This window comes from Lepisosteus oculatus, chromosome 10, assembly GCF_040954835.1.
Source record: "Lepisosteus oculatus isolate fLepOcu1 chromosome 10, fLepOcu1.hap2, whole genome shotgun sequence".
Lineage (NCBI taxonomy): Eukaryota > Metazoa > Chordata > Actinopteri > Semionotiformes > Lepisosteidae > Lepisosteus > Lepisosteus oculatus.
Window position 1 is genome coordinate 35,039,685 of NC_090705.1, and position 52,686 is coordinate 35,092,370.

A 52,686-nucleotide genomic window follows, 5' to 3' on the forward strand; every position below is an offset into this window, starting at 1 on the left:
GGGGTGCTATTTGTTTTTTTTTTTTGTTGCTTTATTTCTTTGCCTGCTCTGCTGCATTTTGCCAATGTGTAATTTCCCCTGCATTGTCTTCGTAGCATTTTCAGCTTTGGCAAAACATTGTAAATTATTACTCCTGTTTTAACTATGGGTGCTTGAAACATTAAAATAGGGAATATATGTTGTTTTCAAAGTATTTTAAGATTTACTGTTTATGTGGGAAGCCTTACTTGTTCATAATAACGGAATGGTGCTAATCTCTTCCAAATTGTTCTTCTGTAATATTTAAAAGTGTTGAAAGGGTATAAACTGTAATAAAGTTTAGAAGACGTTCATTTTATAGAACCAATTTATAACTCTTGCTCTTGTATTATTTGTAAATATGCTTATTTGCCAGGATTGTTTAGTTTGTCAAGAGAAAAAATCAGATTACATGTTGTTCTAAAGAATGCTACAATATACTGCATAGTATTTATACAGCCTTGGCTACTTCAAACCACTGTTACAATCACTTTTTATAGCAGGGACTTGCAGTACTAATTTAAATTTATACACAAAGTAGAAATCATAAACACAGAACTTAAGTCTAGATGAAAAGCTGAATAAAGATTTCATCCTATTACAACTTCAGTTCTCAATTAGCTTCAGTAATCTCTCTGCTTATTCATTTATCTTATTCCCAGAGCGCTTCTGGTATAGAACCTTTCAACAATGATATATCATAGAGAGACATATTACAATTATGCAGTTAATCCAACCAGTTATGTAACTATAAACTTAATTGTAATATTGGAAGAGTATGAAGGTATGGTGGGCATGCATTAATAGAAATAAAGTCAAATGATTCAGGATAACAAACAGCAGTAACAACGGCAAAAAGTAAACAAAAAAATAATTAAAAACCTTAAGATCTTTTTTCCTCACGGACATTTGTAGGCAGAAGCAGTTGAATTGCTGACAGAACTTAACAATAGGAAATAATTATGTTTCTTTAAAAATATCAATATATTAAATAAGATTTAAACGGTTGAAGAATACATTCAAATATTATTTGATATTCCAATAAAATATACTGTATAGTGTTTTTAAACTAAAAATAATTGTTGCTTTCAACCATATTGGATTGTAAAATTAGGCCCATTTCCTAGTGAGACCTTCTATGAAGATGTGTAATGTGTAATAGTGCTCAGATGAAGTTTGTTAAAATAAGGGGTCTTTTCTGTCTACTTGAAATTTATAACTGAAGACACCATCTGGCTTTAGCAGTTGGCTAACTATAGTAATTAACTTGACTATCACTAGTGGTTATATGAAAGTAAATAAATTGGAATGGAGGATACAATATTTTCCATCACTTAATTTTGTAAATATGTATTTAATTTACTACTTTCTTTTTTAGCTTAGTGTAGTTATTTGTAACACATGTACTGTTAAATTTCAGCCATGTTCTAGTTTCATTTTGAAGCTAACTAGAACTTGGAATCTGTTACATTATGTTTAAAGTGTTATTTTAAAAACTGCATTTTATTAGCAGATACCTCAATGCAATGTATGCATCAATAAGATGATCTTAACCAAAGTTTTGATTAGTTAGGTTTACCACAGTTCATGTTTACCAAGCAAATAAAATCACCGTGAGCAAATGTTGTTACGTTTTGGTATCTAGGCAACCTAAACATGCAATGCTGTTGTCCAAATATAGCACTAGTGAAAATAAATGCCTCAACACTTACCAGAAGACCTTCAGTCACTTCAGTCAACTTTTTCTTTCTGAAGGAGAGAGATCTGAGGAGATTTATTTCATAGGGTTTTCTGAACACAGTCATGATGGATGTATTTGGTTGTGCGAAGTATCTTTCTTGCTATTTTAATGACATGAGATAACATGCAATGTAGTAGGATGGAGTCTTTTCAATCTCTTCTTTCTGTCATTTCAAAAGGGAGAAAGTTGTGGAAATATAGATTGGACCATGACCCTGAAAAGGGAAGAACAAGATTGAAACTACAGGGGAAAGAGCTTGTTTCTGTTCCAACTGAGATTTTTGACTTGGAGGAACTGCAGATCTTAGACATGAGCCCAGAGAGAGAAAGCTGCTTGACTTATAGGTTGGATTTGGTTCCCAAAGAAATTGGACAGCTGAGGAATTTGTCTGTTCTGTGCTTAGATACCAACGAGCTTAAAAGCATTCCTTCTGAGATTGGCACACTTGGAAATCTGGAGAGACTGACTCTCAGCAATAACAATCTGACTTTCCTACCAGAAGAAATTGGGAAGTTACAAAAGCTTACTAGTCTGCATCTTGCAAATAACTTATTTCAAGATTTCCCAGTGCAGATTTGCATTCTGAGGAAGCTCACATTCTTGGATATCTCAGATAACAAGGTTAAGGCGATGTCTGATAGTATTCAAAACCTGACAAAGCTCGAAACGCTCCTCCTCTTCTTCAACAGATTGGAAAGTTTACCTAACAGCTTCTGTAATCTGAGGAGTCTTCAGACCTTGTGGTTGGGAAAAAACAGGTTGAGAGCACTACCTGAAGGATTTGGAAAACTAGTGAACTTGGATTGGGGGAATAATCAGTGTTCCTCAAACTTTGAAGACAACCCACTTGAAAGGCCACCTGTGGAGACCTGCAGAGGAGGCCCGAAACAAATAGAACTTTACTTTGCAACTTGGGGCAATAGAGAGAATGATTAGTGTATTTTAAACAGAAATGTTGTTCATTTTCAGAAGAAAAAAGGAAATATAATAAAATATTTTAGCAAAGACTTTAAGTAAAACTTGAATGCCGTCACTGTTATTTATAGCTATGTATATCAATTATGCAGCCTTCAGTCTTTACTTTGTAATGCAGACTTCAGAACTTTGCAACTTGGGGCAATAGAGATAATGATTAACATTTTCTAATACAGAAGTGCCGTTCTTTTTCAGAAGAAGAAAGGAAATAGAATAAATGGTTTAATGAAGTCTTTAGGTAAAGTTTTGAATGCCATCAATGTTATTTGTAGCTATGCATATCAATTAGATGAAGGCTATGCAGACTTAATCTTTACTTCGTTATGCAGACTTCAGAACTTTACTTTGTAACTTTGGGCAATAGAGATAATAATTAGTATACTTTATTACAGAAATGCTGTTCTTTTTCAATTGTGCAGACTTCAGTCATAATATGCTGACGATATAAAATTCCCATTAATCATATAGTATTACAAAATGCAAATGTTCATTTTGTGAGAATAGCTGAATGCTTTTTTTTGTACTATTCCAATGATTATTTTAAGGCAATAAATAAATACCATAAACAAACAAACATATTAAACCTCTTTAAGTAAATGAATCTGTTACTGTTAGAAGTTAAGTGGAGATGTAAAATATAATGTTACCAATCGTTATTTCAGTTGTGGGTCAAATCCTAATTCATGAGATACAGAGAAGAAACATATTAAACGCTTATTTGGCATATCTCTCTTGGCTGAGGGAATGGCAGCCTGCCCGTGGAGATGAGTCTGACAAGGCTGCCAACTCTCATCATGAAGTTTGAGCCAGGAAGCTGCTGCAAGGGAGAAGAGGGGGTGAAAAATAAATGCTCAAAGAGGATGCTCAGAAGGCGATATATTTATGTGTAGGAGTGTAGAAATGGGCAAAATTAGAGTTCGCCCAACTCCCATGATCATACAGATAATTAGTGCCTCTGTTTAATGTGTATTATAGATATATACTGTAACTGAATAGAGAACTATTGGCCAGGGCAGATTATTGGAATCCCTAAAGAATGAATATTGGTGATGATAATAGGGTGCAGCTCCCAAAGCATTATAGATGAATTCTAAGTGATTCAGAGGACTAGAATGTATTTCCTAGAATCACTGTGCATTGGTATTCAGGTTAACATAGTGGTAACAAGTTGAGAAGATAGTTGACTCTGAGAGATTATGTGCACAGAGCAGTTTTAATGAGGATGTTTTGTACTGTAGCTCACAAAGAATAAGAGCAAAAAGAATAGGTGAAAATTCTCTTAAAATACCCAAGAGGTAAAATGGAGGATGATCACTAGAGACTCAAGGAAGAAAATTGTTTTCTCCATGCTGAAGATAACTGTGGAAGTGGAAAACTCAATGAAAGATCATCCAAGGAACATGGAGTGGAACTTGGAAATGAAGGAAGATGCAGCAGAGTGGCTCTGCACATACTGTATGAAAACGTTTTTGGGTTGCTGCAGCATTTGAAAACAAGTGGATTATGAAGTAATATTTATCTTGCTGGTGCTCTCTATGAGGTGCTTGAAGTCTAGGAATGATAGGCATACATTTAAGTGCATTATCAATGCGTAGTTCCACATTCTAAGTATTATGTCCTGGTGTTCTGAGTAGGTGTAGCAAGGTCAATACTGTAGCTTCCATGCACACAGGAAAGTCAGAACTAGAGTGTAAACTTCTTAATGCTTGGGGCAGAGAAGTTATGAAAAGGAGAGAAAGATCGATGATTAGATGTATTTAAACAATTTAAGTGTGGGAGGCTATACTTAGAGGGCTAATCCTGGAGTGAGCAAAAGGAGGGCAGAAAAAAGCAGGCATCTCTTACCAGACAGACTTGAAAAAGGTGGTACTGTGTTTTTGAGTCTCTACCAAATTCATACTCTGACTTACTGCAATTTATTGCAAAAGTTCTCTACAATTGCTTGGGGATCTACTCATGGACATTACATTTCAAGTCTTTCTATAAAAGAATTAAAGTCAGAACTTTAATTCTTTGGGTCGCTCAAGGACATTAACTTTCTTATTCTTAAGTCACCCCAATTGAAGCTGTGGTCTTTGGGTTATATAGTCTTGATGAAAAGTGATATTTGTGTCCATGTATTGGGTTTGAAAAAGTTTTTCAGCAGTCCATCTACAGTATGTCCCCATCAGTCTTACCAAGCTTCCCAGTCTCTGCTAATGAGAAGCAGAATTATAACATAATGCTGTAATCGCCATGCTTGATAGTGGGGGATAGTGTTGACCGAGTGATGTTGCATCAGATGTTACACTTTTTATTGAAACAAAAAATTATTTTGTGTGAACACAAAACATTTTGCTAAAATTTGCAGCAACATATTAAAGCTTTGACCCCATGTGGAATCTTACTAGGGTTTTCCTCTCACACCATCAGATTAGTGAAATGACTGGGGTATTATTGACTCATGTACATTTTGTCCCACTGAAACCATTGAACTATGTAGTTCTTTCAAAACCAACATACACTTTACAGTGACATCTCTAATAAATTTCTTCTTCACACACTGTTCAGTTTGGAAGGACACAAAAACATAAGGCAGTGTCTGGGTGGCATGAAATAGTATTCACTTAATGATCAGCTTAATTGATACTTCAACATTGTCAACATTTAGTAAAGATGAAATAGCATAGGAACTTGTCGTGAGTAACAACTTACTGATGCTTGCCAGTGAGCAGGAAGGTTGATAGAGAAGCATAGAGAATAGAGACTTTTAAGACTAATAGCAGAATCAAGATTTATGCACTCAATATGAACACTCTGACTGGTTCATTTGCTGTTGTTGGATGAATGAAGATTCTGGCAGATCCCTGAAATAATAGCAGTTCATATGCATAAGAAAACAATATATTTATATTTTTTGTGGAAGTGGGTGAGATTGGAATTTGCCTTCTTCACAACATTTGTTTAAAAACACCATATTTAAATCACAGGGATTTTAAGTTTATACAGTATATGCATATAAATATCCATTTACTTAAAATGAAAGCCAAAATCTTGTCCCAATGAGCATAAACGAAATGTTGATTTAATTTTGATCCATGAAATACTCTAGTGATGTACATCGACCTTCATATATTACACTGTGCATTCACTGGTTGTGATTTCTCTTTATTTCATTTTATTAACTAACAGGTCATTTGGTCAGATCACGCACCATTTTAAAATCTGTCCACTTGCAACTTGGAATGTAGAGTTGAGTGCACTTTCCATCTACCACGTTTTGAGTAGAGAACTGTACGTCTGGGTTTTCGACTTGGTTGGACTTTTAAGATTAGGATTGGTAGGATTTGTAACCTTTTATGTACTGTATGTATCCCCTTTCAAAATATAATGCATTGACTGTCAATATCTTCTTTTTTAATCTAGTATTTTAAAAAGTATCTTAAATAATATACTGTATATACTGTATATATTTTTGTACACAAGGAGAATGAAATGTAACAGCCACCCATTTTATAACCCCTTTACCCATTACAGGTTCGCAGGGGAGTCAAAGCCTATCCCAGCAAGCAACTGGGGTGAGGCAGGGTACACCTTGGATGGGAAACAAGACCATTGCGGGCCAAACACACATTTACACCAGGAACAATTTTACCAGAAGCCAATTAACCTAACAGTATGTTTTTGGGCTACGGGGCTATCGTGCACCTGGAGGAAACAAACGTAAACATGGGTAGAACATTGAAACCCCATGCATATAGTACGTCTGGTCCAGAATTGAACCAGGGGCTCCAGTATTGAGAGATGGCAATGATAACTCCTAACATGCTGCTCGTAAGGGTAACATATGCATAGTGCGATAATCACATTTCTTGCTTTGAGCAATCATTTAAAAGCTGTCATCGGAAGTTCTCTTTTTTAATCACTATGCACCATTAATGAACTGGTGAAGGAAATTCTTTAGCAAAAATTTCAGCACAGTTCTGGAACATTAAAACCCTAGATTAGATACAAGTTAAATGCCCTACAGGTTTTCCACAGATAGGCTCAACAAATGTGACAGTGGACAGAATTTGTGTCTAAGATACTTGAAGTCTGAATAGACCAGTAGCAAACAGATTTTTTTTTCAAAATCACCACTAAACAGATGGAATAGACTGTTTTTTTTTGTTTTGTTTTTTACTTTTCTTTTAATAATATGAATGTATACTAGTTTCTGACATTATTAATGTGTTGTATACATACTTTGGTATAAAGTCACCTCTTTATAGCTTAGAGATCAAGGAAATGCAAGCTGACATGTCCTCCATAGCTTCCATTAAATGGGTTGTATCTCTTCAAGTTTATTTTGGATATGACCCCAAATTACATTTGTTGTTGTTTTTTTATTTCATAAGTTATCATAGGAACAATTTATCTTCAAGGTCCCTTCATACTGGAGGATTTTTTTCCGCTCACTGGCATGAACATTGGAGGAGGTCCCACACAGTTTGAAGGATCACATAACCCAGCAGGGCCTCTCGGCCCTCTGTTTCCAGGAAGACCAGGGTTCCCTCGCGCTCCTGGCTCCCCACGAGCCCCATCCCGGCCATCTTTCCCAATGCCCGGGATCCCAGGCTCCCCTGCAACAAAACACAACATATTTCAATTCTATAAGATGGGAATATAGTATATAGTACAGTATATAGTATATAGTGTAGTAAATACAGTAGTTCAGGTGGGTAGCCTCGTCAGCATGGGTAGGCTGCAAAGGAATAAGTAAAGGTTTATTCCATGCTGAAAAGAGAAGAAAAGAAACACAACATTTCGGCTGTGGAGCCTTCGTCAGGTGAGGTCCCTCAGCATGGAATAAACCTATTACTTGTTCCTTATATACAGTACAGTAGTATATAGTATAGGATGCAACAGAAAATATGCAATTATACATATTTGATCTCACTTGCATACTACCCCCAGATAAAAATTGATCATTCAAAATGTAATAAAGTGTAAAGGATAGAAAATAACATATCTTCAACCATTAGCATAACTGAATTTCACTATACGTGTGGCATTCAGGATTGGTGCATTGGGGGATACAGTCTGAGGCAACAGTAAGGCTGGAATCCCTGGATTGAATGAGGTGACTTTTTAACTGCTGTTTATTAAATGCATGTATAGTGATGTACCTGGAGGGCCAGGCTGTCCTGGACTCCCACGGATTCCAATTCCATTTTCTCCACTTTCTCCTTTTTCCCCAGCCTCACCTGTAGTGGAGAGAAATGGGAATCATAAGCTGCAAATTGTGTTAAATGCAGAAAATAGCACAACAAGGACTCACTAATACAGTAGATACAATAAATGCATTATTTTATAAATTGAAGAAAATTGTGAAATTTATTTGGATCCAGTTAGAGTTTGGGAAAACCTGTCATTAGGAGACTTTTAAATATCTGAAAATCAGATAAGATTTTCATTTATTTATGGAATTGCAATCAAATCCACTACACAGAAATAGAAGGATTCTGTTAATAGTAAGACGTACTTTAAATACTTTGACAGAGAATACCAAGTGATTAAAGGAATTTTAAAAATGTGAATGATATTTGTATCATTTTCCAGTACATTTTAAAATAATTATATTGGATAAAATTTTACTTTAACCAATAAAAGTCTTATGGACAAAAAACACTTGACATCAAAAGATGATAAAATGATCACATTTCTTAAACTGTAATGCAATTTTTTTAGATTTGCAACTGATTGTAATATCAGTGTCTTTAAAGTAGTATAATGTCAGAAATTGGTATTTGTAATTCATTATCAGTTAAAACTCAACAGAACTTTATTCTAACAAAAATGTAACTCTTGTCACGCCCTCAGTAGCCAGAGGGTGCTCCTTCTCTGTCCTGTCTCTCATTTCTGGTTCTCTGCTTTCCTTCCGGTGTTCCTCTCTCTCTGGGGCTATATATTTCCGGGTCTTTCAGTCTGCCAGCGCTCAGCATTGACGTTACGATGTCCTGAGACCCGCCTAGCACCAGGTCGCCCCACGTCCGCTACCTGAGGGCATAGGTTTCTATACGGCATTTCCTGAACAGCTGAGCCCGGGCTAACCCCCATTTTGCCGCTACGCATAGGGTCTTTTTGCTCTCCTGCCATTCCACGGTTCGTCCTTTCCGACATCCGTGACAACTCTCTAAGTCAATGAAAACACTACACATAATAAGAATTTCTACACATTTCTATAATGTTAAAAGATCAATAAGCTATAATGAATTTGTTCTCCCGTGCGTATAACTACTTTAATTCAGCATCTCTACCCATTTCAAAGCACATGCATCTAGAAAAAGAAACAACAAGAAAAAACTACTGTATTTCTTGGGCATAACACCTCCAATTGCAGAACACAATCCTATTAACATAAAGCACTGTTGTCAGATGTACCCTTTGGATCTTTAGTTTCACCTGCTGACAATTTGATCAGCAATTAGCAGCTACTGTACCGTCACTTTGGACCTCATTAAATACTGCATTTGAGCCAAGAAGGCTGCCAGGTGCAGTGGCCTCTGGGGGAACAAATCTACAAGACTTTCTGTTCCTTCACACAAAAAGTAGATATGAAAGAAGATTTAATCCTTACAGAGAGCAATAGGCCTGAACTCAAATGATGAACACATTCCTCTTTTACTTTAGTTCACTCCTAACACTGCGCAACAGAGAATGAATGAAACCAGAACACACAATGTAAGATTTCAATGTTTTAAAGTCGTTTTGCAATGGTATTGTTGTTCAAGAACGGGGCCTTTGTCCCATCAAACAGATGTGATTTTTATTATAACTAAAATAATAATGACCAGCTTTGAAGCTTCTAAAAGCTGGGAGGCTTACATTTGCACTCTCAGCAAAACCGACTTAAGTATAGATGCACGAACATAACAGCCTACATTAACATACATTTTTATTTTTATTAAATAAAGACAACCCAGCCTTCAGTCCTCTACCTTTCTGTCCAGGGGCTCCATGAAAGCCTGGTGGCCCCTTGGGGCCCATCGATCCTCTTGGTCCAGGATGTCCAGTGGACCCAGCAGGCCCAACAGGGCCAGGAGGGCCCATTGGCCCAGGTCGGCCCGGTGCCCCTTGGGCTGCTGGCCTTCTGAGATCAGCTGTCAACTCAGCAATCTGGTCTGAACAGGAAAAAACACGTTTTAAATAAATTGAAGGAAAAAAGAACTACTTTCCTACATATATGCCTTTTATATCAATTTACTGTGTCGAACGTTAATTAAACAAAGATTTTTTTCTTTCCCAATTAAAGATAAAAATGCCAACCTTGAATTATGCTCTGGCAGATCTCCCTGATTCTCTGTTCACTTGCTTCCAGACCCTGTATGAATAGAAATGTTCTTTCTTAAATCTAATAACATATAATTGTTAGAAAAGTACTGATAACTGAAAAAATCTGCAGAAAACTTAACCCAACAAGTAAGCATTTATTACTGTTGCTCCTACAGTACATACAGTATATTGTAAGCTACAACCTACAAATCTGGTTTGAATGCTAAGACTAATGTTAAAAACCAGATAATTCATGGATGAATCAAGGTTTTCAAACTTCAAATAGCTGAAACTCTCATTGAAAACCAATGTACATTGTAACCTGACAAAAGTGAGCAAAACAGAAGCACTCAATGGCAAAAAATCTAACAAGGAAATAAGATCATCAAGCATTGCTTTTTAATGAAAAGATGCAGAAATAGTGTAAATTATTTATACTACCTATTATTGAATTGGTATATAAAACATAAAAGTATTAATAAGGTTAGAATTCATGAGCTACTGATTATCACTAATGAAAGACATCAGAGATCGGTAAACATTGTTTATTCATGAAAATATGCAGAAATTCAGTGCTTATTAATTCTCTCAAAATGTCATTGGAAACATTTTGCATGCCTGTTCTGTGCAGACTCTTGCTGCCGGGCCAATGCACAGCATTAAAAAAGCAAATATCAAAACAAAGGTCCACTTCTGTCCTCGAATATTTTATCCGTCTGTATTAGTACAAATTAAATATGCAGAAGTAAAATCAGCTGCAAAAGTTCGTTATTTAAACCGGACCTTTGGAGACCAAAGGTGTTTTGGTCTCTACATTAATGCTGTCGGACGTTGTTACTTACAGGGGCTCCTCGAGGCCCAGGAGAACCAGGAACCCCCCTTTCCCCATCCAGCCCACGGGGCCCTATGGGGCCTGTGAGACCAGTGTGGCCTGGTAGCCCACGGACACCCTCTGGACCCCTTGGGCCCCTGTCTCCTTTAGCTCCTGGCTGAAGAAAGAAGTGTGGATATTTTTAATCAACACAGGACCACTATATGAATTACTAAGACATACCAAATACATCCGTGTAAGGTTTATGCCCTCATATGCCCATTGACACTCACATACAAGTTTGAAGCCTGTCGTTTTTAATAGATTGTGCCTTGTTTCCTTGTATACATAGTATTATACAAGTATTAAAACGACTGAGACCTCTCCAGTGATTCAATCAGAAAAGGCACGTATCTGAGTGCAGGCTGAGCTCTGATGATCTATGAGCCTAGATCATGTCTCTAGCTGATTGCAAGCCTGATTCTGCAAGCAGTGGCACAGATTGTCCAACTGCTGATGATGATAGAGTGGGATTAGTCTACCATGGCTTTCTCGGCTCTCTGAGACACATCGACCCCTGTGGCCTGCCGGGCGCATGCAGGCTTGCTGTAATGTCAGTGATGGATGGGCTTCTCCTACAATTAGCACTGATCCTGTGTTAAAAGACGATGGCTCGAAGGTGTCGAAGGTGGGTGAGTCAGAGTAATCTCTGTGGCAGGATTGTATTGGTTTGTTATTGTGTATTATTTGTTTCTCTGTATTCTTCCAGAGTTTGGGATCCTGCTACTGTGGGAGTGAGCTCTCAGCCTCCATACACTCTGGATCTTACAGAGGGTCTGTGTGAATGCAGGGAGTGCTGTCAGCTAAATAGAGTAACTTCATATTTTAGGGATTGAGACTTAATCAAAGTATTAGTCCTCTTTTATTTAATTTATAATAATAAACTTTATTATAGTTCAGATACAAATTGAAAAATAAACTATAGATTTAGTTTATCACCTACAGTATGTGAACATTTCTTGTAACACAGGTTAATATGAATATACAGTTAAAGCAAAAACAAATAAATAACATATTTCAGTTCCCTAAAATATGTAATAAAGAGAAACATACCTCTCCTTTAATTCCAGGGATACCCGGAGGGCCCTGCAACAAACACATTGTTGTTTTGGTGAATTCATGAAATGTTACATATCAAAAAGTTGCCTAAAGCCTACTGAACACTGTATTAATTAATATGTATAAAATATGTTTTATTTGTTTGCAAATTATTTTTGTTGTTGTATAGAAACACAATGTACCATATCCCCCTTGGGTCCGTGGTCCCCAGCTGCACCCCGAATTCCCTGAAAATCAGAGAAATGACACGAAAATTACCACTTACTTTTCCAAACACCATATTGTATGTTATACATTTTCAGGCTTAGGGAACAAACACATAAAAAGGTTAAGACTAAGAAAGGACTAACCCACCTGATTTCCTTTTGGACCAACAGGACCAACTGACCCCTAAAGGAAGAATGAAAAATACACTGACAATGTCAATGGCACTGACAAAACCATTTGGCCATGTTAAACAGAATCAAATAGTTGTAAGGCAGTAGTCATTATAATCCTATTATATTCCTGAAAACAAAAATAAAGCTTTTTACCTTCTCTCCTTTTTCTCCAGTGTGTCCTTTTATACCACGAGGACCAAGGTCTCCTTTGTCACCTTGTTCACCCTGTTAGTAAAATAATTTAAGAGATGATGCAAAATATCTACTGTGTGGATATATCTTTTTTCATACTTGATTCGTATAGTGTGGTCTTCATGAGTAATGACACCACACTGATATACTAAAAAATAAGCTTGGCAAACCGTGGGCAGATTGGAATTTGTGTTTTATCCTGTGGCTTTTATGTGTGACAGGGTGGATAAATTACACTTTAAGCTTTGTGCTGGATGCACTTGTAGCATTTGTTGGCTTACTGTAGTCTGTCTTCAGTTTACAGCAAAAACAATCTTTTGGGAGCCCATTATCTGGCTATATTATTAAATGGGTAATACATTTTTACATTAGATATCCTTTCATTTGATCCCAAACAACTTCCCAAAAGAGGATCACTAAAAAAAGTTAACAATTGAACTTACCACAGCTCCTGGTGGACCAGTTGCACCTACTGGTCCTTGTTTTCCACCTTCACCCTTAAAAATAAATTTAAGTATCATTTTGTATGTGAATCTAGTGAATCCTGAATTCACACTTCACAAATAACAATCTTAGCTTTTGTCTCAATTATAATTTTAGCAAGAAGATATTTATTTTGGTGTGCAATTGTGCATTGAATCAGCTAAGGCTTACAAATCCCCATTTCTCTTTGCCAGATTAGCCTCCTAACCAGTTCACATGGCTACACAGATCGTAGATGTGTATCAATATTCAAAAGAGGGTCTTGTTTTTCAGAAAGAGCACTGATAAAGTCAGATTGAAAGATTTCATAGCTTTTTGGTGGTTCTCATAATACTTTTGATCAAATTGCCCTGTGCCCTATGAAATGAACTGTTAATAAATTCTTACTTACAGGAGGTCCCTTTGGGCCTGGTAATCCACTTGCTCCTGCTGCCCCTGGCTCCCCCTTAAAGAATTAAACAGTTATATTTAACAATAAATGTACACTCCACGTTATGTTTTCTCTTAATTATTTAATTTGAATCAGTAATCCTTTCAGGACAGATAAGTGTTTCAGCCTAAATCATTACTCATAAAGACCTGCAACCCCAAGGAAAAGTCATACTCACTGGTTTTCCAGGAGGTCCCACTGGGCCAGGTGGCCCTTCGGATCCTGTTTCACCCTGGATGAAAACAATTTCAATGAACTCCAGAAGCCATTTAAAAAAAGAATTGTTTCATCTGGGAAAGGAGTACTTTGATATGGTTGTCTTTTTTTTTTTTTAGATCTTACCTTTTCTCCTGCATGACCCTTCATTCCTGGTACTCCTGGTAGCCCCTAAAATCACAGTAAGCAGGATTCACACTTTATTCCACATGACTTGTTCATGACACCTTAATAAATATAATAAAAATGGATGGCATGGTGATGTGTGCCAGTTAAAATTGGTGCCACACTGTTCTTGGGTCCTGTGTTCCTCCTGAAGTGCCACTTGGGTGGAATTTGCATGCTTTTCCATTTGTCTTATGGGTTTCTGCCAGTTTATTTTTCCAACAGTACAAAGACATACTTTCTATGGCAATTTGAAACTTTAAACGTTCCAACACATATGTGATTCATTTTTTTATCTCAGTATATATTCCTGTATATGAAACAAAGTTATTCAATAATGAATGATTCTAAAATCACCAGGAGATGAAAATCCAAAACAATCTTAAACAGAATGTGTCCATCTCTACTTTTCACAAAATGTATGATATACATTTTCAACATGAGCTTCATCTTTCAGTGCTGATAATGCCATAATTGGCACTATGGAAAATGGAGTTTGCATTTAATCCAGTATAATAATGTGGTCCCATGTAATCTGTAAGACAATAACTATAGTTTCTGATCTTCACTTATATATAATTGGCATTTTTGTACTTACTGGGATTCCCACAAGACCCCTGACACCCACAGTGCCTGGTAATCCAGGTTCTCCCTTGAGGAAAATATAAAAAAAAATCACATCAGTGCTGTGCTCCAAAAATTGTGTGTACTGTATCTGTCCTATCAAGTAAAGTGTTATCAGAAAGCTCCACATTCGCTGTTAGTCTCTGTTTACCTCCATCCTAACCACAGGCAACATACAGTTTAAGTCTCATATTTGCCCATTTAAATGAGATTTTAGAAATGACACCTTGGCCAAATGATAAACATATTTAGTCGTGAATTTTATTCTAAAACATTTTTTCTGCTTCTACAGAAAATCCTAAAAAAGCTAAATAATTTGATAATATAAGAAATTACTTCATTAGGTTGTTATAGGTAGATCTTTGATTTTTAAAAAATGTTTATTTACATGTCTATTCGATATTAATATTAACAGATATGTGTATAATGAATTTAATGAAAATTATATTTTCAAGATGTAAATAGCTTTTTTGTGCTATTCTGGGTTACTGCTATCCCTTTTTGTAATGAAAGACTATGAACCGTTTATGAGGCTTATTAAAATGCAAAACTTTTACTGTTTGTGATTTTATTCAAAAACTGCAAAGAACATTTGATTGATCTGAAAACATTGTTTGCTCGTGTTATTTGAGAGATAAATCATAATGCAAGCTATTTTTGACCACACTGACTTCCTGATACCACATTGATAGAAAGTAAAGGTTGAAAAAGAAAATACATGAAAATGGTACAATTAGAATAAAATACCTGTGTTATAATTTGAAATGAAATATTTACCTTACTGCCATCAACTCCAGGATTTCCATCATTTCCATCTTTACCAGGAGCTCCCTACAAACATAATTCCCAATAAATAAATATACCATGGTAGTATTCTAATACAATGACTTCTTCATCACAATGTAGTAGCCAGGATTTGCAATTAGATGGCTTGAGTATGTCTGTTATTTCTCATAATGAGGTAGTTAAATGGCATCAAGGAGTAAAACTCCCACAGTATAATTGTGGACTGTCACAGAGCAAGAGAGTTATACCTCCTGTGTACTGTAGGTCTCAACTCAGTAAAGTTAATTGGAGAGGCTTCTAGATGTATATTAATTAAAAACAGGATATCACCCTGTCAGCATGATTATTCTAAAAAAAATAAAACAAATTAAAGTGCTTTGAGACTTTAAGGTTTCACAAATAGAATAGGTAAAACTACAAAAAGCTAACCTTCATACAAATTTAACAGTGAAAAAGGGGGATTTATTGATATTCAATTACTAAACATTAGTAAACAATACGTACAGTTTCCCCTTTCTGGCCTTTTGTACCATCCTCTCCCTGTGGACCTCTTGGACCCTTGGAACAAACATTGGCACATAAGGCATATTAGTACACTAAGAATAAAGTAGTATTACATATCTCTATTAATCTTTCTTTAGCTTTAACAAATTAGCTGGTGCTTCTGTCTAAAACACTAGTAATGCAACCAAAATGGGCCTTTGTGATAAAGAGCATACCCCATGTTTGTAACATAGTCAAGGATATACAGTGTCTATTCTCAACTCCCTAAAAATAATTTGTGCAGCATAGCTCCCCTCTGTTTGGTATTCTCTTCTACCCAAGACTACTACTCTCTTCTGTGATGACTGCCGCATTCATGTCAGACTTTAAGTTTCTTTAAGACTCTAGGATGGATGAAAATGAGTCCGTCAATTCTGCCCAAAGATTCTTTCTGGAACCAAAAATATCTTGTGTTTCATTTTCACATCATCAACGAAATGACTTGACGTAATATTATACTAATTATTATTACTTAAAGTGCAGTTAAACTTTTTTGTCGATATTGTGAATATGAGAGCCTATTCAGTAAAACATATATACAGTAATCTATATGGTAGACAGTAACTAATATTATAGGCAATATATTTTAACTCTAATGTTATTCATTCTTGTCTTAGTAAAATATGTGATGAGTGAATGATCAACAGATTGATTCACAAATACATTTGTCGGTTTTCTATGCATGGATAGGTACAGCATCAATAAATGGTATATTGTACATTTAACACCCATGTATGACACTGCTTGTTATTGTACAGTATTTGATTGATTCCTAGCAGCCTTCAAAGCACTGTTCCAATTTCTCATTATTTCAGGACATAAAAAAATACATCACTACTGTAGAGTACCTATAGTATGTTTAGTTCAGCAGAATAGAAGAACTGCATAAAAGTGAAGGTGGGTGATCTACTTACTTCATCTCCTTTGGGACCTTCCACACCCTGGGGCCCTCTCTTACCTTCTTGCCCCTACAGATGACATTTAACAATAAGCCATACACTAGTTAAAGCTTTATATTTATGCATAAGCCATTTGTATAAAATCCCTGATGGTTTCCAACAAAATAAGTACCTAAGGTAAGAGAACAAAACAATTGAATAAAATGATTAATTTTAAAACATTAAAGCCATAGTTACAGTACCTTAATGTAAAGGTTTTTAAATGATTCACTGAAATGCTTTGCAGTGCCCTGATCCTGAGGGTCTTAAAATGTATCTCTTCTAAGTTAGATTGACTTACCACTGGGCCTGGTGATCCAGTAGGTCCTGGGATCCCATTGAACCCAGGAGGACCCTATACGACAAGACACAATTACTCTCTTATGTTAAATAAATAATAAATAAATGTTTATATGGGAACATAAAAGGAAGCATCTAAATACATGAAGTAAAATGAACATAATAACAGTAAAAGAAATAATATTAATCTTCTTTAATTAAGAACTTACAGTATGTGTTGGCTCTTTCTGATGCTACGTACTGTATATAAATTAAAGTTTATTATCATGATACATATCCCATTAATGGTAAATTCAGCTTCGTTCATGAAGATAGTGAAAGTTCTTGTCACCATATATGGTATTATACATAATTACTATTGATTAATTACATAATTACAATTACATTACTATTATGGGCAAGACTTGTTTAAATGTGCTTCAAGAAAGCCATACATAAATTATTGAAGTTATTTGGCAGAGCACTTTCATATTGATTTTTGGTGTTTACAATTAACTACCTACATTTACATTGCAAATATTAGTCACTCTGTATTCATTAGATCTCAATTTAGCAAAACCTAGTCTTTGTCCTCTTAGTATGGAATGTGTTTAAGCATTATTAAATATGATTAGTAAAATATCATAGTAGTATTGATTATTTATATAATGTAATGGAAATTATTCACATAATGAACATAATTAGGACATCCTTTAACATGATTTTCTCCATTAAGAAAATAAATGCCCAGCTTTTGTATTTCAATTGGTAAACTGAACAAAATGCAAGTTAAAGTAGCTCTGGGAATAATGATCAATATCTTAAAGTTTTTCTTGAAGGACTAATAAGACTGTTTCATAATTAACACAATGTTATTGTTTTTTTAAGTAGGAAAAGGAATATGCAAAAGGCAAGGTAAAAGTGTTGAAAACAAGTAAAGGTTTATTCCATGCTAAAAAGCGAAGAAAAGAAACACAACTTTTGGCTGTGGAGCCTTCTTCAGGTGTTTACTGTTGACAGGTGTTCTCTTTTCAGCACGGAATAAAGCTTTCTATGATTCCTTGCAGCTTATGCATGCGGATGCAGCTACCCACTTTAACGTAAAAGTGATTTTGTGTGACAAAAAATTAACTCTAAAATTGTGGAACAATAGATAGAATAGAGTATACTGTAATTATAAAACAAAAGAGCAATAAATACACTTCTACAACTACAGTAATTGCTCTTTGGCAACTGCTATACTGTAGGTTACCTGGGAACAAATGAAACAATCTCAGCCTTTCATTAATTTTTATTTTTAATTGAGAGTCAGTAGTTGTTAATTCATTTCATTCATTCATTCATTCATTCATTCATTCATTTTTTCATTTGTTGAATCTGGAATCACCAAATAACACTCAACCAACTTATTAGTATTCTCAGACCTGATACACTGAAGATAGGAAACATGCACTGTTGAAATATTCACCAGGTTGACTGTCTTTTTCTCAAAGTCAGTCAGAACATAAACAAGCGGCACTCATTTTTTTAAACCAGCATGGCTGTTATTTTTCTGCTCACCTTATCACCTTTGTCTCCAGGGTTGCCAGGAAATCCTTTCATTCCTCTTGCTCCCTGTTAAAAAAACAAGAAAAAAAAAACAGATACTGTACCATTGTTCTTTAAATACACCAGTCATTGCCCTCACAGACATCAGAGATATTTTAATAAAATAACTTTCTATCGAGGGATCCACTACATAATCATCAGGCATGGGCGTGATCGTGTAATGGACTTGGCTCACATTTGGGCTTTTCTTACTAAGTAGATGTGCCTTTTAAAAGTACTGTGATTTGAAAAAGTGATATTTATGGTACTTTAAATTTAGGTGCACAGACGTAGGAAGTAAATATGTGAGCTAAGAGTGAGCTAAGAGCTAAGCTAAGGCAATACATTTCACTTTATGTATATTGTTACAAGCTTGTGGCAAAGAATATAAAGGACTCAAATTGTCACCTACTGCTTGGGTAAATTTTATTTAACCACTCCTTCTAATTTTGTAATTATACCTTTATCGTGATAAAAATTGTATTAAAGACAATGATCATCAGCATGTTGGCCTTAGGCTTTTCTTTTCTTGATTTAGTTTTTAGGCAAGAACTCTGTTGTTCACACTGATTGTCATTAAAACCCTTCAGAGTACTTTGTTATTCATTGCTGAATTACCGCTTCATAGTAGTACCTTAGGGAGGCTTTAAGATAAATGCAGTAATTAGATGAAAATTATAAAATTATTCTGTTTCAAGAGAGCAAAAAGACATGAATACCAATTTCACCTGGATACATAAAACAGATTAAAATATTGCAGGGAAATGGAAAAAGTAACCTTTCTTTAAAGAAGGAGAATGGGAAATTTAAATGAAGATTACACAACAATGAACTGTGCAGTGGAGAGCATACAATTGATAATTTACAATTGTTGACTTGCGATTAGCAAATAGTTTCATGTATTAACATACTGTAATTGTGCTCAAGGGAGATACAAAGATATTTTTGATGGGGTTTCATAATATCAATAATGTTAAGTGGCATTAAAAAACAGGAGATTGTTGGTCTGATCTGGCCAATAGACCTGGGTTTTACTGCTGCCATTGTCAGTATTGACACATTTGCTGATTCAGACCTGAAGAAAGCTCCAAGCAGAAAAGTTTCAGCGTAGAATAACTTTGCCTGTTCCTTTGCACACAAAATAAAGTGTAGACATTTTTTTAATGCAGGAAAATATTATTATTCAATATTTTCAGTATAACATTACATACTGAGATGAAAAGCTGCATGGTGACACAACACCCACTACAGACCATTCACACACCACATGGAGAGTATCTCATGGTGCTGTATGTCAAATCCTGATAATTTCAATACCAGGAAGAAGTAAAATTTCTGAGTTGAAGAGGAGCTTAATTTATAGTATTCCAGCTAATAATAAGCTTACCTGACTTCCAGGGATACCAGGAATGCCCTGTGTACCAGACGCCCCTGGCTCTCCCTTTATGGAGCACACAAAGAAAAAAAATGTAGTCTCCGTGTTCTGACTCAAACTAACATATTGAAATTTAAATCAAGAATCAGAACAACAGACATTTGTTTTAAATGCATGACTCAACCTGTCATATTATATGTTATATAAAGCCAAGTCAATCAGTTTGTTCAGAAAATGTCTTGAAGGCATTCTTAGATCAATAAGCTACAATCAACCAAACAAACCACACTGAAGAACAGTCTTCCCTCATATGTAATATTATTTGTTCTTCTTATTATTTGCTTAACAGATGACCTTATCCAGTGTGGCACTGACATACAGTGATTACAAAATTTCACAGTCAACTCAGAAACAAAAGGAAACACCATAATTGACAGGAAGAATATAAATAAAAAGAAAGCTGAAAAAAGGCATGAGCTTTTTTTAAAATGTGACAAATGTATTTGTCATACATAGTTCTATACCAATATACAATGGTTATGCAATATCAGAAGTCTACAAAAATTTAATTGTTATGTGATTTTGTTAATTTATTTAGATAATAGGGGACCTTCACTCAGAAGACTTTACCTTTTGTCCTGGTTTTCCTGGCTCTCCTCTTTCACCCTGGATGCCTTTGTGACCCTGGAAATCAAAAGGTATTGAATACATCAACAAAAGATATCTTAATAGAAAATGCAGTAATTATTTCAGATTACTGCAACACGTTTTATAGACGATTACTGTATTTTCCATATTCACTGGATTGAATGAATTCCAAATTCCAAATTCCATTAATTTACCATCAACAGTGGTTAATTCCCACGTTTCAATTCTGGGGCCAAGGCTACCTTGTGCAAAATGATTTCAGTTTGTCACCATTCGCAAAGAGATCTCTCCATTCCAAAGTTAAATGATGCACAATTTCTCCATAATCATGGGAGAAACAATTTTGTAGACATTGTAACATATGGCAGAACTCTTAAACAGAAAGTGTAAATTCTTTGTATTACTGTATAAATGCATATGTGTTTTAATTACCTTAAGGCCCGGTGGTCCTGGATTTCCTTGAGGTCCTGCAGGACATGATGGTTGACACTACAAACAATGATAATAGTCATTTCAGTGAACACAAATCTATATTTTTATGATGCATAATGAACAATAAGTAAGTCACTCTATTAATCTTATCTTTCTAATGCTACTGTATCTTTCATACCGAGGTAAACTGTAATTCCTTGACAGCAATGTTCAAATCTATTTTTAAAGTAATTGGATTGTTGTCAAAGAGCTGAATATTGATCATCTGCATATATTATATATGCATATCATATCATATTTGTTGTGTTTTTTTCCTGTTTTGGTAATATAGAAACCTAGAAAATGGGACTTAGTTTTTTTTTAAATGAATAATTACATTCTATTTAAAAGCATTCTTTGATAAACACTGAATAAAAGAAGCCTACTGTAACTCTTTAACACTGACTTACAAAATCTCCGCTCCCCTCTCCTGTGGATACACCAGGTGGCCCCTGAAGGTAGAAATAACCATCAATATCAAGAGAGGTCTTGAGACCAGGTTACTGTCATGGCAGACCAAAGATAGAGTACCCATTCCTTCTTTTGTCTGCCTGAAATGCTCAGATTTAGTTTCAACATATACTGTAGTCTGTAAAATAAACCTTTTTCACAGTAAACCAAAAAGCACAAAATATCTTCTGTACACTTACAGAAGGAAACTCTAGATCAGATGGTTGTTGTAGGAGCATGATAACACGATGATAACAAGTTTACCAGAGGGAACTGATTAAGAAGATCTGATCTGATGATAAAGCTTTCTCTGAATTTGCTATTGTAAGACTTTAGGCTTTTAGAGTGAGAGTTTACAGGATATATGGAGACCACTCCTATGGAGCACTCATATAACCCCAAGTGTCTGGACAGTCAGGTCATTTTTAAAGATAATTTCAAAATGTGTTTAAAAGAGGGAGCCATCTTGGTCTTCTATCAAGAATATAGTAAGTTTATGGCCTAGCAGAGAGTAAAGAGAACACTGAGGGAGGCAGGGGTGCAGTCCATCCATGCTGTACGTGTACCACCCTTTAACCCCAAAAGCTTAAGGTCCTCCATTTTCATGAACAGCATGTGCTCACATTGGCACAGGAGGCTGAAGAGTTTACCAGATCTCCAGATCTTTGAGGGAACTCCTCTACCAACATGGTTGAAGTTGAATGATACCACTTCTTTTATTCGAATTATTTTTTTTTATGTTTCATCAGGGCAATGTACTCCTGTACTTTCGATTGCCTGGGAAGATGTCAGCTTGGTGTTTCTATGTTACAACCATTGAGAACATCATTAATAATTCAACCGCATTTACTGCACAATTGGAAAAAAATAATGTTAGGAAAATCACAGTATTGAATCCCAAATTGGCTTTTCCAGTTTGAAATCTGTGATGTTAAAGAAATAACTTCACTGCTTAGACATTGTGCCAGATTTCACCTACAGTACGTACTGTAGATATAAGCAAATATGTTGTTTTATTCAGATCCTTAGTATAAGTTCTACATAAAGTTGTATCAGTGCCACATGGAACTCATCAATGCTGTAATAATCCCAATTTATAACTAGACTGAATAAAGATATTATTTTCCTATACTATTGATTTCTGCAATGTTTCTGCAAAGCTTCAACATGAAATGTACTTACCTCTGGTCCTGGTGGGCCAGGTGGACCAGGAGGACCAGGAAGTCCAGGGTTGCCTCTTGGACCGACTGGACCCTGTCAGGCACAAGTTGACAGTTACCCTCCAAGGACAAAAATCATGTGAAGTATCCTTGCCTTATGTGTTTTCTCCTTGAATTTTATTAACCTATAACTTAATCAAATAGTGGGAGTAGGAAGTGCATCATTTAGTTTAGTTTTCTTCCTTGTATTTTATAGGTTCCTATGTATTTTGCAATAGTTAATCAGCTCTACATTTTGGTTGATTTTAACCATCTTAATTTTTCCGTTTTTAAAAAGGCAAAAAAATGTGCTTTTTTGCTAATTCTATTGGTTGCAATCTTAAAAAATAAAGATTTATCCACTATATATATCTTCAAAGGCATGGATAACCAGAGATAAAGGAAGGACAGGTCCTCACCTCAGGTCCTATATTTCCGGGGTCACCTGGCTCACCAGGTTCTCCTGGAGGCCCCTGAAAAGAATACATAGACATAGAAAAATAAACAACAACTTGGAGACAAATGTAGTCAATTTACTCGTTTGGTAGCTTTAAAACCTTTCATAAAAGAATTTCAGCTTGGGGCTCATTTACCATTGCTACATGGCCAAAATGGCCTTTTATTTGTAGTTGTTCAGATTGAAAAGCCTTTTGCACACCTACAATTAACTCATGGTTATTGGAGACTTGATTCTCTGCAGGACTGAAACTAAGATTAGCGCCATATAGCTGCTACTGTAGTTACACTAGGGATAATAATGGAAACAAGAGATTTTTCAGAAGCCATTGATGTATGCAGTGCCTTCTTGAAGTATTCAGAACTTTTCCATGTTGTTCCAATTTGTGAAATTACAAAGTGATGCATACTTATTTTTTTTCTAAATTTGAATGCTCAAAGTGAAGACTTCTAAAGGTAAGCTAGGTGTAACATGTGTAACTAATTTAATTTCTGATCTGAAATGGAGAAAATCATAAAACTGAGCAGATAAATAACAGGCAGCCCACTAACTGTTGCAAACCAAGTGATCACCCTGCAACTCATAAACGGTTACCCACTGAAACTCAACAGATGTGAGCCTGGCCAGTGTCTGGATGGGAGACCGCCTAGAAAAGCTAAGGTTGCTACTGGAAGAGGTGTTAGTGGGACCAGTAGGGAGCCCTCACCCTCCAGTCTGTGTGGGTCCTAATGTCCCAGTACAGTGATATACAGTGATAGGGATACTAAGCTATAAAAAGGTACCGTAATTTGGATAAGAAATAAAACTGAGGACCTGACTGTCCACGACTGTCCATGGTCCATTAAAAAAAAAAATCCAATCAGATATGTACATACAGTATGTATTAGAAATACATTATTTAAATTTAATTTAACCTTTCCTGTCCTGTTAGCCTATTGTATACTCTCAGGCAATGCTCTTATACTGCATGTGTCCTGCCTAAAAATCAGTTATTCCATCATCCTGAAGGTTAAGAACATATTCCAGAGGAAAATAAAAGTTCTCAAATCACACTACATAAAGATGCTTATCAGGGAACTATAATGGTAAAGCACAAGCCCATTTGAGGACCATATAGGTGTACAGATCTGATATAAGATAATATAGGATAAACAGTATGATATACAATATACAGTTGTCACTGACATGATAGATTCCCATATGAGAAAACATATAAGAACAATCCACAGAAAAACATACAGTACAGGTATTGAAAAAATGATCAATTCTCACACACAATTTGAAATACACTTAGGCAAGAGTATCACATAACTCCTTTCTAGGCAGGTAATTAATTTGTTTTATTTATCAGGCTGCATTTTCTAAAGTAAATTTAACAGCTAAGTAGATTCCATGGTATCAGAATATTTTCAATATTTTCAAGCCAGGTTGGAAGTAATAGTAGTTCATCCAATTAATTAGACTAATTAAATAGAAGAGGGTAATGGCTGGAGCAAAAGGCCTCCAGGCAGGGTGTTTGAGTTTGATACTTCTACTTCAAGAACTCGGTGGATATAAAGTTATACTGTATAAGTATGGCATGGAGTTTAGGCCAGTTTATACCCCAGTAGTTTGATAGACTTTTCTAACAAATGGTAAAACAAGGGATTTTTATTTTAAAAATTGATAACCATATACATGAATACAGGCAAGTTCTGTTCATGTATTATATTCTCTGTTGCCTCATCTGAATCTCTTTGTAGTCAGGGTCATAATTTACAATTGGAAACAATAAAATAAATTAAGGATCACCTTATGAGTGAATCAGTACCTCAATTTATATACACCACATTCAGTTTGCATGTTGATTGACGTGAGTGCATTCCCCAATAGTTAGATTGCAGCACTCAAAAGGAATCTAATCAATGACCTTCTGAAAATGAAGAAGCAATTTATACCCAAATGAAAGCCTATTGATTGATGAAAATGTTTACCTTTGCAAAGAGAAGTAATAAAAGCTATCTTTAGGGAAAGTGATAAAAAGGCCATCTGTACTTACTGGAGTTCCAACTGACTCGGGTCCCTAGGAAAAAAAATTAAAACATAAAATAGAATGTTATTACTATGTAAATCAAATCTCAGCACTTGATTTCATTTTATATTTGTATTAATCACATGCAGTCATCATCATCCTGACTGTATTTTAATTTATGTCAGTTAAAATCATCATAGTGGATCCTGGCTTTCTTATAATAATCTGATATTCTTAATAAAAGAATATTTAATTTCACTTTAACAATGAGAGAAAATAAACACTGTTTAAGATTATATAGCATTAGTAAAATCCAAACTCCAGTGATTGCAATGCGAGATATTTTACAAGCAAAAATACTCCATAACCACCTTGTTGATTTTGTCCAGCAAACTATACTTAGTATGGCAGCACAGTTGAATAAATAATAGCATTATAAATGAACTCTAGAAGACTGAAACTTACAGGGGGGCCAGGTGGACCAGGAAAGCCAGGAAGTCCCTATGGACAATTCAAAGAGAAATAGTACAATTTTCAAAATGCCTTTTTACATGTTTCTAATATTAGATGGCTTCCTGTAGCTGAGATTTTGCACCTACTGTAGCTGACAAAGCAACTACTGTATATGAAATATGGAACTTTAATATTTATTGACAGAAACTGCACTTCTAAGAATTTCACTGGTACACTGGGGAAGACATTAAAATGTTTTACAGCATAGTATAATTTACAATTATGCTTTGAATAGTTTTGCAAACAGAATTTTATTACTGGTCTTTTGTATACTTGAGGAGTACAGGAAAACAGTGAAATAGAATCTGAATGAGGAACCACTGAACATATACAGTAGATGCTCTATATTGCGCAGGGGCAGTCTTATTCCAGCAAACATTCAGTTTTGTTGCATATCAATACTTAAAGACTACAATGGCAAGGCAAACTTTTACGACCTCTTTTTCATGGGTAAGGCTTCACATTTAACAGTTCTCTCCTGTCTTGCATAAGTATCAGCTCATGGCCTACAGTACCTTTTATTGTGCATATTCTACACAGAAAACCAGCATTACATTCAATTGCAATGTATTACAGGCCAGTTGTAATGTGATTTACATACCTGTACACTCCTGTGTGCTTTTACAATCAGTCCTATTTGAACACTTGGTTGGTGAGAAAAACAACCCCAAGTGTTAAACTGAAGTTCTCCTTTTCTGGTAATTGTCGGTACATGAAGTGTAGTCAAATATTACCCCTAGTTAAAGATTTAATGTAAGACATATTGCTTCTGTCAACTGTAAATGAACATATTTCCCATTAGTAATTATGTTTATCCATTTTATTGTAATCAAGTAAAATGTTGAGTAAATTTGTTGTCACTCTGTTTTGTACAAATACATTAACAAAAGTTAAGCTGTATGGCCAGATTAGAAAATGAAATACTTTGGCAGAAGAATGTAGACTGTCCTAGTATTAACTGAGAAAAAACATGAAATAAAGATTAAATCCACCTACCCTTTCACCAACAGATCCTCTAGGCCCCAATGGCCCTTGTGGCCCCTGAATAAATCAAGAAGATATTATTTTAATGCACACATTCAAAAGAAAAAAAAATCAAATTGAAAAAGCTGGAGCGAAGTTCCATAAATTCTTAATGCCCTCCCAATGCCCTGAAGAAATATACAGTATCTATGGATATTCAGTCATTATTAAATTATTACAACACACAAAGAAACGTCTTGCGGCTTTGTAGTGCATTCTGATGTAGTTCTGTAGTGTTTGACTACTTGGAAGAATGTTCCAATCTAAAGTTGGCAAGCAGAGGAAATTAAACTTACAACAGCTCCTGGGAGGCCTGGCAATCCTCTCTGTCCAGGGAGACCGATTTCCCCCTGTTCTCCTTTTGTTCCCTAAACCAAACATACTTTATGAAAAAGTTTCTCACTATTATAAATCAACAAGCAATGATGTTAAGACACTCAAGCAACTCTAAACTTTTTATGAATTGAAAACGTTATTTTCTGTGCCTTTCCGTAACTTACTTTGTAAGGAAAATAGACACAAGAGAAGCTGCTACCTGACCCCATGTAATCCTAAAAATAAACATGACTGAACATTGCTTAAATAAGTTGCTTTTTTCTGTAGTCACAGTTTGATTAAACCACATTTGAGAAATCAAGTAATATCATGTTTCATATGGCTTTGATAAGATGTAATACATTTTCTTCACTGATTCTTTGTTCACAGTAAGTAAAGTCATGTAGATTAGTATTTCATTGATTAAAAACAAAAGTAGGAAAATTAAGATGATAACACTTAAGTGGTATATTCTGCTGCTATTCTATTATGTCTGAATCGATCATCAACCAGTAACTCTGTATTTATTATGATCAAACAGAATCTCGGAATTACACTTATTCTTTGTATAATGAGCATCAGAAAAACTCAATTTCTGTATGTATTGTAAGTTCATGGGTAAATAAAACATACAGATTTTGGTATTAAATAGTTAAATGTTCTGTTATCATTTTGATTAATTAAATATTTGTGACTCGTTGTGATACACTTGGATGGATTTGTTATGTGCAAATTCCAATCAATGAGGAAGTCCAAGTGTGACTGTTTGGGCAGCAGTGTTGCTAGATGAGAATATAAAAGCTATGCTGTGGAGATGATACCAATTACACTTGGGTTCCGTTGAACATTAGTAGGAAAAGCTGGAATGACATATGGTATCTATGGCACAGAGATCAGTGAACAGGAACATTTCTGTGCACATACTGTATACAAAAGGAACAGGACCAGGATGAAGAATATAAGACTATATGTCATATCTGTTCAATAAAATACCAATGTACTGTACCTACTACAAAAAAACATTTCTGCATATTCCTGATAATATCTTTGTGATTTTACAATTATAGTAATAGATTTCTTTTGATGTCCATATATGTACTGTATTGTACATTTCAGTAGTTCCCTCGTATCCTGTGATACTAAGAAAAAATGTATTGGAGGTTTGTTTGACATAACTTGATTAGCTGAGGGCACAGCAGACTACTGATGAGGTTGACAGAACCGCTTTCACTTTCAGAAGGAATGAGCTAGAGAGCTGCTGCTAGGGTGTAAATAGGGTGACAGGAGCGATGTCAAAAAGATGCACATAGGGAAATTCAGGAACATATAATGTATACAGTTTATATATGTACATAGCAGAGCAGACACAGGTGAGATTAGGACCTGACTTTCCTTCTCAATTTATATAAATAGACTCCACACAACATAAATATTTAGAAAGTTTCATTCTTACAGGAATTCCTGGAGATCCAGGGAGGCCCGGAATACCCTGCAAATGAAAATGTGACAGTTGGAACTTAAAACTGCCAAAGTATAAGGGAAAGAGACAAAACATTTCTTTGATAAAAAACCTAACCCTAATCCTTCAACAAAAATAAAAATCAATTTGCAGTGAGTTATGGGAAGAAATATTTATTGCTCCTGTTGGGAAATATTGCAAATCTTACCTACCGTCTTCCTGTGCTTTCTTCTTTTTGCTTAAAACTGTTCTCCTCACCTCTTACAAATACTGTATGATCAATGATTGCTTTCATCTCACCTTTCTCCCTTATTGTCATCTAGCTTATCTACAGTATCTTTATCATTCCTGTCCCTTTAAAGACCTCCGTTGATCTGCAGCCTCTCTATTTTCTTTTATTCCACTTGCACTTTCCCCTGTTGAATTATTCTGTTTGACTTTGACAGGCTCATGTCTCTCTGTCCTCTCTTCTTCAATCCTCTTTACCTGAAGGTGTTTTTTATGTTATCTTTCTGTAGCACATCTTTTCCACAGCACCTTTCAATTGTTTCTTTCCAAATTACGCTCATAGGGTCTTTCTTTTGTTAATAGCTTACGCCATCTGCTTCATGTTCTAGACCTCAATTCTCATTGTCCTTGCTGGTCTCCTAGTATCGGGTCTATCTCAATGTATTATACAACCCATGTGCTTTGGTTTCTTCTCTGGGTAACTGTCTCTATCTTAATTCCAATTTAGTTGTTTTGTCATTGCCAACATATATTTCGATCAGGTCATCTACTTCTATTTCCAATACCTTTTCTTATCCTTTCTCTTTTGAAAGCACCCCTTGTTGGGTTTTTTTCCTCACATTCTCCTTCCCATGCCTATTCATTTTCTTCCTTTGTCCTGTTTGACCCAGCTAACTTTAAAAATCAGGATGGCACAATCACCGACAAACCTTCCTTTGCGAACCTCAACTGTTCCACACTGAATGCAGATCTTGTGACTTCAAACTGTTGATATTAGTGCTACAAGATGCAACCTTCTTCAGGTTACATGTATTAAGGCGGTGATCTGTTTGTTTTTGTTACTTGACTGTTATTTAAACTTATTTGTAACTGTACTGTAACTTCATACCTTATTTGCTCTTGTTGCAAATACAATGTCTTCCATAGTATTTATGTTTCACTGTTAGAGCACTCTATTTGGTGTTGCACAGCAAACATTTTTTTACATCTACAAAAAGTTAAAGAAAAATGTTTTCTTGCCTACTGTATTAAAGATATATAATGAAATAAATATTCTCAAGATATGTGGACTTTGAAAAATGTTTCACTTGTAATTTATGTCATTAATCCCCATCCATCCATCATTCCATTTTCACTTTTTTCACTTTTTTCAGCACAGGGTTGTGGGGGAAGCCAGAGTCTATCCCAGCAAGCAACAGGCACAAGGTAGGATACAACCTGGGCAGGATGTTGGTCCATTGCAGGGTTCACACAGACACAAACATGCACACTCTTACACTAGGGCCAATTGTATATAAGCCAATTTACCAACCAGCATGTCTTTGGACTGTGGGAGGAAACTGACACAAACACAAGGAAAACAAACAATCTTTCAGATCGCGTCCCACGAATTGAACCAAGGGCCCAAGCTCTGTGAGGCAGCAATGCTGACAGCTGCACAATCATGACGCCTGTCGATAATATGCCTGTATTTTCACTAAGAAAGGAGTGCTTAGGTCAGAAAGGCTAAAGCTTCCAAGGTTCTTTTCCACTTACATCACGGCCATCTCTGCCACTTTCTCCCTGGGGCCCCTGGGGGCCGACTGGCCCTTGGGGACCTGGGGCTCCAGGAACAGGTCTTGGGCCTCTATTGTCAGGCTAATACGAATAGAAAAATGAAGAAAAAAAAACAGAAAAAAAAATTTAGGAGTTTGGTAAAATATAAATGCACATACAGGTAAGAGTAGATAAGAAAGCTTAATGAAATCATTAAACATATAATGAGTTTCACTTGAGATCCAATAGTAAGACTATTACGGGACTATTAATTATTACCTAGTCAGCGAGACACTGACACTTTCTAATAGTCTATGAATCTTATGTTATTCTGTTAATAAACATTGATACAATATTAAAATTGGATTTTGATTGAATTCCATATTTGTTACCTGTAAAACAAAATACTCTAATTTTGTTACTCCCTTTTAAAACACAGTATATGCAACCCCAAAACTAAGATATTACAATTCTCACATTTTCTACATATTTTTTTTCTATTTGTTTGTGTGGTAGTGTACTTAATAGCTGTACATACAGTATATTATGTTTATCCAACCAGTTGGACTCTATTTAGATAATGGAAGATGGATTGCAAATATCGGTGCATTTTCTTATTTGTCTCTGCAGATTACATCTTTGCAAGATGAGGTTGAAAATATTTCTTTGATCTGAAAGCTAGTGCACAGCATGATCTTCCAGGAACAGGCTAAAAAACTCAACTAGTAAATGTCTGAAACAATTTATAGTTTAAATCTGTAATCTCAGTGTCGCTTTTTTATAAGTGATGTCTATTTCTGTTGTTGCTCTCCAGAGCCCTTTCAATTAAAATACCTTCAACAGAACACAGAATATATAAAATGTCTGGAGTGGTGCTTGAAGCTGTGTTTTAAAAACTATAATATTGAATACGTGCCAAAAGAGCTCAGGCATTCATATGTCCTGTCAGCATTGCAGAATGATAAATGGCTGAATATAATTTTGTTTTCAATTAATCTTTTTAACAAGTCTGCCACCAAGTTTAATTTGGAATTTTTTTTAGTCCTCAGATGTAAACTTGTAATTTGCATAATTACTGTACATATAATCACGATTAAAAGAATGGATTATTATTTTTTTTTTAATTTATTTAGTTAGCTCATGGAACAAAAACCCGTTGGTGTGATCATCTTTATGCTGACTTCAATCAAATGGGCCAAAATATGTCAGTAACTCAGGTACTAGTACAAAATACAGAAAGGTAAAAGACTAAAAAAAGACAAAAAAAAGGTAAAAGAATTGTACCAACTTGCTCTATACCTGGAACTGCGAACTCTCTTATGGAGCCAATTTCAGTTAAGTAAAAATTCAAGACACTTCAGTGTAGAAAATGGCATTTGGCCGTAAAAAACAACAGGTATTCAGACAGAATGAAGCATGAAAAAAATTTTGTCATTGATACAGAAAAAAGATACAGTAGTAAAAGGTGGAAAATAAATACCTCAGAATTGGGAATGACTCTCTGAAGAAGTAGGAGAGAAACAACAAAAAGTAATGTTAGTAAAAACAAAGTAACCCCTTAACCAAGTAAGTGATTCAGCAGAAGAAGTTGGTATCCTTCCCCAAAAAAAAAGGCAGCAAGGAGTTTCTTTCTTGAGCAGAGCTTTCAAACTTACAATCCATTAAATGTTCTAAGCTCTTATCTTGAAGCAGGTCTTCAGACACAATGCAAGCAGAAAAGTGCATGCCAGCAGTACAAGAAATTCCCATCTTTAAATATACTGTACCAATACTGTGATATGGGTCTTTCTACAATGTAGATTCAAAACAATCCAATTTAAAAAGTATTTTATTATATTAGCTTCAAATATAAAAAAACGTACAAGAGAAAAAACATTCCAGTATGGTTTGTCATGTATTCCCTGGTTCAGCTTTCCAAGTAACCAATACCATTTTTAAAACTAAATATTTTCCATATAATAGAGAAATAAATAATGCTTTGGGATAAAAGGGACACAAACTGACAAACTGTTGTAATTGTAAAGGGTTAGACCCCGATATAAGTCTTATAAGAAACCCTGTGATACATTTTAACATTCATGGTTTGTCTCTACAAGAAGTGATTTCACCATGATGTCTTACTAACCATATATACCCAGGTTTATTGTACTTGATTTAAGCAAATGAAAATGTAATATATTTTGTGTATTGTGTGCAAGAAGAATTTTTAGAAGTCCTGTATGCAGAATTAATTTCACATTGCAGACTGATCATTAAACCAATCATATAATGCATTTACTGTATAGTACACCAGCTCTATACTAATAATACAGCCCTATTTCTGCATTACTATCTTTTAGAGGTTTGAATATTTAATGTGCCTCACAGAAAAACCTAAATAGAATTCTGTTTCTATTTTTTAAAGCACCGTTTTAGTGCCATGCTTGAAGACTGAGCCCATTATACTATAATTTATATAAATCCTCTGTACCTTAAAAACTGTGATGTTTTTATAATGTTATTTTTATTACCTCTTGTACGGGCAACTCTGAGCAGGATTCTCTCTGGGCTCTTTGGGGGTCGCAGTGTATGAGCATCCACTGCAGCTCAAACTTGAAGAAAAGAAAACAACACAAGTTTACACTCTCAGTTTTTTTTTGCTAGGTACAAAATACTAATGATTTTTACTTGCCTAATTAACAATAGTTGTAAATATATTTACATTCGTTTCAAAGGGTAAACCAAAGTTATCCCAAGAAAGCTCTTACCACAACTGACGTACTGGAATCAGCGTCAAGCCTTCCGATGAGAGTTTCCCCTTGTACATTGACTTCTCCCTTGGTTTTGATAGGCTTGGATCCAACAGGCTCACAGTCTAGATAAAGTGTAACTTGGTCGTGCTCCACACCCACCATCACTTTGTGCCACTTATTATTGAAAAGTTGGGACAGTCCTGGAAAGATGACCACCTGCAAATTGCTGTCTATGCCAATGAGGAAAAACTCTAGGGCCTGCTGGTCACCATTGAGTCTCAGGCCCACCTGCTTGTAGCCATCATCGTCCACAATTTGCCACACGTTCCATACTTTATTGACAGTGTTTTTGACCATGCGGAATGTTGTCACAAAAGAATACTCCTCTGGCAAACCATATGGGAAGATTACCCTGCAAAGTAAAGGATACCAGAATCATTAATTTTGCCTTTTTGTGCCCCAGTATAGCCACAAAGTTACATATAAATCATATTCTGTCACAATATTTTAAAGAATTTATGCAAACTTTATTTAGAACTTTCAGGATTACATTTCTTGTGTTTGCATTAATTAAACAGCACCGTCTGACACAAAACCAGTAAGGAGCAAGTTCATTAATATTTCCACCCAGAAAAGTAGGAAGAAGAAACATAAAATTTGGGCTTTTGAGTCTTCTGCAGATGTTTTTTTGTACTTTTCGATGTCAAATTAAGCTTTACTCATTAATTTGTAGTCAACGCACACTGACACAACTCCCCTAACAAACCTCACTAAACTAACAATAATTCCAATATGTAAAACAAACAAATTCTGCAATGCAGGCCTCTCAAACCTAATAAAAGATTGTTACTATCAATTGCACTTCTTAGCTTTTGTAAGTACTGAAATATCTCACAACTATCTCACAAAGTTGTCCTTTGAAAATAAGCCTCAATGAAAACTGCTAAATATCAAGCTAAATTAAAAGTGGAAAAGGGTTAGATATTATTTTATTTCGGAAATCTCAAGGGTCATTTCATTGTGATTTTTGTTTTTTGTTTTAATGATGTATTTAAATTAAATATAATCATCAGTACACAGAAGATTTAGATTCTGTACATGTGTTCTCCTAAATTATACAAAGGGTGCAACTTGGTACTTCAGGCAATGTTTTTCACTGTAGCTTCTAATAATGTTGAATCTCAGCCATTAACTAGGAGTTTTGATTATTTTTAATACAGTAGAAGGCATGGGGCTGATTGTGGGCTTAACCAGACATGGCGGAAAAATACTTAAATTGGTTCTTTTGAAAAAAAAAACAAATATATGTCCGTTGTTTCAGGGAGTGTAAAATTAGTTTTGACTTGTAATTAATCAAACTAATAAAATGAATGTTCAAAGCATTTTAGTTTCTGTCAAGCATACTAGCTTAGGTAAAATTTGTTAATCCTTTTTGACAATGGAAACAATGTTAATATTTTAATGATGCTATAAATACAGAATAATGCCTGGCAACAGCACATCCAGCAAGAGACATCAATTAAAGTTTAACAAAGCCATGCTTTTTTTCTCCTGTACCACTTGCTGCTTGTTAACAAGCAAAAAGCGCTATGGGTGGTACATTTATAGATGAATACTGCCGCCTGTTTTTACCATCTTGTAAATGGATCAAGGCAACATAATAAAAAAAGAAGTTTCCTGTAGAACAATAAAGAGAAAGAAGGCAACTTTTTAGTATCCTGTGGTTGCACAGCTTTCAAACTGAAACCTGGGCTAGCCCTTATGGTATATCTAATGCAGTGGCTTAATGAATACAAAGAGAAATTCTGAGGACACTTAGGAAAGCCAGGTCTTGACATAGTTTTCTGGTGTATGCATCTAAATAGATGCATAGATGAAACAGCACTCTTCTCAAACGTAAAATATGTCTGGAAAATCACCTGCAATCTATGAAAAAGTGTACAAAATAGTTAGCAATATAATAAAAGCAAAGGTTTAGCAATACGGACACCTTAACAAACCTAATGTAATTCTTCTACTTATAATTGTTTCAAATATTTCTCCTAACACCTTTAATGATATTGAACATTTCTGTTTACACAGTAATACAGTATAATAAAAAGTAAGATGATGAAGAGAGTGCTACATACAGTAAAATAAAGTTAAGATGACATATTTCTTGAAAAATATTCACTTATTCATTAATCATAAATAGCAATAGTATTATATATATATATGATTTACAAATCATGTAATGGAAAGAAGTATTTTCAAGAACTTAAGTATGACCTAGAATTTTCAATTACAGGACAGTGATATGCTGTAATCACATGCCAACGTCCTTGTAAAAAACAGCTGCTTTGTCATAACATTTGCCCCCAGGGACAACTTTGAAACTTTAATATGAATACTGTATAGAGTATATGCAGATTCCTTCTAATTCCTGTGTGCACAAGTTTAAAGAACAGGGCTTTTAGTGTCCTGTAATGTACAAAATCTAAGTAAACCTGACTAGGGAAACTATTTTATTCATTCAATTATTTTAAAAATAATTACACAGATATGGTTTGGAGAGCCTACATCCTGAGACAATTATAAATTCTTTATTTTTTGGTTTCAGAGGCTTTATAATGGACAATTATACACAGTTTATCGCTTTTATATAGACATTAAAAATGTATATTGTTTGCATTTTCTTAAGAAATGGTGGTGCATTTTAATAATTCATTATCAGAGTTTTTTTTAGATCTGTGAATGAGATGTGTATTAATAATGATATTTAAACCTTCTGGAATGTTTTTCAAGACTTTTAAAACCAAATCTTTGTTTTTAAAGGCATATGTTTTATATACCTCTTGCTGAACTTAAAAAATACATCACAGTTAAACAATTGGGCCGACTGATTTCACAGTTAAACAAACAACTGGATGATTAAAGAAAAAATAAAGAAACTATTTAAATGTCATTTAACCTGGTAAAACAAGGAACTGCACTGGACAAAACTTGGCTCTGTCCAGAAAATAGAAATGTCTGTTTTGGCTATCCCATTGTTATTTGATTCATTTTCATTTTTTCAAAGGTTTTAAATATATTTGTCTTTGAAATCACATGTTCGGTTGGTATGAAACATTAAAACCTACAGTAGATGTACTTATAATTCACAACAAGTAAAATGATAATCTCAAGCAAATAGAAATAAACTAACTGAATATTTGTTTTAAGCAGTTGTTGGAAGCAAAACCTAGGGAATATAGTAAAATACACTGTTCAGTATGTTGAGTAATGTTTCACGGAAATAAAAACAGCTACATCCTTTCTGTATGTACAAAAAATAGGAAACAAGCTTAAACTTGACTAGGCCCTACTGATTACCTGTTACCGTAATCCGTAGTGTAACACCTGCACAGGCCCTGTAATGATACAACATCTGCAGGATTCTTTGTCGTACCTTGTTGGAATTTGGAAATTTGCTTCTTTATCAAGTCTGTAAGCCACCTGCAATGCTGTGGATCCTTCGACCTTTTTGACGCCCTTAAGTGGGATGACATCCAGCTGGAACTGGCTGATCAGATCAAAACCTTCAGAAGAAGAAAAAAAGACTTGGCATATCTCTTTATTTCTAAATAAAACCTTATGTACCGTATGGTATTTTCCAATATATGGTACGTCTGTTATCATGTAGCTTGTTACTTCTTTAATATCCCGTTCCCATTGACAAATGCTTTCAATATGAAATCTGAGCCAGTTCCAATGAATGAGTCTGACTCAAACCTAAACAAACCTAGGTATATTGAGAAATACTCATTGTAATAATAAAAATATTGGCTTGTCCAGATATTACTGTAGCTTAAAAACAACAAAGATTCCAAGATCATATAAATTAACATTTAAATAGCAGATGTTTGAAGTGTAAACAGAAGAACATGTGTATGCATGATGCATCATATCCTTAAAGCTGTTTGTTTAAACCTGAAAGAAAAAAATAGAAAAATTAGCCATTTACGTTGAACAAGCCTCCCACTATACTGAAGTATACTTTTTATGATTGGAGTTTTTGGTTTCTTTCTTTAACTGAAATGCGTTTGACTGAATCAGATTTGATTCATTCTGCTGCTGCACGAAAAGGGAAAAATATGCTAAATTAACAGTGTGTTCATGGGACAAACAACTCAAATATTCTTTTTAAGGGCACACAATTCAAACTTGCTGAGTCATCTTCATATTTCATGCTTTTCCACTTTGGATGCCTCATGAACCATGTCGTTTCCTATTGTAATCTTCTTACATGACTTAAAATTAAATTCTCCATAACTATGCCATAGCTTTTAATCAATAAACATTCTCTTTAAAACTATATAGTTCTATAAAAATATTAACAGGCTGCTAAAATATTCTCCTCTTCTAGAATGAATTAAAAACATCTGTTTATTGTAAATCTAAATTAATTTTAGTTGAAAATTGCTATGTCAGGGCTATTAAGAATAAGTCTTTCAGAAATTATTGCCTGTAATGTAAAAGACTTGAACTTTAGCCAAGAAATTTTAAACCCTCTGTTATAGAGTTTCATTTACATTTAGATATTTGCTTTTGGTTGCAAAGAAAAACATAAACTGAACATAGAGTGCTGTGCTGGATTAAAGCCTTAAACCATTTAAGCACTTTCAATCTTTAATTCACTTTAATTCAGAATTGAGAGCTACACTGAATGCAGAGCCATTGATTTCTTTACCTAAGAAACACACTGCATGATTTTAGTTAACTAACATATGTGCTGTTTAATCACACAAACCATGTTATCAATGAAAACAGATAAAAATATTACCCGTTTTTACCTGGAAGGTCATCTTGTCCGACTCGTATCTTTGGACACGAAGTGTCACCATCTAAGCGGCTAAGATCAACTGCAAAAGAACATGCACCTCATTAATATGAGAAACATACTCAGGAATTTAGGAAACGTTACAAACGACAGAAAGCCATTTGGCTAATCTAGCTTATTAATTTTCTAGCTGCTAATTGATACGAGGATGTCATCCATATGTTTCCTGAGAAAAGCCAGGACATTAGGTTTGGCTAAAAGGCTGGGTACTGTAGCTTGTTCTAGACTCTCATATGTCATATTAAATGAAAAAGTGCTGGATCTTCTCAGTTTTAAATAGACATCCCTGCAGTTTCTATTTCTTCTGCTTCTGCTTTACTGCTAATTCTGATGACATCTAAACAGTAGATTGATTTGCCTATTTGAGCTTGTTTCATCATGTTCGTACATGTGGTTCTGTTGTTTAATTGTTTAGGAAGTTTAAACACGCTTTGTACAGCTTTAAAAATCTGGCAAAAACATTTTTGTTTATGTATTTTTTTCATATGTTAGCTACCTTAGTGCCTGTGAGGTTTTATCCTTTTGAATACTTATTCTCCATTCCACACAATTTTGAGTCTTTTTGTATCTACAGTACATTTCAATTCACCCAAGGTGTGAAAGTAAATAAATAAGCGAATAAGTGAAATCTTTTAGAAAAACCACGAATGCATTTTTCTTCTTTTAGATTTTAGATCTGGCAATTGGTTTTTTTATTTGTAATTCATTGCTATCCTGTACTAGAATTGAACAGATTAAAACATCTGTCCTCCAGGGTGTGCATTTATCAAGCAATTTGCCTTTTTCCTGTACTGCTGATCACAGCAGTAATGGAAGACCTATAGCTCTGGAGAGAGGACAGATGTACAGGAGCTCTCATTGATAGCACTGTGGGACTGAAGTGGCCTGCCAAGCCTGTGAAATAGGGAAAAATGAGCCAAAATGATTAACTATTTGTTATAATGACCATGTACAGTATGTGTGAAGTAGACTGGTATGTAATCATAGCACCGATTAAGAAGGACATTTATTTTATAGTGGATTTCAAAGGTACATTCTGTCCAGATTCCTTCTGAATAAAAATCTCGATGGAAATAAAAGACAGACTACTAATGCTGTTTGTAAGTGGTGACCCCTGCTGTCAGGATATGGATTATCTATGATGGCACTAGCCAATAACCAGCTATTAGATGTGTAGCATATCTACCTCTAGAGAATTCCCAGTTTGAATCCCTGCAGGGGAGTAATATATAATCACCTAAATCAAATCTTTGCAATTGATGCCCAGCTCATGCTTCTCCTTGTGACTTTGTCTCATTGGTGTGGTTAAATGTATTTCTGTTCTGAGCGTTCTGTATATGGAGAGATAAGTCCTGTAAAAGGTGATCTGCTGAACAGAAACTCACCGCATATAAAAACACTGAAAATTCTCTCCTAAAGAACAAAGGGGTATTTTTGTGATTGAAAATAAGTAAAGTTAGTAATAACGTAAGCAAGTAAAGTAACCAATAAAGTCATACACCAAATAAGGGTCTAAGGTAATTCTGTAAGCATATTTTTAAATCGATAATCAATTGTGAAAATAGGGAGTTGACTGACTAATTAATTGCCCTTCAGCAAAAATGATAGTATTACTATGAAACACTAAAAGAATGATAAAAAATGATTAAAGAAATATTGCTAAAAATGTACCATTTAACAGGCTGATTCACGTGAAATGTACAGTATTGAGAATTTAGTAAATGGTACTGAAAAAACTACCCAATTTTGTGGAAAAAAATAAAACAGACTATTACTTAAATGTACTGTAATTAAATTTCAATAAAACCGATGACAAATTTCACTTTATCCTAAAAAAATTAATAAATAGTCCCACACATCAATTCCCAAGCATTTACATTGCTTTCAATTTACTGTGTACCATACATGAAGTTAATACTTATTTCAAGAAAAGACCCAAATAAGAAAATTGCTAAGTCAACCACAAGATTGTTTTTCTTAGGGGAAAACAATACATTAAGTTAAAAGATCTTTACTGTAGAATGACCTAGATTCATCCATGCAGAATTTTGCATAGAAATAAAACATAGTTTTTGTTTCTTTTGTTTGAAATGTTTTGTGTAGGTTAGGGTTTCAGGAAAAAGCAGATAATAATTTCATGATAGTGGGACTTTAAAGATTAACATACTGTACTTGCTGTTATGATTAGTTATCTATTACCATCTTAATCATTCTTCTTGTCTTCAGTCTCTTATTTCTCTCTCACCCCTTTCTGCCCTGTTTACAGTCTCCACCTTTCAGTGCCTATTCTGTTAAGACAGTTTTTGTGATCACCCAGCTTTTAGCTGAATACTTCAGGAACTCTTCCAATGGATTTCACCAATGATTTTGTTTCTCATAGTTTGGTAGTGTAACATCACATCACTTTCAATGACCTCTTATCCAAGTCATGATCATGGTCTCCTGGTACCTACTTCATTAGGCGCACCCTGGACAGGATGCCAGTCAATCACAGGGCAGACTGACACAAACACATGCACACTCATTCATTCCAGGGTTTTACAGAAACCAATTAACCTACCAGAATGTCTTTGAACTGTAAGAGGACACTGGAACACCTGGAGGAAACTCACGTGAACACAGGGAGAACATACAGTACAAACTCTACACAGATAGCAGCCTACAAATTAAACCCAGGGCCCCAGCACTGAGAGGTAGCAATGCAAATATTGGTCATTTATTTTAATTAATTCCACATATTCATCATTCATACTGTATGCCTTTTACAGAGACTTCATTCCAATACAGTAATTCTTCATGTGTTCAGATCCACAGCTCCTGGCAGGTGGTCTTCTGTCACAGCAAGTTTATCTTAATACACATTTTTAATGTGGGAACCATAACACCAATTTGAATCCAGGTTCAGGAGACATTTGGCACATGATGAATCACACGAATAGGTTGTTTTGACGTTTTTTTTTTAAGTGGAAAGTGCAAGGGAATCATACAGTATACTGTATTTTCTTCGGGTGACTCAGTTTGTTTGGTCACTCAGAAGACAATATAATCCCTATAATACTGGAAACAATTTGGTATAACAGGTTTCATGTTACTGTATGTGTCTTGCTTGGATACTCAGAAGTAGGTTTGTGAAGGCATTTGAAATCCCAGATCAGACTTCCTAATGAGTTTTTGTGAACTGGGAGATTGTGATGCAATCAAAGTAAAAGATTATTTGTAATTACCTAATTACAGTATAAATTAGAATCTTGGCATACTGTATAAGTAAACCAAAACACTAGCTCTTTTATTATTTATTCAACAACTAGAATTACCTGAACCAGGGAGGCTTATAATAATAAGGATCTCATCCAGCAATTTCTTGAAATAAACCAGAAAATCAACAATATGTCTGTATCAGGTCATTCAAGTAGTCGAATAAATAATAAAAGAGCATGAATAATAGGAACAGGAATAAACTCCTTGAGGTAGAATTGCTAAATCAAAACTAGGGAACAGTCAATTTAAAGGGAAAAGGAATAAAAAAAACATTTAAGTAAGTGATCAATCACATTCTGTTTATAAACCTATTTATACACCATGCAATTTTGTATACACTATGCAATATTAGGTTAAAATGTAATGAATTATACAGAGTAAAATTAATGATTGGGCCGACTTATTTCAGTTTTAATTTAACTAAACATCCAGGACACCACTAACTGTAATGCATGCAGTGCCTAACAGTACATTTATCTAAAAGGGAAATTTAAGAGCTCTACTACAAATTAAGTTGATCTTGTTGCATTTCTTTAGAGAGACTATTCCTGAAAATTAAATGTAAGAAAAGAATGGCTTGGAACTTTTTGTCTATAGGTTTTCAGTTTTAATATCACTTTCAGTAAAAAAAAAAACAAGCTCAAATGTCAAGCACAGAGTATAACCTGTTAAAAGACCTGTTTCAAGAGTAACTCAAAACCTTTCATACACAGCCAATTAACTCAGCAAGGATAATATGGAAGGTTGGGGAAAATAACAATAAGAATGGCTGTAGAGCCAACTAACTGAGCCAGCCAATTAAAAAAAAATGAGATAATGGTTGGTGCAAAATAACAAATACTGTATGCAGCCTACTGAGTCAGTGTAACGCTGCATATTGAAATGGTGAAAGCCAAGATGTTTTATTCATGTCTACATGCCATTCTAACAATATTCACAAAGAAGAAAGCATATCTAAGCTCATTGTGCCAGAAAAAAAAAACATGTGCCAGAATAGTTTCTCAGTAACAACAAACAATAACATCACCAGGTATACAAATAGTATTGCCTATTTAGTCATATTTTAGACCAGAAATTTCTAAACCTGGTCCTGGAGAGCCCCAGTTTAGTGTAGGCCACCTGTTTCTAAATTGGGAACATCTATAAGATATTGATGTAACCAGGTAATTGATGTGGCCAAGTAATGTGTTAAAATAAGATTAAAATTGAAGCTTTTGAGTGCTTAAGGGCATCCAAGTACCAGTCCCAAATAATCTTTAACATAATTTGACAAATCACATTCTTATATGTGATTTACAGAACAAATTCTGTATGTCATAGTTTGGAACATTAAATTCTACCAGGTTTTTAGAATTTAGTGATATAGATTTCACTTACGACAAATAACGGGTGTCCATAGTACTGAAAGGAGAGCGATATAAGCTGAAGTGTGTCGGTGACTCCAATGATGTTTTCTAAAGAGAAAAAAATATATAAAAAATTGCAGCATTGCAACAGCAATAGTACACAATATGATTATTCTTAGAGGGACATTAATAAATAATTAATGAAAACAATTCTAAACTAGTATCGGTAATATTCATAAATTAATGTTGTTTCATACATTTAACTGCATTAACATAGTAAACTAATACTAAAAATAATTTGTTATACCCATAATTCCAGGTGTAATGTTCACCTTTAGCAGGTTCAAAATAAAGCATTTATATTTTAACACAAGCCTTGTATTTTAAGACCCTATAGGTTAATGAGTTTAAAGGTATTGTAATGAATACACCCTGCGCATAACAGGGATCTTGGCCACCTAGGATAAGGAAGGTCTTCTTTAGCTCAGCCGGCAAGACCCCTGTTGAGCGATGGCGAAGACCCGGGTTCGCGCCCATGCGGTAAAGAACGCACTGGGGTGGGGAACGGCAAGGGCACAAGCCCTAGAACCATTACAGAATTAATGGATAATATTGAAAATAAAGCAAAACATCTGACATGAAGTTTAGAACTTTTTTTCTGTTAGGTTTCTCAACATACTTTACTGACTTAAGGAGTAAAGGTACTGTAGGAGGATGTCAGATGTGCAGTACTGTCGGTGTTTGATCTTACAGCATTACATACTGTATAGTTCTTCTGAGCCACTCAGCCTCCATTAAAACAATAGAAAGATGACTCTGATCACATTAACACAAATATTATATGCCTCTTCTTTTGTTTGTTTTGTGTTGGGACAGATGGTTCAGACAAGATGTCAGACATCTGAACAACATTCTTCTGAAAACTGTTGGAAATGACCTGCTACGATCAGTCACCTGACCAGTTGGTGTAAAACAGCAGCATTTTTAGAGGCAAATCCAGGAAGTTGAGACTTTCAGTTCGTTAATATATGCTGTCCAGGGTGACAGCACATCCTCTGCAGAGAAGGGAGAAGGGATTGTGTGACTGTATTTTGAGTAGTGACAGATTGTTTGCACTGAGAGTTTTGAAAAAATATTTTTTTTTAGGTTGCAGAGACTTTGTTTGGAAGCCTGTAAGCAGCTTAGCTGCCTTATTACTTTAGAGAGGGATTTTAAAAAAAACCTTTGGGTTTTGTCTATGTTTTATTTTGTTTTTTAGTTTTGTTTGTTGTTCTTCACACTGTTAGATAAAGGGTACTTTTTGGCTTTGTAAGAGTGTCTGTTTACCTAGGATCAACCTATCGAAAGATTGCTGCTGTGGTACACAACCACCTACAGTAGGTGTGTCACAAACTCTAATGCTATTTATGCACCTTAGTATGTTCTGATAATTTTCAAAAGATCTTAAGATCTGCTAGTGCACTGCTTATGAAACACCCTGAGAGTTGAGCTGATCTCCACAGTCTAGCTCTTTAGACTGACAGGTAGATCTTCTTATATTAATCATTCTAAAAATCAAACTAAGCACCGAAGCAAAACTCAATAATTTAGAAAGATGTATAAGTATTTTTAAATGTTGGGGGGGAGTTTGGGGTAACAAAAACAAATTAAAAATTGACTGCCTACAAAACAATACTTTGGATGCTGAGTTTCTAATATGTATCAAAACTGTTTAGGCTATTTAAACAATAAGCCTCAGCAATAACAAGCAATCCATCTCCTGTTTTATGATTTGCTACCATAATGACAAACTTGTATTAGTATAATATGTCTAGCAAATGACTATAGGGAATTGTTTAGAATAAAGAAGCATATCAGGGTTTACATCATTCTAACAAACACAAAAATGTGGGTATTGTACAGTATTGATAAACGATAATACAGGAATTTGTTCAAAACATGCATCTACTGAAACACAAGTGTTTTCAATAGAAAGAAAAGTAATAATTGAATGACTGCGCATGATGCAAACAATGCTCTACTATGCAAAAGGTAAGAACTTGTAAAGTGAGAAACCCATTGCTGTTCTATGAAATTAAACATTAATAAACAGGAAGAACCACACTACTGGTTTCACCTAAATTACGTATTTCTTCCTTGAAACATATAAAATAATGTTATTCTATTAGAACAAGATCTGGTGGCAATGTTACTCTTTGTTGATTTAGTTTGTTTGGAGATGGTAAAGAATCCGTATTGAGTAGCATCACCAAAATCCTTTTCTAGTACTTCAGCTGCCTTCATGCACTCTGTGTTGTATACAGCTGATGCAAGCAATGTGCTGCCCACCCCCTCACCTCAATAATGTGAATTTCATCTATCATCAGACTTATGAGGCCAGTAGCAGACATTGTTTGGGTGGGAAGGCTCAAAGAATGACTAATAAGTTACTCAGCAGTCTTCTCCCTAAGGATGCAAAAGCCACAAACAAATCAGGCTTTTGCTCTGTGTACAAAGCAATGTAATACAATCCTATCTATCTAAAGTAACACATTACAATGTATCATCAATTTGTATGCAGAGAAATTAGATACATTGTGTTCTGTATTCAAAATATTTAGTGTACTTAAACCTACATTGTTTCCCTTGGGTATTGAAATACGTGTACCGAGAGCCTAAGATGTTTCACCAGTAGATCAAGATTTTTTTTCTACACACATTTCAAACTGCAGGTGGAACACAGTTTAATTAAGCCAATATGAAACCAGTAAGGGGACTGCATAATTCATGCTAGAACAAAAATACTTTTCTGTGCAAATCAAGATGACAAAGTGACTCGTTTTTAAAAAAGAAGCCTTGGAAAATATTTCTTAGAGATAGAATATTGAATAACAGAACAACCGTAAAGGATCTGATCATATACAAATGTAGTCGTGTAAATCATCTGGTTGCTTTTGGCATAGTCCACGTCTGGGAGAAGTTGCCTAGAGAATGAGATGCTCTACTTTGCATAACAGTAGAAAAGTCCAGAGACACTTGGAAAATTGGTCTATAAGGGACAGGCCACAACTTGGAAAACAAAGGGTCAGCATACTGTCTCAGGACTGTCATGTTCAACAGTGTAATCAGGTTACAGTGGCTACAGCACATTCCAAGAAAAATTACCTGCAGATTAGCAACATGACTGCAGCTCACTGCTTTGAAAATGATGTGCGTTCTCCACAAAAATGGTTTTCAGTGTAACATATTGGAAGATTAGAGATGAAATTACTATCTTTTGTTGCAAGAGAACACCTGAGGTCTCAGCTGAGAGAGTGGAGGAGTGCTTTGTTTTTTTTAACACGATTTTATACTTGAAAGACTTGATAGAAGATTGCATGTGGAAATGTTATAGGGAGCACTTAGTTGACTTTTGCATACCGATGGGATGGTTGAAATGTGATGATGTGGGTCTCCTTTTGCAAAAGCTTTTGTGCAGATATAGGTTAACCAGTCTTTTCAGCAATAACAGTATAATGATAAATTACTTCATCCAGCGGTCTCTTTGTTTCTTAACACTTCAGTCTGGGAAGGATTTGGATAACAATAGCATAAATTCAAGGAAACTGGTAGGACCAGTTCACCAGCATCATTAACTGGAGACTGTGATTGGTCTGCCTTCACCATTATCATCAACAGGAGACAATAGCGATTAGCCAGCCTTCATCTGCTGCTGCAGGAAGAGTGTCAGATCCCCGAAAGCAGACCATCCAGGGGATGATCAGGTCAAAGCGATGTCAAGATTGTGGTCATATCCAGGCAGATCATACCCAATTTGATTTCATAATAAAATATGACCTTTGATCATTTTCTGTGTCATTTTTTAATTTTATATTTAAAATCTTTAATTAAATCTATTAAAACATTTTTTGTCACCCCTTATTTGATTGCCACCAGTGAAAGTTATTTCCTTCATTTCTTTTATTTTATACCATTGTAGATATTTGTTATAATTCTAATGATACTATCTTTACCACCCTAACTGAATAGTTTCATCCAAGTTGTCCTCCCCCTTCTTTCTTGCCTGTGGAGTTCTGAAATGGCTATTCTTAGTCTCAGTGTAATTCAGTAGCAGAGAAAAATGTGAATGTGGGACTGCACTGTAAAGTACGTCAACGGATTAAATGCATTTCTTTATATTAAAAAGTTTTGGAGCGTTTAACATTTCCTTGTCTAAAGAGTCACGTAAGATATCCTTATTACAATATTATAGAGGTGCAAATGGCTATTGTCAGACACTCTGAGGGTATAAGAAGTCGTCATGTACAGTACATAAAAATGTAATTAACAAAGTTTAATAAGCTTCTAAGACATTACCTTTTTAAGGAGCTCTATAAACATTAATATGTGAATAATCTATGTATTATTCATAATACTAAACCTTTCTCACTCTTACTGTGACGCGTGGCAACCATAGGATAATAAAATCTGAATATTATAGAACATGAACATTACAGTTCTAAGTTCTTTGCAAGTATTGAACATTAAGTTCTTTGCAAGTATTTTTTGTCATTCCTAGAATAAGAAATATGCCTTTTAATCTATTTTCAAATGCCAGGGTTGTTGCTGATTTGCGCTTATACTTGATTTACCTTTCCTGGTTGATTATTTGTTTTGAAAATGTAACCAAGTAGATTTATGATCCTGTATGATGATTTATGGTTTATGATGAACACTAAGTAATGTGCTAACCAAAGACCTTGTAGAAAATAAATAACTGAACTAACTGAACTGTGCCATTATGAAGTGTTCCCACCAAAAGTGTATATTTTATTTAAAGAGCAGTAAACACAATCTCTCAGACGGTGAATCATTTTTTCATCTGGTGTTTTGTCAATCAACACCATCCATGAAAACAATAAATAAATAATGCACTGCTAATTTAAGTTTTGCATATTTCTAGTATCTAAAATTATAGTGGTGCAGTCCAAATTGCTTACTTAGTTTGAGTGCAAGTATGAAGTGTGATTCTGGTAGACAGATGGCAATATCCCTGCAGGGCATAGGCCAGATTTTTAGACTTAAAGTCTGTGGCATCTGACATGTACCAGCACTACTGGTTGAAAGTCATCTGTCTTAATAGATCTCCATACAATACACTTCTTTCTAACAAATTAGAATTGTCAGTCAAAATAATTAATAAGCTAATATAGTGGGTAGCTTTATGTTAAATGTGTGCACTCTAGACTATCTTGCAAAGGGACTTTGGAAGGTCATCAAATGGCTGGGTGCGTCATAGGTGTCAGGATTCCAAACAAAACTGCTGATGAAAATTTAATATTAACTGTGAAGCTATGCAGTCTCTACAAAGCACTTACCAATGTGATGAACATGTGATATGTTCTAAAAGCAAAAGCCAACAAGTGATCCTTTTAAAATATATCATTTAACATCCCAGAGGATGCTTGCAAAATGTTACTCGAAATCTAAAGGCAGTACATGTTTTTAAAACCACTAAGGCAGATTTCTGGCTTGTGTGTGGAAGGGGAGATTACAAAAGAATATCTAAATCTTGGCCTAGGGCCTATCCCATAATCCAAGAGCAGCTAAATTTTTTTTAGAGCTTAAATGAGAAATATTCATTCAGATTGACAGTAAATTTGAGCTTTAGATTAGGTCTTTCAAAAATAGATTTAAAACCTCAGCTCCAGTTGCTTGGCAGATAATATACAGTATCTAAACTACTGTACTGTATATGCATGTTGAGACTAATAGCTAAAATTACATGAAATCATCAAACTTCATTTTATTAGACTATCTCAGTAAATTGATGTAAAAGAAAAAAAAACAGCACAATATATTCCATAGTATTATTGCTACTGTACCATTTTTACTTTGTTAATGTGTGTTATTATTGATAGGTCCATTAGCTTCATGAGTTTTATCTGAGAAAAAATCCTGAAAGGTTAAAAAACAGCACAAATTGTTTCCAGGGGATTTCTAATCAGATGTCAACCGACAAGCTAAGTGAAAGTAATTGCTTCTTTGTTTAAAAATGTTTTGAACATCAGTTTTTAAGGAAAGTATGTCTATGATTAAAATATATGAATGCATAATTTATGAATGAAGTGCTAAACTAAACATGGAAAGCAAATACAGTACATGGTGGTTTTTCATATCTGTTGTCAGTAATTAATGCTTGTTACAAATACAGCACTTATAAGGTATCATAGACATGTTCTGCTTATAAAGCTATCATTAATATATTGCATAATATTAATTCACTTATTTAGGAACACAAAACTACTAGAAACTACTACAAAGAATGCAACAAGAAAAGCACAGCACATTGATTTACTGTAACCAAGAGTATATTATACTTTAAAATCTTCAGTGAAGAGATGGGTCTTTTAGAGAGATTTGAAAATGTTGACAGTCACAGAGTCTTTAATGGATTTGAGCAATGAGCTCCACACATCTGGAGTTGCACACTACAAGGCTCGTTCACCCATTCTATTGAGCTTGTTTTCTTGGGAGGGCCGAATAAGAAGGGCTGAGTCACCATATCTCAAATCTTGTTTTAGATAAATACTTTCCACTGTATTAAGACTGATAATTCTATTTTATGCCGAAAACTTTCAATAATTTTAATTTTTGACTAAATCTTCATGCAAGTTCTGGTACAACCCTGAAGCTCTTGATGTGCAGTTGTTTCAGTCTAAGCACCTGCTAAACAAAACATTGCACTAGGGTTGCGTTGGAATAGTGATGACTTTGGTGGGTTGCTGACCTACAGGTAGACTTTACAATCGTGTCGTAATGTTTCAAAGGCCCTTCTGTTTGGTTTCAGTTCATGCACAGACGGATTATGCCAGAAAATTAAATGATAAAGGCGTCAAATCCACATTCTGCAGCTATTGATTACCAGGTGATCAGAACCCTACATTGCCAAGAAATCCTGATTACAAATGAACTTCTGCTTTCACTGTAGTATGTACCTGCTAAAATATACAAGATGCAATAACTGTGTATATATTCTATTTATAATATGTTCTTTATAAATAATATTTAAGAAAAAAAAAATACCTGTACATATAAAGTAAAGGAAAGGTATACAGGAGTTAGAAGCCTCTGTATAACCTTAACATTTGGTTAAATTAAGAGAATTGTCTGCAATTTCTTCATCTTCATCATTAATCATTAATAGAATTAATGAAATAGAAAAATTATAGTTTGAAATGATCACATAAAAACTTTAAATGGCAGAGATTGTATGGTGAATGGTGGATCATGATTTGAATATAAATTAATATCCCAATTGAATTTCAGTGGTTTTAAACTACAGCTGTGGGTTTTTGCCGATGACCTCAGGTCTTTCAAGTACATTTGGTTTATACAGATAAGGAATGAATGACCATGAATAACCTCTTCCATGAAGCTGCAAACCCCATTCATTTAATTTTCTTTAACAAATATAATCTCACAGGGGAATGTACAGTATGAGAACTTGATCCTAAAGTACATTGCAATCTCTCGGCAGCATTCTATATATTCATTTTGCCATCAGTGTGTAACAGCACTAAAGACACATTTTACTACTACCATTACTAGTACTACTACTAATAATAATGAACTTACCTTGGTAAGAAAAATATATGGTATTCCATTTTTAATTCCTGAGGACAGGAGTGCACTGATGTAGTTAACTAAAAAGAGAAAACGTTCTAAAGCCAAAATATCAGGTGAAATAAACATGGAGTATATTGATTCTAAGGAGTGTTCATGGTGATAGAAGGCTAAAAGAACCTGCAAAGGAGATGCAGAAAATGTTTGAGAAGTCTCATTTTTTTGCAGCCACCTTTGTTCATTAAATTCTGATTGGCCAAATGTTTTCAAGAAGGTGGGGACTGATTTTTATGACCCTTTCGTGAAAGAAATAGAAGCCTTGGGGCTTTTACTGTATTACATAGCAGAATTTTGTAACAACATCTGTTTGCTATATGTAATTCTACTAATGAGTAGTTTTACATCAGGGATATCCAGAATAGTTTTAGATTAATTAGAGGGGAAAATAGGACTTTTTTATTCTTATATTGTAGGTACTGACTGGGTTTACCTTTTTTCTTTTTATGAAAAGGTCACTATCATAAAGAAGGCTGTGGTCATTATATTAATATAGCATTGAAATAGCATCTTAACAGTTCAAAGATTCTGAAAAAAAAATCTGGGGAAAAATACTGTATATCTGAAACCATGAATATCCATCATTTGCATCCTTTTACTACTAAACACATGATATAATTAAAGAGTTTTACATGTTTTAATAATGTAAAATGCATAATTAATACAAAAGCGTCCCAGGTTCTATATCCTCACTTTACGAGGTAGTTGCTCAGACCCTAATTAAGAACAGGAGAGACCTTCCTACAGTAAATTACCATGACTTAGTCCAGGATTTTGAATAATGAAGGTCCGTAAAAGCACTAGTAAGACCTCTAAAGTGCTTCAAAAATGAGTCCAGAGATGCTTTAAGCAGGAAACATTTGAAAGAACAGTCCTACCTTTGAAGAAAATCAAATAGTTGGTAACATTTTGTTGTCTTTATCTACAGTGATTTCAGTTTTCTTTTTGGCATAAAGGCTGATTATTATTAGATTCAATCTTGGTGATTGACAATATCTGTCCTGAAGTAATTGTTGATATACTGTCTTACAAAACGATCATTTTTTTACTGAATGCTCCTCCAATACATTCTGTCCCATTGCTAAATCATCAACCTAGTTAAGATTTGGCACAGTTATGCTTTTGTTGGGTTTTACATTTTTTGGATTTGCAACTACACCTATGTTCTTGTGATCTGTATACTGTATACAGTATGTCAAGCTTTAGTTTCTTATGCCCAAACATTTTGTCATGTCAGCTGTTACTCTAAACAAGCTTTTAAGGCTCATTTTTAATTAAAGATATTCTTGAATGTTTTATTCCAGTTGCAGTATACTCCAAATTAACTTGACATTGAGAAAGTGGAATGGAAAGAGATGAAACATGTCACACTTAACAGCCACGTACAGCCACTGCAATTAACAAAGTACTGAAGAAACAAAGCATAGTAAATTAAAATTCCATAATAAAATGTTACCACACGTAGAAATTTCATTGATTACTGTAGTTAATGAGAAAGAAAAATAATTCTGAAAAAGATAAAAAGCAATATTTCCCTCTTATGTAGGCAAACAAACAACCTTTTCACATTAAGTCTCAGTCTCTAATATGGGGTCACTAAAAACTTCTGTTCATAACAACAAATGTTTTGACATGTGTTTTTATCACATTTGAAATAATATACCTCGATTGATTTATGTAAGACTCTGCTATTGTGTAGTTTGCAGTACCTATAATTTTAAACCACACATTTTCCTGTAAAACATCTGTTATAGTTGAGGTGAGATGTGTGTGCTGGGGTTGGGGGTGATGGTCTACCTGCTACAGTTAGGGGCCACTGTCACACCTTATCAGCATGGAGACCCTGCTGCCTCACCTCTCCCATGTCACTCATCACACCTCTGCAGCTCCTTGTATTGTCAGCATAGACAACAGAGCAACCCCCTACCCAGAGCTGCAACTGTTGTTAAATAGAAACAATGGAAAAGCCACATGTTTTGAGTCTGATGTCAGTATTTCAATCATGGTAACAGAAAACAATAACAGCTTCTGATACTAAACAAATGGGGCACTTAAATGATGGTCGAGAGGCGTAAATGGAGAAATCCTGAATCCCTTTATGTACATAAGATCTGGAATCTGGGATTTGGGGCCTCTCTTGATGAACTGTGCTACACAAATGCAATTGCCTACAATATATATAATCCACATGTTCTTTAGAAAAGATATGTCTATGATATATATCATTACTCCAGTTAAAATATATTTATTTTAGCTAAATATATTGTGTGTACTGTGTGCCGTGAGTTTAATGCAGCCACCCAGGTGGTAAAATCTAATAAATTGTTATTAATGAATTATTATTTGAACATAATGCACCAAATGTCCATAAATATGCTTAGTTGTCTAGATGTTTTATAGCCAGGTTGAAATGAATTGTTTTTTGTAACTTGACATCTACTTCTGAGATCGCCACGCTTAGTGGTTTAGATCTTTGTGTACATTAGCTGATTTCAGATTCACAACGTCTTGGGTCTAGATATGCTAATACAAGATTATTGTCTCCATACAGTATGTCAGGTTTTGCAACAGAAAATGTTAAGAGTA

At 34.8% G+C, this 52,686-nt stretch overlaps 2 protein-coding genes across 4 annotated transcripts; one reads left to right on the plus strand and one right to left on the minus strand.

Moving 5' to 3' along the window:
• Positions 1 to 1,595: 1,595 nt before the first annotated feature.
• On the plus strand, positions 1,596 to 3,295 carry LOC102691029 (uncharacterized). The gene has a single exon (XM_006635658.3). The coding sequence runs from the start codon at positions 1,883 to 1,885 to the stop codon at positions 2,693 to 2,695; it is 813 nt and encodes a 270-aa protein (XP_006635721.2). The 5' UTR covers positions 1,596 to 1,882; the 3' UTR covers positions 2,696 to 3,295.
• Positions 3,296 to 5,041: 1,746 nt separating this feature from the next.
• Positions 5,042 to 50,228, minus strand: LOC102690827 (collagen alpha-3(IX) chain). Of its 3 annotated transcripts, XM_015356835.2 has the most exons (38): positions 50,056 to 50,228; positions 42,491 to 42,567; positions 37,809 to 37,877; positions 36,425 to 36,554; positions 33,013 to 33,409; positions 32,776 to 32,856; positions 31,746 to 31,766; positions 30,266 to 30,367; positions 28,496 to 28,531; positions 27,024 to 27,095; positions 26,701 to 26,745; positions 25,657 to 25,692; positions 25,219 to 25,242; positions 23,143 to 23,196; positions 22,707 to 22,778; positions 21,485 to 21,526; positions 21,036 to 21,092; positions 20,586 to 20,639; positions 19,968 to 20,021; positions 18,554 to 18,607; positions 17,016 to 17,069; positions 16,691 to 16,744; positions 15,738 to 15,791; positions 15,225 to 15,278; positions 14,422 to 14,475; positions 13,785 to 13,829; positions 13,621 to 13,674; positions 13,404 to 13,457; positions 12,973 to 13,026; positions 12,491 to 12,562; positions 12,312 to 12,347; positions 12,140 to 12,184; positions 11,952 to 11,984; positions 10,870 to 11,016; positions 10,022 to 10,076; positions 9,694 to 9,876; positions 7,882 to 7,959; positions 5,043 to 7,335 (listed from the first exon to the last, which is right to left on the minus strand). In XM_015356835.2, exons 1-38 carry the CDS (start codon positions 50,082 to 50,084, stop codon positions 7,133 to 7,135), a joined length of 2,835 nt encoding a protein of 944 aa, XP_015212321.2. In that variant the 5' UTR covers positions 50,085 to 50,228; the 3' UTR covers positions 5,043 to 7,132. The 3 variants fall into 3 exon arrangements, with proteins under 3 accessions (XP_015212322.2, XP_015212323.2, XP_015212321.2); XM_015356836.2 differs by lacking the exon at positions 31,746 to 31,766 and having other exon boundaries at positions 5,042 to 7,335; XM_015356837.2 differs by lacking the exon at positions 50,056 to 50,228 and having other exon boundaries at positions 5,042 to 7,335; positions 37,799 to 37,877.
• Between the last annotated feature and the right edge of the window lie 2,458 nt (positions 50,229 to 52,686).

What these genes read in the sequence shown, in the direction of transcription:
- LOC102691029 (XM_006635658.3), top strand. Translation starts at nt 1,883, where the DNA reads ATGCAATGTAGTAGGATGGAGTCTTTTCAATCTCTTCTTTCTGTCATT.
- LOC102690827 (XM_015356835.2), bottom strand. Translation starts at nt 50,084, where the DNA reads ATGGAATACCATATATTTTTCTTACCAAG. An exon ending in CATATATTTTTCTTACCAAG is followed by an intron (nt 42,568 to 50,055) that starts GTAAGTTCATTA and finishes TTTTCTCTTTAG; the next exon opens with AAAACATCATTGGAGTCACC. An exon ending in AATTTCCAAATTCCAACAAG is followed by an intron (nt 33,410 to 36,424) that starts GTACGACAAAGA and finishes TTTACTTTGCAG; the next exon opens with GGTAATCTTCCCATATGGTT.